Genomic DNA, 70,377 nt, shown 5'->3' on the forward strand with positions numbered 1-70,377 from the left:
TGTGGGTGACAAGAGGAGAAGCAACAAGGCCTCTCAAGATCTAGCTTGGAAGTCACACTGTTATCACTTCTGCCTGCGGCTAGTGGTCAGAGCAGCCACAAGACCCGCTCAAATCCGGGAAGCAGGATCTTTGCCACTGAGTCCTCTCAATGGCAAGTCACACTGCAAAGAGGCGTGGCCCAGGGAGGCATGCTTCATCGAGGCCATTATTTCAGCAATCTACCACAATTAATTATTACAATGCACCGTCACACCTTCCAAGTTGGGTAGGAGATTCAAGAGTATTTATTATAAACAGAACAAATAAGGCAGGTGCATACATAAAGCAGACACTAAAGAGCACAGAGGGTTGGCGGGGAGGAGATGAGATCCCAGAAGGGGGCTTATGAGTAACTGAATTCTCTACATTAAGGTCTACAAAATAAAAAACAAAATTCTCTATTTCTCTTTATACTTCATACATCTGGACCAAAGGATGATTGATTCATCATGGATGTTATAGTTGATTTTGAGCATTTCCCCCAAATTTTAAGATAGCAAACTTGATGTTCTCCTTTTCATTTCTTTTTTTTTGTTGTTTTTTATTTTTTTATTTTTATTTTTTTGCTTTTCATTTCTAATCGTTTTTCTTGAGTGAGTTGTGGCTTAAATGCAATGAAATAGCTAAATATGATTTTTTTAAGTTTTATGTATTTAATTAATCTCTACACCCAACATGAGGCTCTAACTCACAACCCTGAGATCAAGAGCCAGGTGCCCCTTAAAAGTAGTTCTTTTTTTTTTTTTAAGACTTTATTTATTTACTCATGAGACACAGAGAGAGGCAGAGACACAGGCAGAGGGAGAAGCAGGCTCCATGCAGGGACCCCGATGTGGGACTCGATCCTAGGACCCCGGGATCACACCCTGAGCCAAAGGTAGATGCTCAACCGCTGAGCCACCCAGGTGCCCCTTAAATGTAGTTATTAATGGTTATTTTATATAATGTTATGAATACCAGCGCACTCAATCACTCAAAAAGATTAGACTCGTAGTAAATCACAATAAAGTCTAATATTTTTTTAATGTTTTATTTATTTATTCATGAGAGGCACAGAGAGAGAGGCAGATACACAGGCAGAGAGAGAAGCAGGGTCCCTGTGGGGAGCCCAATGCGGGACTCGATCTCAGGACCCTGTGATCATGACCTGAGCCAAAAGCAGAGGCTCAACCACTGAGTCACTCAGGCGCTCCTAAAATCTAATCTTTATTGTTTGTTCTTTTATTATTTTAAAAATCAATTTCAGCTTTGGTTGGCATTATGTCCTTTTTAAATGTGTATCACCAAAAAGAAAAAAAAATGTGTATGGCCACCACATTCTCTAATATTTGCATCCACTTCTCTCTTTAAATATGTGTAAGCCTTTCTTTTGTCACAAAATCAGCTTTCACAATAATCATTTATTATTTTAGCAACTTACTCCTGAATTAATTAATTCTTTCATATTTTAACTGAAAACTTTTCAACACATAGAGAGCATGAGGAGATTTTTGCTCCTAGTTACAAAAACTCAATTAACAGGTACCTGGGTGGCTCAGTGGTTGAGCATCTGCCTTTGGCTCAGGTCGTGATCCCGGGGCCCCAGGATCGAGTCCTGAATCGGGCTCCCTGCATGGAGCTTGCTTCTCCCTCTGCCTGTATCTCTGCCTCTCTCTGTGTGTCTCTCATGAATAAATAAATAATCTTTAAAAAAAAACTCAACAACTGGACAATGTGCATTCAGATAATGATGGTATATGGAAATGATCTCTCTGATCCCCCCACTGATGGAATTAGGTGATGGTCACCTCGGCAATACAGCATCACAGATGCTACTGGGTTCAGGGGGACCGAGATGGCTGCTTGGCTTTCCAAAGGCTGAGGCCATACTATATACCTTGGTGAAATAGACCATGCTGATCCTGCCTTAAATCTCATTATTTCCTACCCTTTCCCATTAGGTGTTTTGTCTCTGAGCTCTGTCCCTGTTGCTGTTTTATTGATTTCCAATTCTGGAAAGTATTGCAAAAGGGAAACTAGTGACTCTTTACCTTGTCCCCTTTCTTGATGATTGGAATTCAGATGTGATGACTGGAGCTTGAGCAGCCAAATTGGGCCATGAAGTGGAAACTATCTGGCAGAGAATGGTGGAGCCACAAGTTAAAGGGAGCTTGGGTCTTTCATGATTGTGGAGCCACATAGCACTTCTGAGCTGTCAGTCTTCAGATTTCTCTTTTCTCATACATTAAGTATTCATATCCTTAACTTGAGTGATGTACTAAAGGCATTTTCTTTTATATATATATATTTTTTAATTTATTTATTTATGAAAGACACACAGAGAAAGCCAAAGACACAGGCAGAGGGAGAAGGAGGCTTCCTGTGGGGAACCCAATGCGGTAGTTGATCCCAGGACCCTGGGATCATGATCTGAGCCAAATGCAGACACCCAACCACCAAGCCACCCAGGTGCCCTCTAAAGGCATTTTCTTACCATGCTTAAGAACTGTTAACATTTCCAAAAGAAACATCATGGCCAGGATCCCTGGGTGGCTTAAGGTTTAGTGCCTGCCTTTGTCCCAGGGCGTGATCCTGGAGTCCCGGGATTGAGTCCTGCATCGGATTCCTTGCATGGAGCCTGCTTCTCCCTCTGCCTGTGTCTCTGCCTCTCTCTCTCTCTCTCTCTCTCTCTGTGTGTCTCATGAATAAATAAATAAAATCTTAAAAAAAAAAAAAAGAAACATCATGGCCATTGCTGGACTGTGGGAGAATTAGCCAATTTCTTTTTCTTCTTCATAATTTTCTACAGAAAAAGGAAACTAGTGTTTAAAAAAACCTTTTGATTATTTATCTTGGAAGTCGGTTTCCCTTCCGACTACACAAAGGACACAAGACACCAAAATTAATTGAATGCTGAGGTTTGTTTAAGATCACAACTGCCATTTGTACCCCTTGATTCCAAATGGTACTCATCAGAACTCCTTGTTAGGTTTGTTCCTTGATTATTGTGACTAAGGATTACAATTGTTAATGTTCTATAATTCACAGAAACACACTAATGCTTTCAGTGCTTTGAAAAACTGGATTTGAGGAGTGGAACAAGCTTGATACATTTGAATTCTAAAACTTGTATGTGACCAAAGAATCATAAAGAAAGTTTTAGGGGGCACCTAGGTGGCTCAGGGGTTGAACATCTGCCTTTGGCTCAAGTCGTGATCAAAGTCCTGGGATCAAATCCTGCATGGGGCTCCCTGCAGGGAGCCTGCTTCTCCCTCTGCCTGTGTCTCTGCGTCTCTCTGTGTGTCTCTCATGAATGAATAAATACAATCTTTAAAAAAAATCCTTAACATGATCACATCTGGAAGGTCCCTTTTGCCATGTGAGGCAGCAGGGTTCCGACAAGTAGAAAGCAGTGCTCTTTGGAAGCCTTTATTCAGAAAATCACAGTTTCTCAAGTCACACCCCGCAAATGCGCTGCAGTGCTGAGATTCGAACCCAGATCCCACTCACTCCCTGACCCCCAGTCCATCAGTCCATCATCTCTCTCCACGACTGCCAGAGAGGACACACCACAGGCCCTGCTTTCTCCGGTGCTCAAGCTCAACTTCCCACACTGCTTTGGAGGCCCTCCAAATGTGGGGCGCCGCCTTCCCTACAGCCCTGCGCTCCCCACCCCTGCCATGGGACTCCTGTTCCTGGAACAGACCTTGTTTGCTTTGGTTCTTGGCCTGTGAACACCCTTCTAGGCCTTTCCCTCCCTCTCAGCCTGGAGGACATGCTCTGTTCCCAGAGTTAACTCACACAGATCCGGTGGTCGGTGGGAAGGACACGGGCCAGCCAGCGCCAGATCGCAGGGCTCAGGGGTGGTGGTGAGGTGCAAATGGACTATAGACTGGGAAAGGGGGCCACACTCCCCCCTCTACCCCACTCCTCATGCAAGTCATTCCCTGTCCCCATGCAGAGGGAAAAACACACATATAAAAAACCTCAAACAGCTAGCCTCCTGATTTCACAGAAAATCTAGTACCACAGACCTCAAAGTGTGAAACCCACTCGTTTTTCTAGTAAATTCTCCTCTCCAACCAGTGGTTGGTAAATCTCCTTTGTCATTCAAACTCTCCCACTGTGCCCCCAAACCCCAGTTCCTGGTCTCCCATCTTCCTTTATTAAAAACAGAGCCTCCAGTGCCTGGGGGCCTCAGTCCGTTAAGCAGCTGCCTTTGGCTCAGGTCATGATCCTGGGGTCCTGGGATCGAGCCCCATGTGGGGCACCATTCTCTCTCTCCCTCTGCCCCTGTTCCTGTGCTCTTTCTCTCTCTCTCAAATAAATAAAATCATTAAAAAAAAAAAAAAAAAAAAAGGAACAGAGAAGCACAGAATCATGTGGTAGAGTCTAGAGTGTGGATTCTGCAGCCGGCCTTCAAGGGACCTCGCCTCTTACCAGCCGTGTGACAGCTGTGTGACCCTGGGGAAGTCGCTAGGCCTTTCTGTGCCTCAGTTTTTGCATTTGGAGGATGGGCATGAAATGATAACAATACCCACCTCGGAGGATGATTAGGCAAATAAATTGAGCTGCATTTGCCACTATGCCTTTTAATTTTTTGTTTTGAACTAATTCCAAACTTACAGTGTGTTGCCAGACTAGAACCCAAAACTCCTGTATACGTGGCACATCCTGCCTCATTTGTGAGCTCATTCCTCCTCTCTCTCTTTCCTCCCTCTGCTATGAGCTGTGTTCCCGTCCCCACCCCCTGCCCCCCAATCCCCACCAAAAAAGATAGGCTGAAGTCCTAACACACACCCCCAGGCCAAATGTGACCCTATTTGGAAATAGGGTCATTGCAGATGTAATTAGATAAGGTCATCCTGGGGTAGGATGGGTCCCTGATCCAATGTGACTGGTGTTCTTGTAAGAAGAGGTCATGTAACAACAGAGATGCAGCCAGGAGCCCAGGAGCACCAAGGATTGACAGCAGCCCCCCCAGAGCCGGAAGAGGCTGGGATTCCCTTAGAGATTTCAGAGAGAGAACGGCCCTAGTGACACCTCGATTCAGACTTCAGAACCGTGAGAGAACCCGTTTGTGTTGTTTTCACACACCTAGTTTGTGGGGCTTTTTGTCAGGGCAGCCCCAGGAGTCTAACACACCCACTCCTACTGCCCCTTGTATATATTTACATATTTTTCAGAGCTACTTGTGGGCGTCACACTCCCTTACCCCTGAATATGTCAGTGTTCACTTCCTAAAAACAAGTAAGTTTTTTTAAATAAAGATTTTATTTATTTATTCATGAGAGACACAGAGAGAGAGGCAGAGACATAGGCAGAGGGAGAGGCAGGCTCCCTGCGGGGAGCTGGATGCAGGACTCGATCCCAGGACCCCAGGATCACGACCTGAGCCAAAGGCAGATGCTCAACCCCTGTGCCCCCCAGGTGCCCAAGGCCATCTTCTTAAACATCCGCAGTAGTCCCCAAGACGAGACGCTCAGCACTCAGCCCACACACCATCTGATCGGCAGCTCCCATCAGTCCCGTGGATCGGCCCAGTCCTTCCAGGCTCCAAAGGGGTGTCTGTCCTAAGCTGCACTGAGTCCTGGTGTCTTTCCGATCTCCTTCACGCTGGAGCCCATTCTGTCTTCTCTGGACTTTTGTGGCCTGACACTTTGAAGAGTACAGGCCAGTTACTTATTTTCTTTCTTTTCTTTTCTTTTCTTTTCTTTTTTCCTTTCTTTCTTACTCTTTTTAAGGTTTATTTTATTTTTTTATTTTTTTTTTAATTTTTATTTATTTATGATAGTCACAGAGAGAGAGAGAGGCAGAGACACAGGCAGAGGGAGAAGCAGGCTCCATGCACCGGGAGCCCGACGTGGGACTCGATCCCGGGTCTCCAGGATCGCGCCCTGGGCCAAAGACAGGCGCTAAACCGCTGCGCCACCCAGGGATCCCTAAGGTTTATTTTAGAGAGAGAGAAAAGCAAGTGGGAGGAAGGGCAGAGAGAGAAGAGGGAGAGAGAGAATCTCAAGCAAACTCCCTACTGAGTGTAGAGCCTGACTGGCGGCTCGATCTCACGACCCTGAGATCATGACCTGAGCTGAAATTAAGAGTCAGAGGCCACCCAGGCACCCCCAGGCCAGTTATTTTCTAGAATGACCCTTGCTCTGTCTGATGTCCCCCTCCAGATTAGGTTTGGGGGCTGTACTTTGGGCAGGAGCCCCTCAGAAGGGATGCTGTGTCCCTGAGAGTGCATCAAAGCAGGAGCACACCATCTCAACGGGTCCCATCCCTGGGGGTGTTCACTCCGATCCCCTGATCCCGGGGCATCTGCCGGGCTTCTCCCCTGCAAGTCACTACTTCTCCCTGTATAACACCCCCTGTGGCTTTCCTTTAAAAAACAGTGTCATACACTTTGCTTTATCATGTAAGCAATACTTCTTAAGATGTCAGCATCTCAATTCATAGGAAGGGAATCTTTCTATATCAGTGTAGAGAGAACTCCCTTCCGATTTATATATCATCCTGATATATAGGTGATATAGATCTATTATATATATATACATATATATATGAGATGATGATATGATGATATATGATGATATATACATATCATCCATTCCATGGGTGCTAAACTGTCCTCTGTGAATGGATATGTGGTCTAACTGCGATCTTTTACTCTTATTTTCACACTCTTGGGGGTCTCCCACTCCTCCCTCCCATACGATCCCTTTCTATGCTTCCCTCTCCTTTGCCTGACATGATCCCCAGTGGGGCCCTGGGGGCTTGAGCCTGGGGCATCTCTCTCCTCTCCGAACACTGTCTAGATGAGCTCATCCAGCCCCATGGCTTAAAATACCTCCCATGTCCCCATGACTTCTAAATTTATGTCCCTGCCCCACGTCTACCCTGAACTCCTGGCTCAGATGTCTAACTCCATTTGGATGTCTGCTAGGCGTATCAAATTTAAGACCTCTAAAAGTGAGATTCCTGATTTCCCAGATCATTGCTCTCTAAAGCTTCCCTATCACGGTGAATGGATCCACCATGGATCCAAGCCAAAAATAGAGTCATTAAAAAACATTTTTTTAAATTGTGGTGAAATTCACATAATAAAAATGAACTTTCTCTCTTGGAAAATGAACCGTTTTAACGTGTGCACAAGTGGCATTTAGTACATTCAAAGTCTTGTGCAACCATCATCTCTAATTCCAAGAACTTTCATCTCCCCCAAAGGAAATCCTGTAACCATGAAACAGTGATGAGCCACCCGGGCTGCCCGACTGCCCATTCTCCCCTGCCCAGTCCCTGGCAGCCACTAACCAATTTCTACCTCTGGACTTATCTATGTTGGACATCTGTTTTTTATCTTTTTTAAAAAATTGGGGTGCCTGTGTGGTTCAGTGGTTGAGCATCTCCCTCTGCCTATGTCTCTGCCTGTCTCTCTCTCATGAATAAATAAAATCTAAAAATTTTTAAAAATTTATTTATTCATGAGAAAGAGAGAGAGAAAGAGCACAAGCTGGGGGAGGGGCAGAAGGAGAAGAAAAGGAGTCTCCCTGCTGAGCAGGGAGCCCGACATGTGGGGTCCCCAAGACCCCGGGATCATGACCCAAGCCAAAGGCAAACACTTAACCAACTGAGCCACCCAAGGCGCCCCTACATATGTTGGATATCTAATCCAAGTGGAATCATACAACATGTGGTCTTTTGTGCCTGGCTTCTTTGACTTAGCATGTCTTCAAGGCTCATCCATGTTGTAGTGGGGGGTCAGTACTTGACTCGTTTTTGTGGCTGAATGTTATTCCATTGTGTGGCTGTACCTCATTTTGTTTTTCCATTCATCCATCAATGGATGGATCTAGGTCTCTATGAAGGTACGGGTATCAAGGCAGAAGTCTACAACACACTTTATTTAACAGCTTACTAATTTGATTGATAACATTTAAATATTTAACCCTATACAACCTAACAACAACAACCAAAACCTAATTCAGAACAGGCAAAAGAGTTGAAGTGACATTTCGCAAAAGAACACATACAAATGGCAACCGGCATATGAGAAGATGCTCCACATTATTGGTCATTAAGGAAATGCTCATCAAAACCACAATGAGATACCACTTCACACCCACTAAGATGGTTATAATTTATTTTTTAAGTGAACGGAGGGTCACCTGGGTGGCTCAGTCAGTTAGGTGTCCCACTCTTGATTTTGGCTCAGGTCATGATCTCAAGGTCGTGAGATGGAGCCCCAGGTCCGGCTCCACGCTCAGCAGAGAGTCTGCTAGAGATTTTCTCTCCTCTTTTGCTCCTCCCCCCATGCTCTCTCTCTCTGTGTCAAATAAGTGGATAAAATCTTAAAAGAAATAAAAGCGAGGGCAGCCCCGGTGGCTCAGTGGTTTAGTGCCGCCTACAGCCCAGGGTGTGATCCTGGAGACCCTGGATCCAGTCCCACGTCAGGCTCCCTGCATGAAGCCTGCTTCTCCCTCTGCCTGTGTCTCTTCCTCTCTCTCTCTCCTCTCTGTGCATTCTCATGAATAAATAAATAAAATCTTAAAAAAAAAAGAAATAAAAATGAACAGAGCCTAACAAGTGTTGGCAAGGAACTGGAGCAATTGGAATCTTTGTGCATTGTTGATGGGAGCATATAATGGTGTGGCGTTTGTGGAAAATAGTACGTGGTTCCTGAAAAGATTAAATGCAGAATCGCCATATGATCCAGCAATTCCACTCCTAAGTATACACCAAGATAATTGAAAGCAGACACTCAGACCAACACTTGTACACCAGGGTTCATAGCAGCATTATTCACAATAGCCAAACAGTGGAAGCAACCCAAATCTCTAAGAGCAGATGAATAGAGAAACAAAATGTGTATTCCATACAATGGAATATTAGTCATACAAAGGAATAAAAGGGTGACACATGCTACAACATGGATGAACCTTGACCACATTAGACTAAGATAAGCCAGATACAAAAGGGCAAATATTAAATGCTTCCACTTATCTGAGGTTCCTAAAACAGGCAAAGCCATAGAGACAGACTAGAAGTTACCAGGAGCTGAAGGGAGGGCTGGTTTTTGTTTGATGGGTACAGAGTTTCTGTCGGGGATGCTGAGAAAGTTCCAGAAATAATGGTAATGGTTACACCCATCATGAATGTAGTTAATGCCACTGAACTGTACTTTTATAAATGGTTAAAGTGAGGGGTGCCTGGGTGATTTGGTTGGTTAAGAGTCTGCCTTGGACTGGGGTCATGATCTCAGGGTTCCTGGGATTGAGAGCCCTGCGTCAGGCTTCCTGCTCAGTGGGGAGCATGCTTCTCCCTCTCCTTCTGCTGTTCCCCCTGCTTGCGCTTTCTCTCCTGTCAAATAAAAAATAGATAAAAGATATGAACAGAAAGTTCACAGAAAAAATCAAATTGTGTTATTAAAAATTCACTAGCTGTGTGGCCCTAGATAAATACCTTAACCTCTCCGATCTTCATTTTTCTCACTCTAAAAGAGGAGATGCACAGTAAACATTTGTTCAGTTAATGGACAACTTATCTAACTCATGGATTTTTGTAAAACCAAATGACTTAGTAAAGATAGTGGGCTTGGAATATTATCTGACACATAGCATGCCCTATGTAAATGATAGCAATGACTACTTTTTAAAAATAGTGTTATTGTTCTGGTTATGCATACTTCAAGGTCCCTTCCAGTTTTACCTCCTCCAGGAAGCCTTAATGGATGAGGCTAGACAAGACTAGTTGCTCAATGCCACCAAAAAACTTTTTGCAGTCCTCTCTTTAAACTTTGGCCAAATGTGCCCCAATTAGTATATTCTGTATTTTATGCCCCACGCCAGAGATCAGTACACATATCCATGATAATTACAGGGCTTCTCTATCTAACTGTAAACAGGCTGACCTAGCCTGTCCCAACCACCAGACCGAGCTCCTAAAAGCAGAGCTTGTCTCACTCACTCCAGTATGCCCAGCACGTTGCCCAGAGCCTGGAACAAGGAAACTTCTCAGGCAATATTGGGGGATCGAATAAATGAACCATTCTGTCTCCTGCTTCTCAATTTAGAATGTACATAAGCCCAGGGATATGCAACGGAACCCCAAGGATTCATTAATCTCTGGCAATACTTTTTTAAAAAACATCCATCACTATACATAGTTATAACACATTTTTTTTCCTTATGGTGAGAATTTTTAAGATCTACTCTGTTAGCAACTTTCAAATATTCAACATGGTATTACTAACTATAGGTACCATGCTGCACCTTACATCCCCAAGACTTATTTATCTTGTAAAAGGGAGTGTGTACCTTTTGACTACCTTCACCTATTCCCCACCTCTGGCAATCATGTGTATATACCACATTTTCTTTATCCTTTCATTCATTGAGATGGATACTTCAGTTGTTTCCAACCTGGCAGTCGTAAAAAATACTGCAATGAACATGGGATACAGGCATCTTTTTGAGTTACTGTTTGCATTTCCTTTGGATAAATACCCAGAAGCGGAACTGTTGGATTCCATGGTAGTTTTAATTTTTTGAGGAACATCCCTACTGTTTTCCATAGTAGCTGAGCTAACCTACATTCCCCTGACAAATATTTTTGATTGCCAATTTTATTTCATATTTTGAGGAAAAAGCCACTTTTGCATTAAAATGAACAACGGAGGGCACCTGGGTGGCTCAGTGGTTGAGCATCTGCCTTCAGCTCAGGGCGTGATCCCTGGATCCTGGGATCAAATCCCACATCTGGCTCCCTGAGAGGAGTCTGCCTCACCCTCTGCCTATGTCTCTGCGTCTCTCTGTGTAGCTCTCATGAATAAATAAATACAATTTTAAAAATTAAAAATAAAATGAACAAGGGGCGCCTGGGTGGCTCAGTCAGTTAAACATTGGACTCTTGGTTTGGGCTCATGTCATGATCTCAGGGCCTTGAGATTGAGTCCTGCATCAGGCTCCATGCTCAGCTCGGAGTGTGCTTGAGACTCTCCCTCCCCTTCTCCCCCTCTCCCTTGAATGCTTTCTCTCTCTCTCTCAAATAAATAAATAAATCTTTTTTAAAAGAATTTTTTTAAAAAGGAACAATGTCATGTTATGGAGTCAAATGTGAATTTTTAGCAATAATCATACCTCCAGTAAACCTCATTGGCTATGATACTGTCACTGTCACAAATTTCAAATGTGAATTTTTAATGCCAAAATAAGACTTCAAAGAAATCTCTGTCAAAGAGCTGATTCCTAAAGCCCCTAGATGAGAGGGCACATTTTCCCTCTCTCTTCAGGAGGACTTGAAAAGCAATGCATTAATCCAAACCTGTCATATTATAAAGGAAGAGTCCTGGTTGTTTATGATCAGTCAGTGCTCAGTAGGGAGGCAGGTGCACTGCGAGTGACCGGGAGATGAGGATCTCCTTACAGCAATGGTAGGACTTCTCGATCATCCACGTGGACCAACCGGGGAGAAGCACAGACCCAGAAACAGCGGGTGGAAACCTCAAAAAGTTACTAATTAGGGACCTTGAGGGTTTCGGGAGGACAAGTATATGCCAGGTCTGCGCCTCTGTAGCTAGTATTGGATATGAAGTGTCTGTCAGTCAGTCGGATGCATAAATAGTCACTCCTTAATTGCAGTTCTAATTTCTGGGGTTTTAGTTACCTGAAGTCAATTGTGACAGGGAACCAGATGGTCCTCCTTCATTGTGTGCAATCCTCCCAACACCTGCACCATTGACCTCATTTCACCAGGAGAAGTAGAGTGAGTCCAATCCAATAAGATATTTTGAGAAAGAGGGGGCACCTGGGTGGCTCAGCGGTTGAGCATCTGCCTTTGGCTCAGGTCGTGATCCCAGGGTCCTGGGATCAAGTCCCACATGGGGCTTACGCAGGGAGCCTGCTTCTCCCTCTGCCTATGTCCCTGCCTTTCTCTCTGTGTCTCTCATGAATAAATAAATAAAATATTTTTTAAAAAGATATTTTGAGAAAGAGACCAAACTCACATAACTTCCATTACAGTAAATTGTTATAATTGTTCTATTATTAGCCATTGTTGTTTGTTTCTTCCTCTGCCTAATTTATAAATTAAGTTTTATTGTATAAAGGGGAAAACATTGGTATATATAGGGTTCAGTACTATCCACAGTTTCAGACATCCACCAAGTATAAGGGGGGGACTACTGTAGCTGGGATGCTGGAACCCTTTAAGAACAACATGGAACCCATAAGAATGAACCGGAAGCCCTATGTGTCTCTTATCTCCAACAACCTCAATTCTATGCATGATGTGCAGGAGAAGCTGGTCCCCTACCCCCAAGGAGCCACATAGGCGCCTGGCCCAAAATTCACAGAAGCTGGAGAGGAACAACCAGCAGGGGCAGGTGGAGCTGAGGTCTGATCCCATCCCAAGCCAAGAGATGAGACAGCAGATCAGTGACAAGATGTATGAGCCACGGTGGTGCCTGGGTTCTGTGCAGACCTTCCTTCTATAGTGGCTATCTGCCATCTAAATCCCATGCAAAAAAAAAAATAAAATAAAATAAATCCCATGCAAAATTTTATTTATTTATTTATTTATTTGTTTGTTTGTTTAAGAGAGGAAGAGAGAGAGAGAGAGAGAGCAGGAGCAGGGGAAGGGCAGAGGGAGAGGGAGAAGCAGGCTCCCTGCTCAGATCGGGGCTTGGTCCTGAGCTGAAGGCAGATGCTTAACCTACTGAGCCACCCAGATGCCCCCTAATTTTTTTTTTTTTTAGATAGCTCTAACCCAGAGCCACTCAGGGAATGGTACATAAGCCCTGCTTAGCTAAGTAAGACAGAACAAAATCACACAGCCCAGAAAAGGAAAGAATGAGCTGCATAACTTAACTTATCCTGACCAATAGAGAAGTTAACCAATCAATGTTTAAAACTACTGGTAATGGGGCAGCCTGGATGGCTCAGCGGTTTAGCGCTGCCTTCAGCCCAGGGTGTAATCCTGGAGACCCAGGATCAAGTCCCATGTCAGGCTCCCTGCACGGAGCCTGCTTCTCCCTCTGCCTGTTTCTGTTCCTCTCTCTGTGTCTCTCATGAATAAATAAATAAAATCTTAAAAAAAAACTACTGGTAATAGTTTTAGTATTTGTGGTGGTGTTATTATTGTTACAGAGCCCCAATCTGGCATCAAACAGACCTCAACTATTCTCTACTTCCTTCTACACCTGAAAGTAATTTATCTCTGCTAATGGAGGAACCGTTGTACACATGGGCTGGAAAAAGGAAGAAATGATATAAGGGCAAGAAGTGACATAACAGAGTCTAGAATGGTGGAAGGGGAGAGGAGAAAAGATGGGATCTGAGGGGTGTTCCCACTAAAGGCATCAATGAGGTGCAGGGGAGCTTGACATAGAAGTGAAGGTTTCTGCACCCAGGACGACTTGCTATCTACACCATTAATGGTTAAATGCCTTTGTGGAGAATAACTCAAAGATGTTGAAGGGTGAATTAATTAAAAAACAAAAACAACAAAACGAACAGTGATGCATTTAATGGTGTGAATTAGGAGTGTCAAGGGCGCCTGGGTGGCTGAGTGGTTGAGCATCTAGTCCCAGGGTCCTGGGATCAAGTTCTGCATTGGCTCCCCACAGGAAGCCTGCTTCTCCCCTGCCTCTGTCTCTACCTCTCTCTTTCTGTCTCTCATGAATCAATAAATGAAATCTTTTTTTAAAAATTAGACCTGTCCAAAAATAAAAAAAAAAAATTAGACCTGTCAAATTCTAGCACCTACAGAGACAATGTAGATAATGTAGATGCATAACTAGAGTGGGGTGGGGTACAATTGGGGCTGATGGGGTCTGTGAAAAACTAGAGAGCAGGGATTCCATTAAAGAGAGACAAGCTTCTCAGCCTCAACAGATTTTAACAGAATGAGAATAAGGGTCTATGTTGACAGATTCTCTCATTTTTAAGGGAAGCCAGAAATCTGTATTTTCTTCCAAATTTGGAATTTAAAAGTTGGCTATTGATTCAAATTTTTGGAAAGTAGGGTGGGCCAAATAAAGCTGATATGGGGGTGCCTAGGTGGCCCAGTCAGTGGATCATCTGCCTTTGGCTCAGGTGATGATCTTAGGGTCCTGGGATGGAGCCCCATGTCGGGCTCCTTGCTCCATGGGGAGTCTGCTTCTCCTCCTCCCCTCCCCTCCCCGACTTCGGATCATGCTCTCTCTCACTTTCTCTCAAAGAAAAAAACAAATAATCTGAAGTCTAATTTCCCATGTGTAGGCTTGCAGCTGGTGGCCTCTGACCTAAGCAATTCCCTCCAACTAACGATGAATAGTCCCCAAGATATTGTCCAAGGTCCTTCTATCACCGCGCGCTGCCCTATGTTCTCACTGACTTAAGACACCATTCAGTGTGGGCACTCACAGATGAAGGGAGGTGCCATTGTGAGGCGCTGGGGTCTCCTGGAGAGGCTAAATTTGGAGTTCAGGTTGACTCCCAGTTAAAGGGTTTTTCACATCCTGGGTCACCTTCAGGTCCCTGCCAGTCCTGCCCTCAAGTTCACATGTTCTTTTTTACTTTTTGAAATTTTAAAAATTTATTTACTCATGAGAGACACCAAGAGAGAGGCAGAGACATAGGCAGAAGGAGAAGCAGACTCCCTGTGGGGAGCCCAATACAGGACTCAATCCCAGGACCCCAGGATCACGACCTGAGCTAAAGGCAGACAGTCAAATACTGAGCCAACCAGGTGCCCCATGTTCACACATTCTACTTGTATATTCTGCTCCCAAGATAACTCAGAGGAGGAAATTCTTTGAGAGCTGGAGAGGTGTCTTTGAAATTTAAGAGAGAGGGCAGCCTGGGTGCTCAATGGTTTAGTGCTGCCTTTAGCCCAGGGTGTGATCTTGTAGTCCTGGGATCGAGTCCCATGTCGGGCTCCCTGCATGAAGCCTGCTTTTTCCTTTGCCTGTGTCTCTGCCTCTCTCTCTGTGTGTCTCTCATGAATATGTAAATAAAATCCTTTTTTTTTTTAAAGAGAGAGAGCGAGAGAGAGAAATTTCATAATAAATACTAGCCCAACATTGTGCCTACATAATATAGTATAATCATGGCCACAACAATTACAAGGTGTGAAAAAGACAAAGCAAATGTTGCCTGCAGTAAATACTTGGAAGTCTCTCTGTATTAATGAAGCTGCATTTTGGATACAACTTGCAGAAAATCCAAGTCAGATCAGCTTAAAGCAATCGAGACAATATTCAGATTATATAAATTACAAATCAATAAGGAAAAGTGACAATCTCATTATTAAAAAAAAAAAAGTGAAAGACTTTAACAGACTCTTCACAAAGTATCCAAACGGCCAATATGCCTCTGAAAAAAGCATCCTCTCACTCACTCACTCCAGTCTCACTCACTCCAGTATGCCCAGCACGTTGCCCAGAGCCTGGAACAAGGAAACTTGTCACTGGCCAAGTGACAATGTCACTGACAATTGTCACAAACAATGTCACTGGCCATCAGGAACATTCAAATTAAAAACACAATGAGGGGATCCCTGGGTGGCGTAGCGGTTTAGCGCCTGCCTTTGGTCCAAGGCACGATCCTGGAGACCCGGGATCGAATCCCACGTCAGGCTCCTGGTGCATGGAGCCTGCTTCTCCCTCTGCCTGTGTCTCTGCCTCTCTCTCTCTCTCTCTCTCCTGTGACTATCATGAATAAATAAATAAAAATAAATAAATAAATAAAAACACAATGAGATTCCACTCAGGAGACACCACAGGGAGAGACACACACCCAAGTTGCCAAAGTGGAAAATTCTGACAATAGCTAGTGATAGGGAGGATGTGAAGGACCTTGAACTCTCAAGTACTGCTAGGGGAGTGTAAAATTATACAACTACTTTGAGAAACTGGGAGTATCTACTAGCTTAACATCTGATGAGGCTTATAACCAACAGATACGTACAAATATGTTGACCACGAACCAGACAGTGGGGGTGTCTGGGTGGCTCAGTGGTTGAGCGTCTGCCTTCAGCTCAGGTCGTGATCCCAGGGTCCTGGGATTGAGTTCTGAGTCAGGCTCCCTGCAGGGAGCCTGCTTCTCCCTCTGCCTATGTCTCTGCATTTCTCTGTGTCTCTCATGAATAAATAAATAAAATCTAAAAAAAAAAAAAAAAAAAAAAAAGAACCACAGAGCGATTCCATTTATGTAGAATACAAAACCAGAAAAGATGAATTTATGCTAGTGAAACTCAGGGATGTGACTACCCTTGACAGGATATAGTGACTTGAAGAAAGCAGAGGACATCCTTCCGGGGATGCTGATGACGTTCATTTATTGGATTTGGGTGCTGGTTATACAATGTGTTCAGTTTCTAGATTTTCCTTTATAACTTGTACACTTCTCATTATAAATGCATTTCACTTAAAAAGTTAAAAATAAGTTTCAGAGGGATCGGCTTCAGGCATGGTTTGATCCAGAAGTCTGTGAAGACATCGGGACAATGGTTTGGTTTCTCTGTGATTCCCGCCGCTCTGCTTTCCTCTGGATGTGGAATTCATCCTCAGAACGGCTTCTCTCACGATTTCAAGATGACCTCTTGCACCTCCCATACTGGTTCTTTCACACCTATTGGGAGGAGCATAATCCTCCTCATAACTAGTCTCAAAACTCCAGAGCTTCATTTTAATTGCACTGAGTTCGGGTATCCAGCCCTTAGCCAATCCCCGTGAGCAGGGAGACACAGCACACTGACTGGCTTAGGCCTGGGTTACCTGGGTGACCATTTCTGAACCAATCACTGTGGCAAGGGGGTGGGGTTATGCTAATTAGTTCAAGCCATTCATCGCCCAACTCTTGAGTTTGGGAATTTGGAGGATGTTGATCTAATTCAAACTTTCTGGCTTTTGCTACTGGGACAGAAAGGGGGAGAAATGGACACTGTGAAGGTGACCAGACGTGCGGGGCACTTTTTTCTTTTTGAAAATAGCTCTGAGGGGATCCCTGGGTGGCTCAGAGGTTTAGCGCCAGCCTTTGGCCCAGGGCGCGATCCTGGAGTCCCAGGATCGAGTCCCACATCGGGCTCCCGGCATGGAGCCTGCTTCTCCCTCCTCCTGTGTCTCTGCCTCTCTCTGTGTGTGTGTCTATCTCTATCATAAATAAATAAATAAATCTTAAAAAAAAAAAATTAAAATAGCTCTGAAACAATCACAAACTTACAGGAAAGTTGCAAGTACAGAACAAGGAACTTTTTTCCCTCCTGAACCATTTTGGGAGAAAATTGCCAGTATGGTGCCCTGCATGCTGTAGTGGGTGTGACCTACAAACAAGGACATTCCAAGGGAAAGAGACTCTTGTTCCTTTTGGTTTGTAAGTTTTCTGTGAGACAACATATAGCCCACACTTCTCCACCGAACTTTCCATTTATTAACTTTTTTATAACCACACAGACTCATGGATTCTTATTTTATCAAGGGGTTTATTATCTCATTTTTTAAAGATTTTATTTATTTATTTATTTATTTATTTATTTATTTATTTATTCATAAGAGACACACAGAGAGAGGCTTAGACATAGGCAGAGGGAGAGGCAGGCTCCCTGCAGGGAGCCCCATCTGGGGCTGGATCCCAGGACCCTGGGATCATGACCTGAGCCAAAGGCAGATGCTCAGCTGCTGAGCCACCCAGGTGTCCCTACGATCTCATTTTTAATACTGATGCTCAAATTGTCCCCGATTTGGCCAGTGGGAGTCCTTCAAGCTAGCTCTCTGTACTTCCCCCTGTTCTCATCATTCTTGGAGCATTTCCTTACCTTCTGACCCAGAAAAAGATGTTCCAGGCTCTTCTTGCATCTTCTCTGTCCCCTCTCCCCTGGAATCAGCCCTTTTCTCAAAGGAGAAGGGAGGGTGCTTTCGAAGGCAGATGGCTGACCCCTCACCCCTGAGTGACCCCCCTGGACTCTGATTTCAATGCGGCTGGCCCCAGCCAATGGCAGAGGGGATGCTCCAGCGGTTGCCATGGAGACTTCAGGGCCGATGAGCGGGAGGAGGCGTGACGTCACTGCGGGAGCAAGTGCAGCAGCCACATCCTTGTCTTAGCAGGGCCACAGGGCACCGAAGGCAACCTCCGGCCCAACCGCCAGAGACCAGCCACCCTGCTTTCTGGGCCCTCACCCACGAGACCCGGTGGCAACAGCCCCAGGGAGGTCCCCTGTCCCAGATCTGCTGAGATTGCCAGGACGGGTGAGCCCTTTGGAGACCATCGCCAAGAGAGGCGAAGTGCATCTTCAGACCCTCCTTGGTGCGGCCTTGCCCCGACTCCGGACCCACGCCAGCCAGCTGGCAGAGAACACCTCTGCCTCCTGCAGTGTAAGTCCCTGGGAATTCCCAAGAGCCCTCTCGGGAGAAGGTGACAGAAATCTGGAGGCTGCAGCCCTGAGGGCAGGGCCAGGAGCATCCCTGACTGGAGTCTGGACAGACCGGCCCCTGAGGCCTCTCTCCTCCTTAGCCTTCGGGAAGGATCGTGGCATCCTGGATCATTCCCTGGATTCCCGAGGCAGCTCGGGTGTGCACCAGCGGGCATACTGCTGCCTCCGGGAGCTGGGCAAGATGCTCTTTGGGGTGAAGGACATTGCTCTTTTGGAGCACGGCTGCAAGGCCCTGGAAGTGGACAGTTACAAGTCCCTGATGATCCTGGGCATCCCGGAGGACTGCGACCATGAGGAATTCGAGGAGATCATCCGCGTGCCCCTGAAGCCCCTGGGCAAGTTCGAAGTGGCCGGGAAGGCCTTCCTGGAAGAAGAGCGGACCAAGGCAGCCATCATTCGGCTGGAGGAGGACATCAATTATGCCGCGATCCCCAGGGAGGTCAAGGGCAAGGGCGGCATGTGGAGGGTGGTCTACATGCCCCGGAAGCAGGACATTGAGTTCCTGACCAAGCTGAACCTCTTCCTGCAGAGCGAGGGCAGGACGGTGGAGGACGTGGCCCGGGTCCTGCGGCAGGAGCTGTGCCCCACGGTGACGGGCCCCAGAGAGCCACCTGCCAGAAAGTGCCGGGCGCCCGGGCCCGGGGAGAAGCCAGGGGCCGGGGCCACCGCGGGCGCGGGCGCGGGCGCGGGCGCGGGCGCGGGCACGGTCGGGGCGCCACCTCCAGACCCCGCGGAGAAGCAGAGCAAGGCTGGAGACGACAAGAGAGGCAAGCGGAAGCACAAGAAAAACCGTCGGCGACACCATGCCTCCGACAAGAAGCTGTGAGGTGAGGTGGGGAGGGCGCGAGGGGCAGCGGGGCGAGGGGCGGTGGCGGCCGAGTGAGCAGGGGGGCATTTCCACCCGAGTGAATAACTTGTGGGTAACATCTGAGTGAGGTGGGGAACGTCTGGGTGAGCGTGGGCCACTCAGTCATTCCACAGACATCTACTGTGCACCTGCTATGTCCCAGGCACTGTTCCAGGAGCGGGAGCCGGGTGCAAACCCAATACAGAAACACAGACCCTGCCTTCACGGCGCTGGTGGAGTCTGGGGAACCCGGGAGTTACTGGGGTACATCTGGGCATGGATTCCATTTGAGGAGACAGAGGCAACATCTGGTTGAGTATGGATCACTCCGCCATTCAACAAACGTTTTCTGATCGCCCGCAGTGTATACCAGACGCTGTCCCAGGCGCTGGGCAGGGAGCAGAGAGACCCAGACCTTGGCCTCCTGGCACTCGTATTATCTGAGTAGGTGCGGGTACATCTGAGTTACTTGAAAACTTGAATGAGCATCGTGCTGTTTGAGTGCGTGGGTAGCATCTGAGTTTGAACCCAACGTATGAGTCAGAACGGGTAATATTTGAGTAGTTGTGGGTAACCTGTAACTGTGGGAGTGACACCTGGGTATGTGTGTGAGTGTCGTCTGAGTGGGCGAGAGTGAAGACCCGGCAAACGACGTCTAACAACTGGGAGACCCCAAGGGAGGAGCCGGGAGGTCGCTCGCAGTCTTAGCGAGAAGCACATCAGCAGCATCATCACCATCATCGCACTGTGACCATGGAGATCGCAGGCTTCCCCACCCCCACCTCCCTGCATGAGCAGGTGTTGGCAGGAAATCACAAGAGGAGAAACGGGGTCCCGGATTTCAAGGGTTTGCAGAAGGTCTCTTGCCAGAGTTGAGGAAAAGCCAAGCAGGAGGAACATGGGGAAATCCGCTGCTGGAGAAAAGCCACTTATCTCCTTAACCATCACCTGCCCTCCTGTCCCCTCAGGCCTGATGACGGGGACAGCCCCTTTTGCTGAGTACCTGATGTCAGGAAGACATACAGACTTTTAGCTTTGGGCCTTGCTGGAAATCCTGCTATTGCAAAGTCTAAACACCACCACCACCCCTTTTTTTTTATCTTTTAAAAGGATGGACTTTGAATGCACCTCTGGTGCAAACTCATCCAGAGTGGGCCACCCTGTTTCGCACGTGGCAAGCAGAAGCCATGCCTGACAAAGTGAGTTGCCTGCTTGCCACACCTGAGAAGCTCAGTGCTCTGTGTCCTACTCTGTCAAGAGCTGTCACTGTTCTGTACATACTCAGTCTCCTTTACAAGGACAAGGGATGGTCAGACATGAGACTCTTCTGCTCTGATTGGCACATGGGGTTAGGATATGGGTCTCCCCAAATTCAACTCCAGAAGCTCTGGCTTGTGCAGAGGGGGCTCCCCACTCTAAAGAACAGAAGGCAAGACCTTCAGGAAATAGTCCAAAAGGAGGTAAATAATTAAGAGGTCACCTACAAGAGTTACCCATTAACAACATTAACTTTGGAGTCTCCCGTGATGGTAGAGGAAAAAAAAAAAGGCAAAAATGAATCAGGTAAAATCGAAGTGTCCGTGGGTAGACAGAGCTCTATTTCAGGGAGATCCGATTTGTGATTTTGCAAAATTCCATTAGTTCAGGGATTTGCAAAGGTTTGAGTTGAAGTTCTTGTGTTTTGTTTTGTTTTTAATACAATTTACACACACACACACCCCCAGAGGCTCAGATTCCTACCTACCAAATCGTAAGAGTGGAGACCCCCAATGTATTACTGTAGTGGGCATCGGTCACTTTTGTGACTTCCAGCATCCAAGCCCTGTTCTTATTTCTGTGAAGCTGCCCCTTGGGGCCCCCCTAACAGAGCCAAAAAGTGGAGATTCTCTCTCTACCCACCCCTTCACCTTGGCAATCAGGGTACAGGCAAGGGATCCACCCTCAGGAGGTCAGAACTTCCTCCTAGGCCCCTGCATTCCCAGCAATGGTCAAGACAGAAGGGATTTTTAAGAGTTCCCTTGCGTTGACAACCTAAAATCTGGAAGACTGATTTCTGTGAACTCCCCCAGCTGGCTCTGAATCATCACCTCAACCATCTTTTCTCCTGTGCAATGGTTGGGATCCAGCTTTTCCTGCCCTCCCCACACATATATTTACTCTTCTTCAAGTGCATCTGTGGTCTAGAAGTTTGTAGTCCTCTCTTGATCCTTTTCGCCCTTGTAACTTTCCAGCCTGGGCAAATGCACTCACGGTGTGTATTGTGCTACTGTGTTCACTGTTTCCTCAGAGTCCGGGCTTGAATAAGACCTCACGCACATTTGCTTGTTGCATGCTGTTGTCCCACCAAGGCACAGTCATTGTATCGTGACAAGGGACAGTGTGACGTTCCTTATAGTCTTATTGCAGTATCAAGACTGTATTTGTGCTTATTGTGAGTTTCGGGTGTTTCCCCATATAACGTTCATATCTGTGATACACAACGTGAGTGTGTGTCAATGTTCATTGTTGCCCCCAGAACCAAATCTACCAGTTCTCAAGGTTTTTTGGAAGAGTTTCCTAACACAGCAGAGCAAGCAGTTGTGCAAACCTGTTACCATTTGAAATCAGTTATCTGTGTGAGTCGAGACCTGGCTGGCACACAGCAAATCCTACGTGAAAATCCCCCCAAAATTGGACGTGCTGGCTGATATAGAAGCCCGCAGCTGGCCTTGGTGAACCCCCATTTCCAAGAGTGGGTTCCGTTATAATTCTTCACTGTTCTTTGCGGTTGATGCTCTATTGTATAAATATGAACTTATAAAATAAATGTATGTTAATGCGATCACAGTATGCTCTTTGATATATTGGGGGAATCTATGCTAGATCTAATTTAGAAAAATAATCTAGAAGCACCTGGGTGGCTCAGTTGGTTAAGCATTTGGTTCTCGATTTCGGCTCAGGTCATGATCTCAGGGTCATGGGATTGAGCCCCACATTGGGCTGCGCGCTCAGTGGGGAGTCTGCTCGAGATTCTCTCTCTCTCTCTCTCTCTCTCTCTCTCTCTCTCTCTGCCACTCCCCTCACTCACACATGCTCTCTCTAAAATAAATCTTTTTTTAAAAGGGAAAAATAGGGGCCCTTGGGTAGCTCATTCAGTTAAGCATCTGCCTTCGGCTCAGGTCATGATCCCAGGGTCCTGGGGTCAAAACCCGTGTCAAGCTCCCTGCTCCCCAGCGGGTCTGCTTCTCCCTCTCCCTCTGCCTGCTTGTGCTCTCTCTCCATATCAAATAAATAAAATCTTTCAAAAAATAAATTTAATTAAAAGGGAAAAATAATCTAGCTGCTAAAAAAATTTTTTTTTTTGAAAACTGTTTCCATGGGTTGCCTGAAGTTTTCCAGGGCTATATTATCTTTTTTAAAGCAGTGTCATCAGATCTCATGGCCAATAGAACACAAAACACACAACTTTCGGCTCCTAGTGACTGATGGAAATGGTGAAATGGTTCATCTGGAATAAGATAATAGCCATTCTGTATTCCAAGCATTGTGCACAGTCTTTCATACTCATTAATTTGTTATATCTTCCCAACCCCCAAGGTATGACACTATAGGTCCACAACCCCTTATCCAAAATCTTAGAGTCAGACATGCTTCAGAATTCAGAAAGTTTGGGGATTGCCTGGCTGGCTCAGTTGGAAGAGCATGTGACTCTTGATCTTGGGGTTGTGAGTTTGAGCCTCACATTGAGTGTAGAGATTACTTAAATAAACTTTAAAAAAAAAGTAATTGGGAAGCCTGGGTGGCTCAGTGATTAAGCATCTGCCTTCAGCTCAGGTCATGATCCCGGGGTTCTGGGATTGAGACCCGCATTGGGCTCCCCTCAGGTAGCCTGCTTCTCACTCTGCCTATGTCTCTGCCTCTCTCTGTGTGTCTCTCATGAATAAATAAATAAAATCTTAAAAAAAAAAAAAAAGAATTCAGAGAGTTTGGGATGTCAGAAAACTGATACAGTGACTATATCTTGTATTGTGTAATTCACCCCATGGGCAGATTTGGGCAGTTCCCATAATCAAACCCATTAGTATTCTGTAGGGAAATGTAGGATATTGACATTAAGGGAAATAAATGAAGAATATAAATAACCTTATGTAAATCTAGATCGTGCCTCTAAATGCTGTTCCTTGCTTTTATGGAGGGAGGGCGTGATGCAAAGCTTTCTGAGTTTTTTTGGATTTCAAAAGAGATTAGTGACTATGAGCTGTATATTATTACTTCATCTCATTCTATGACTAAAGAAAGGTTAAGTGACCTGCCTAAAACAACATAGGAAGGTTCAAAAGGACAGAAGCCTACGTCTTTCTGAGGACAATCTGTGCTCCTGGCTCAGGACTGGGTCTCTCTGAGGCTCCTTCAACAGTGCTCACTGAGGGCCAAAAATTCTGAAGGAGGGCTCAGAACCTCCGAGAAGCCAACCTATATGTGATTCCCATGGGCTGGCGCTGGTGATTCTCCATGGGTTCCCCAGATTGCTTCTTTGTGCTTCTCCACCCTGCTCTGCACCCCGGGAGGCCACCTCCATGGACTGGGTTCCCCAGATTGCCTCTCTGTGCTTCTCCACCCTGCTCTGCTCCCCAGGAGGCCAACTTGGAGCACTGTATACCAAAGCTCCTGTGCCCTAAGACTTCCTTGTTGGGATCAGCCAATGGGAGGCAGCGGCAGGAGTCAGAGGGCAGGAGGAAAGAGAGGCTGGGGTATTTCTTCCCTGTGCTCTGGCTACTGGGCTCCCTCTGCTTTCTGGGGACTGCGGTATCCCTCTACAATGATAAATCAAAATCAATCGGTGTGGTCACTCCTCTGCTTACTCCATCCCCGTTCAGAAGAAAGTTCAACATCTTTATAGCCCAAAGATCCCCACTTGCCTTGGCTCCCCATTTCACGATACTCTAGCCACCCCAGACATACTTCTGGGATCCCTGGAGTCCCGGGATCAAGTCCACATCGGACTCCCTGCACGGAGCCTGCTTCTTCCTCTGCCTGTGTCTCTGCCTCTCTCTCTCTTTCTCTCTCTCTCTCTGTGTCTCTCATGAATAAATAAATAAAATCTTTTTAAAAAGTAATAAAATAAAATAAAAAGGTCAGCTCTATTGGAGGTATACTTATACAATGTAATCTTTTTAATGTTCCATGTGGTAAGATTGATTGATTGATTGATTTGAGAAGAGAGAGAGAGAAAGAGAGAGAGATTGAGAGAGAGAGAGAATGTGTGCACAGTATGGAGGAGCAGAGGGAGAAGGAGAGAGACAATCTTAAGCAGGCTCCATGCCCAGCACAGAGCTGGATGCGGGCTTGATCTCACGACTCTGAGATCATGGCCTGAGCTGAAATCAAGAGTCAGATGCTTAACCCACTGAACCACCCAGGCCCCCCTCCAGAGCGTACGTTTTAGATGCATGGTGTACGCTCTCTTTGCTGCAAAGAAACTGTGGCATGGGTAGTATCAGCTCCACTTTACAGATAAGGGAACAGGGCCCAGAGAAGTAAAATCACCTCCCTGAAGGCACACAACTAGTTGGTGGCAGAGTCAAGATTTGAACCCAGGTCTGTGTGTGCAGCTCTGAATCCTTGGACGCTCTCTCCATTGTGTGCCCTGGTGATGCTAGGGCACAGGTTGGGTACTGTCTCCCGAGGGGTATTACCCTGCCTCTGCCTAGGATGCTCTTACAGGACTCCTCTGACTCTTAACCCTCAGGTCTCTTCTTCCAGGAAGCCTTCCAGGCCACCCCAGGATGGATTATTCCCCCTATTTTATCTCCTCATTGCTCCCCTATATTTTTCTGGCTTGATATATCTCTCGATGGTGATTAATTTGTGTAGATTTTATTAAATGCCACTGTGGTTTCTGCAGGAAGGAGTGGATGAGACAGGATAAGCAGACGCGACTGGCTAGTTTGAATAATTTCAGCAGATTTTGGGGTCTAGGGGCTGTCCCTAGTTGTCTGAGACCTGGCCCTGGGGTGAATAGCACAGGTGGATGGTGCCAGAATGGGAAGGTTGCTAAAGGAGGTAGTTGGAGGTGTGGGCTCTGGAGTGGTTGGTTTGCATTTCAAGAACATGCTCAAGGGCAAGTACTGTTTACTTTCTCTAGGAATTGCCTGACCCCAGGAGGGGCAGTCCCTCAAGAGCCAGCCAGGCCCCAGATAGCAAGGCATCAGAATATGGAAAATAAAAAAACACAGTTATTATGGCAATAAATATAGAATGCAGATAAATATCTATGACGTAAATAAGGAAATCGAATCAGAAATTCCTCTAAATTGGCTTTCTCACTAGGCAACCTGCCAGTTAAGGCAGCAGATGCCTCTGCCTGGTGTATGGAGGTTTGGAGATGAAGGCTAGTGTTGGACATATGGCCTGGGTTCAAGTCCTGACTCCTCTCCCTCCCAAAGCATGAGCCTGGGCAAACCACTGAACCTCCTGTGTCTCGGGGTTGCTAATTTGAAAATGGGGATAATAGTAACCTGTTTAACCAGGTGTGGGGAGGACTATATCCATTCAGACATATAAATGACTTAGCACAATGGCTAAGATGGAGGAAGCTGTTAAGCTTTGGCCACTGGGATCCTGGGTCCAGTGACCGTTGTGTTTTTCATCCACAGAGAACACATTCGCCTGGTTTCATAGCTCAGATTCCTGAACTAACCGTGTGCCCCGCTTCCTAAGACAATATGCTGTGTTCTGACAAAAGGCTGCTTTGGAATCTGGGCAAAGTAGTGAGTACACCAGGGTAATACCCCTCGGGAGACAGTACCCAACCTGTGCCCTAGCATCACCAGGGCACACAATGGAGAGAGCGTCCAAGGATTCAGAGCTGCACACACAGACCTGGGTTCAAATCTTGACTCTGCCACCAACTAGTTGTGTGCCTTCAGGGAGGTGATTTTACTTCTCTGGGCCCTGTTCCCTTATCTGTAAAGTGGAGCTGATACTACCCATGCCACAGTTTCTTTGCAGCAAAGAGAGCGTACACCATGCATCTAAAACGTACGCTCTGGAGGGGGGCCTGGGTGGTTCAGTGGGTTAAGCATCTGACTCTTGATTTCAGCTCAGGCCATGATCTCAGAGTCGTGAGATCAAGCCCGCATCCAGCTCTGTGCTGGGCATGGAGCCTGCTTAAGATTGTCTCTCTCCTTCTCCCTCTGCTCCTCCATACTGTGCACACATTCTCTCTCTCTCTCAATCTCTCTCTCTTTCTCTCTCTCTCTTCTCAAATCAATCAATCAATCAATCTTACCACATGGAACATTAAAAAGATTACATTGTATAAGTATACCTCCAATAGAGCTGACCTTTTTATTTTATTTTATTACTTTTTAAAAAGATTTTATTTATTTATTCATGAGAGACACAGAGAGAGAGAGAGAAAGAGAGAGAGAGGCAGAGACACAGGCAGAGGAAGAAGCAGGCTCCGTGCAGGGAGTCCGATGTGGACTTGATCCCGGGACTCCAGGATCATGCCCTGGGCTAAAGGCAGGCGCTAAACCTCTGAGCCACCCAGGGACCCCAGAGCTGACCATTTAAAAAAAAAAATGAAACTGGGATGCCTGGGTGGCTCAGCAGTTTAAATAAATAAATAAATAAATAAATAAATAAATAAATAAAATTAAAAAAAAAAATGAAACCAAGAGTGGGGCAGTTGGGAGGTGGGCTGCCTGGGGGAAGTACTTCATTCCCATGCCTCAATCTCCTCATCTGTGAAATGGGTTGATAATAGTACCCATTGCTGAGGGCAGTCATAAAGATGCAAAAAGAGGCATCTTTGTGGGAAAATTAGGTATGTAAAGCCAAAGGTTTCACAGACTCCTGAGAAAAGGGACATCTAGCCTTTGGATCACCCTGGGGTGAGGCTAGCAATGAAGGGCAGGCAGCAGAGGGAAGTCCACAGAGAGGGGGACAGCGAGCATGTGAAAACACTTCCACAGGTCTCATCACCCATATCTGATTCTGGGGGTCAGAAGACGGCACGATAATTCTTTCACCTCTGGGATAATGGTTCTTGAGAGACAAGGTCACACAATAAAACTTGGATGTTTTCATTTGGAGCTTTCCTCATTGGAGTCTGGGGAATCAGCGGCCACACTGCAGGATCGGGGGCGGGTCTAGACTTGATCCTGTGCCTGCTGTAGCAAATCGCCACAAACTCAGAGTAACACAATCTATTCACTCAGGCTTCTGGAGGCTAGAAGTCCAAAATCAAGATGTGAGCAAGGCTGAGCTCTGTCCGAGGGCTCTAGGCAGGGGAGGCTCCTTCCTCGTCTCTTCCAGCTTCTGGTGGCTCCTGGTGCTCTTTGGCTCGTGGCCACATCACCCCCGTCTCTGCCTGTGTGGTCACCCTGCCTCCACTGAGTCTTCATGGCTTCTCATCTGTGTCTGTTATCTCTCTCTGCTTCTTTCTTATGAGGACACTCTTGAAGCCCTGCCCAGATAACCTAGGCTAATCTCATCTCAAAATCCTTTACAACATCTGCAAAGATACTTAGGTCCTTTTCCAAATAAAGTCACATTTTCAAATTCCAGGGATTTGAAGCTGCAATCCATGGGCAGCCATCATCCAAACTATTACAAGATCTCAGAGATTCCCATCCCTCACCCCCTGTAAGGGTCCCTCTATGTTGCTAAAATTGGAGAAACCCTAATTTCCAATCTGGCTCTTTTGCAGGTTCCGGGTGGTATTTCCAGCTGGCCAAGGACCTCCCTTGCGTCTGCCCAGCCCCACCAACCATCACCTCTGTCAGAGTCATTTGGGGAGATTATTTTTTTAATGAAATACCCCACCCTAACATTCTCTGATCCAGTAGTTTGGACTTGAGAAATTGTGATTTCTAAAATTCTCGCTAATGATTCCTTTTTTTTTTTTTTTTTTTAAGATTTTATTTCTTCATGAGAGTTACACAGTGAGATGCAGAGACACAGGCAGAGGGAGAAGCAGGCTCCGTGCGGGGAGCCTGATGTGGGACTAGATCCCAGAACACTGGGATCACACCCTGAGCCGAAGGCTGACTCTCAACCACTGAGCCATACAGGCGTCGCTCACTAGTGATTCTAATGTGCAGCCAGGTTTGGGAATCTGTGCTTTAGAGAAATGTGCCAAATGAATGGATTATGAATGAATGATTTTTCAAATATACAGCTATTCTGTCAGCTTTGCTTCCACACTCACCAAACAGCCTCCAAATTTTGTGCTGAAGAGGTAGAAGGCAGAGGTGGCCCAACTATGTGGCTGGTTCTGGAGGCCAGAGTGTGAACCATAAGGCTCCTTCCTGCTGTACTTCTTGAGGACCTACTATGTGCCATCAATGAGCCCACTGGCTAAAAAGTGTGGATAATCTATATCCCATTCATTCTAGGCAGGGATCTGATTTCTGGGCATTTGAGACTGAAGACAAATCTAGTGACTGTGCCAAAGTTTACAAATGTCACCTGGGAGAGAAGTCTTCAGGGACTGTTCATCAACCTTGCTCCCCATCCTCTACCCTCCATAGGAAACTGGGAAAATAAAGGAGGCATAAGAGTAGCAGGGGCTGGGATCTAAGGAACCTGAGTGATTCAAAGCTCTGTCACTTACAAGCTGTGTGGCTTTTTTTTTTGGCCTCATTTTTTCTCATCTGGAAAATGGGAATAAGTATTTGTTTAAAAGGGATCATAAGGAGTGGGGCAGCTGGGTGGCTCAGTCGGTTAAGCCTCAGACTCTTGGTTTTGGCTCAGGTCATGATCTCAGGGTCATGAGATTGGGATTGTGAAATTGAGCCCCCCCCCCCCACTTCTGAGCTCAGCAAGGAATCTTCTGGAGATTCTCTCTCCCTCTGCCTCTCCCTGCAAGTGCATGCACACGCACTCTCTCTCTCTTTCTCTCAAATAAATAAATAAATAAATAAATCTTTTTTAAAAAGAGGGGTTGTGGGGATCCCTGGGTGGCTCAGTGGTTGAGCACCTGCCTTTGGCCCAGGGTGTGATCCTGGAGTCCTGGGATCGAGTCCCACATTGGGTTCCCTGCATGGAGCCTGCTTCTCCAACTCTGCCTGTGTCTCTCCCTCTCTCTGTGTCTCTCATTAATAAATAAATAAAATCTTTAAAAAATAATTTTAAAAAGAGGGGTTGTAAGGAGTAAAAGAAAAAAATGCAGAGGGACCGGGACAAAATAGGTGCTCAGTCAAAGTAAATTATCAGTAAAAAACAAAATTTTAGGAATATATCTAGTGCAATTCTCTCCTTCATTCATTCAGCAAACATTCTGAGCACCTACCAGCACCGCTCTAGGTTCTGAGAAGTCAGCAGTGACCAAACCAAATATCCCTCCCCTCTTGGGACAAGTATTCCCATAGTGTGAGACAATAAATAAATAAGGAAATACTAGGAAGTGATAAGCGCCATGATAAAAATAATTCAGGATGATGTGAAGAATCCCCTGGGGTAGATTCTAAAATTACACATGTAAGCATTTTTTTTTCTGGAAAAATACAGAGGTATTTCACTGTAATTACTTTGCCGGGAGACACTGGAGGCTCGAGGCTGGGAGAGGGGACTTGGTTTTCATTTTATATCTTTTTGGCACTTCGTTTTCTTACATGGGTCACTTTCAGTATGATTTTTTTAAAGTGGCAACCAAGTGTCGCTGGGTGGAGAGATCTAGGCCATGTTTTGCTTTCTTCCCCCATTCTTTTTGGATTTTTCATGTCTTTTAACCAAGTATAAAAGTGGGAGCTGTGATAATCGTTTGTTCTGGCGAAGGCTCTCCCCTGCCAGAGATCTGAGTAATCTAAAATACCCACAGTGGAACTGCTCAGGGGTTGGCAATTTTTGTAAGAATGTTGGATATTTGAGGTTTTCATTTCATTTCGAGGATAATCTTCCCCTCCCTGCCCCGGCCCCACTCCCACACATAGACACACACATTCACACACACACACACACACACATACACACACACACGCACCTTTTACCAATTGCAGAACACAAATGTCTCAACAGGCGAGATCATTCCACTTGGAATTCTGGACTTTGGGGACTTGGATTCATAAATCGGCATTCCTCAAATGGGTAAGCCTAGGGATTTTGAGTTTCCGGTAGCTTTTCAGGAAGCTGAGTGGGGGGATCAGGCCTAAGGAAGGGGTGAGAAGCTCAGAAGAGGTGCTGGCCGCCCCCACCTCCGGACCCTCGCCTCCCATTAGGGACTCGCTCTACAGACGCGGCTGCTCGTTGCCGTGGAGACCGCAGGGCGGCTCTAAACGCCGCACAGGGGAGGGGCCGGGCGGTGGGAGGCCAGGCCCGGGCCGCTCGAGCCGGCTGGGCTGGAGCTTGGGAGAGGGGGGAGAAAATCCAGCAAAGCCTATCGACCCGGCTCCGCAAAGCAAAAACAACCCGAGCGAGCCAGGAATTGTGCAGAGGCCTCGCTGAGATCTCCACCAACCCCACCCGCCAAGCATCTTCCTTTTTTCCCTCTCTCCCTTCCCTCTTTCTCTTCACATCTGCCGGGTTCCTTCAAGAAGTAAAATCCCACATCGCCAGTTAAATAGAATCACAGGCGTTCCTTTTTTTTTTTTAATTTTTATTTATTTACGATAGTCACACACAGAGAGAGGCAGAGACAGGCAGAGGGAGAAGCAGGCTCCCTGCACCGGGAGCCGGAGTGGGATTCAATCCCGGGTCTCCAGGATCGCGCCCTGGGCCAAAGGCAGGCGCTAAACCGCTGCACCACCCAGGGATCCTCAGGCGTTCCTTTCTTATACCTTTGTATTAAAGTCACTCTCTCACAGGGGTTTTTGCCGTTGTTGAATTTTTTTCTTTTTTAACCGTTGTGTATTTCATTACAATTGGTTTCCATTGTCATCCAGTGGATGCAATTCTATGCATTGAAAAACTTTATCATGAAAAGAGCCTCATAGGATTTAGAAAGGAATAAGGATTCCTGAGATAGGGTAGAGGCCACTTCTGTAGTTGAGGGGGGTGCAGAATGACCTCTCTAAAAAAGGTGACATTCGAGCAGAGGGAAATCTCCAAAGAGAAGGTGGGGCCGTAACATTCTGGAGGTTGGGAAGGGCAAGTGCAAAGGCCCTGAGGCAGACATGAACCTGGTGTCCTTGATGGACAGTGAAGAGGCAGGTGTGGCTGGAGTGGAGTCAGTGAGGAGAGAAAGCGAGAGGGAAGTAGAGGAGGTGAGGACTTTAATTTTACTCCAAGTAACATGGAGGATTTTTGAAAGAGTAGAGATAGATCTGACTTAGGTGTTTTTTGTTTTGTTTTGTTTTTAATTTTATTTATTTATTTGAGAGAGAGAGTGAGCGAAAGACAGAGCCCACCAGCAGGGGCAGAGCAGGGGCAGAGGTAGATGAAGGAGAAGACTCCCCTGCTGAGCAGAAGGCAGCCAGTGGTGGGGCTCGAATCCAGGAGCCTGAGCCAAAGGCAGTCGCTTAACCGAATGAGCCGCCCAGGCATCCCCTGACCTAAGTTTTTACAAAATTCCTCCAGCTGCTAGGTTGGGGTCACTGCAGACCGTGAGGGGGAAGCAGGAAGCTGTTTGTATGGATCCACCCTACCAGATAGTTCTTTTGTTTGTTTGTTTTTCCTACCAGATAGTTCTGAGAATTCCTAACAACAGTCCCATTTCGCACACAGCAGGGTGCCTGATGTCAAGGAAACTCTTCCTGCAAGTTAACTGCTATTATTACTAATGCCTTGTGGTGCTCATTGTTGCCGAGCTAGCTGCCTCAGAGTTACCTGGGAAGCTTCGCACATCCTGGGCCCCACATCCCAGGGATCCTGACCTGCTGTGTCCATAGCCAAGTCTGAGGAACTTTGATTTAATTGACGAGAGACACAATGAGAGAGGCAGAGACATAGGCAGAGGGAGGAGAAGCAGGCTTCATGCAGAGAGCCCCATGTGAGACTCAATCCCAGGACCCGAGGATCACACCCTGAGCCAAAGGCAGATGCTCAACCAATGAGCCACCCAGGTGTCCCTGAGGACCTTTGATTTAATTGAACTTGCTTGGGTGTCAGGTGGCTCATTGGTTGAGCCTCCATCTTCTGCTCAGGTGGTGATCCCAGGGTCCTGGGATTGAGTCCTGCATTGGACTCCCCACAGGGAGCCTGCTTCTCCCTCTGCCTGTGTCTCTGTGTCTCTCTCTGTGTGTCTCTCATGAATGAATAAAATCTTTAAGAAAAAATTTAACTTGCTTAATTAACAGTTCTGACTCCTAAAAATCCAAGCAATCCAAAAAAGATATAGAAGGACCCCCCAGAAACAGCCACTGTTGGCAGCGCTTCTACCTGAGAGGTGTCCCCTGACCTAAGTTGCATATCTAGGCCCTTTGCCTAGACAGGATGCATACATGCATATCTAGGCCCTTTGCTCCCCCACCCCATACACACAAGTCAGACTGTTTCAGATTCAAATCCAGGTTCCATTACTTCTGGCAGTGGGACCTTGAGTAAGTGATTTTTTTAAAAAAATATTTTATTTATTTGAGAGAGGGAGCATGAGCAGAGATGGAAAAGCAGACTCCCTGCTGGGCAGGGAACCCAATATGGACCTCGATCCCAGGACCCCGGGATCATGACCTGGGCCAAAGGCAGATACTTCACTGCCTGAGCCACCCAGGGACCCCAGTAGGTGATATTTACATCCTTAGCTATAAATGGGAATGATCGGACCCCTGGGTGGCTCAGTCCACTAAAGCGGCTGCTTTTGGCTCAGGTCATGATGGGGGGGGGGGGGTCCTGGGATGGAGCCCCACCTCTCCCTCCCTGCTCAGCAGGGGGTCTGCTTTTCTTCTCTCTGTGCTCTTTCTTAAGTAGATAAATAAAATCTTTAATAAAATAAAATAAAATAAAATGCGAATGATCATATTACCTGTATCATAATGTTATAGGGAGGATTTCATGAGTTAGTCTGCAGAAAGCACTTAGAATGGTGCCTAAGGACGCAGGAGACGCTCCATAAAACCTGACTCTCCTTTTCACCGGATGCTTCTTTTTACAGAGCTGCATAGTCTTTCAATGCGAGAACCGTACAACCAAGCCAGCGCCTCCTGATGAACACTTCGGTTCCTTCCTTCACCCCCACAATCTTTATTGAGCACCTACCGTGTGCCAAGCCTGGTGCTAGAGGCAAGCGCAGTTAAGACCCTGGTACCAATCTCTCCACCGACCTGTATGGAGGTCGGAACCTGTATGGCTAAAGAGGAAGGGACCTCTGGTACCCGAAGTCACACGATGTGAAGTGGTCACCTCCAGTGCCAGTGGCTGGTACCCAAGGTCACATGGTGTGAAGTGGTCACCTCCAGTGCCGGTGGCTTTCCAAAGGACCGCCCGGTGAGCACCGCCACCTCCAGGGCTCGGCTGGAAGCCCCGGGGTTAGCAGGGCAGGTTAGGGAACTGCCGCCTTTCCCCCAGGGAAGGTGCTGACGTGGGCCTCGGCGGGGGCGTTCGGCTCGGGAGCGGTGGCCCCAAGGAGGCCCGGAGCGCGGCCACACCCCTGTGGGGGAGGGGAATAAGGGCGCCCCGAAGGGAGTGGACAGCCCCCCTGTCAGTCTTCCCGAGTCCGGGAGTGTAAGAGGAGAAGGGGAAGGTGGGCCTCACCCGAGGGGAGAGCGAGGAGGAACTTCCTGCCCGCGCGCGCTCCTCGGCGCTGAGCGCACGGGCTGGGGAGGCTGTGGGCGCGTCAAGGTCGGCCTGGGACTGGGGTGGCCGCCTGCCCGGGGGCGGGAGACCCTGGGGGGGCTGGGCTGCGGCCTCCAAGCGCCTCGGCCATATTGAAGAGCCGTCTTTGTGTGCGAAGGCCTCTCCCAAGCTGCAGGCGCGTCCCCGAGGCAGGAAGAGCCACGGGGCAGCCCGTGCGCCCCCACGAGCTTGGAGCCGGGACTCCACGTCTGCAGCTGGCGGTGGGCTTCGAGCCCCAGGACTCGCCTCTCCCGGGCTCACGTAAGCATCCTGGGGATTGATTCCCGCCAGTCCTCGGTGGTGGGCGGGGAGCCGGACTTGGTCAAGACTGGACTTTGTGGGGGCAGAGGAGTCGGGAGGGGTTGGCTCATCCTTGGCTGCAGAGGTGAGACCCTCCCCGGGGGCAGTTCTGCTGGGACCCCCACCCCCAAGACTCAGGCCTATTTGTAGTTTGGGGTCGTTGCCCCCAGCCCAGATTTCACCCTGGAGATCTTAAAGACCCTCGAGAAAAGCCACGTGGGGGGCTGGTTCCCCTGGGGCTTCCTCCCATCCCCCGACTCCCTGATCCTCTGGAGCGTCCCTGATGTGTGCAAAGATGTGGATCTGGACGTCCTCGTGGAAGCCTTGAAGCCCGTGGGGACCTTTAAGAAGATTGGCAAGGTGTTCCGCAGGGAGGAGGACTCCACGGTGGGGATGCTGCAGATCGGGGAGGACGTCGACTATTTGCTCATCCCCCGGGAGGTCAGGCTGGCCGGAGGCGTGTGGAGGGTCATCTCCAAGCCCGCCACCAAGGAGGCGGAATTTCGGGAGCGGCTGATCCAGTTTCTGGAGGAAGAAGGCCGCACATTGGAGGATGTGGCCCGCATCATTGAGAAGAGCACCCCACACCCGCCCCAGCCCCCCAGAAAGCCCAAGGAGCCCCGAGGGAGGAGGAGAGTCCAGCAAATGGTGACCCCTCCCCCACGCCTGGTCGTGGGCACCTATGACAGCAGCAACGCCAGCGACAGCGAGTTCAGTGACTTCGACACCTCCAGAGACAAGCGTGACAAGGGTGATAAAGGTCACAAAGGTGCAGGGCGCAGCAGGAAGGTGCGCAAAATGCCAGTCAGTTACCTGGGCAGCAAATTTCTAGGGAGCGACCTGGAGAGCGAGGACGACGAGGAACTGGTGGAGGCCTTCCTGCAGCGAGGGGAGAAGAAGCCCAGCGCGCCACCTGCCCGCCGCCGGGTGAACCTGCCAGTGCCCATGTTCGAGGACAACCCCAGGCCGCAGCTGTCCAAGGCTGACAGGTGGCGAGAGTATGTCAGCCAGGTGTCCTGGGGGAAGCTGAAGCGGAGGGTGAAGGGTTGGGCGCCCAGGTCCAGCCCTGAGGTGGGCGAGGCCCGGCAGGCCTCTACCAGGCTGGAGAGGGTTGGGGCGTCCGTACGGGGCAGAGCCAGCCGGGGGGTTAATGTGGGCAACATAGGAGCTGAGCAGGTGCCTGAGAGTCCCCCAAGACGATGGAGGCCCAAAATCAACTGGGCCTCTTTTCGCCGTCGCAGGAGGGAAGAAGCAGCATCCACAGACGAGGGGGCAGAGGCTGTAGATGATCAGAGGGCAGAGGCTGCAGATGATCAGAGGGCAGAGGCTGCAGATGATCAGAGGGCAGAGGCTGCAGATGATCAGGGGGCTGAGGCTGCAGATGATCAGGGGGCTGAGGCTGCAGATAATCAGAGGGCAGAGGCTGCAGATAATCAGAGGGCAGAGGCTGCAGATGATCAGAGAGTAGAAGCCATACCTGTCCAGGGGGCAGAGGCTGAGGATAATCCAGGGGCAGAGGCCGTAGCTGTCCAGAGGGCAGAAGTTGCAAGTAGTCAGGGGGAAGGGGCTCCAGATAATCAAAGGGCAGAGGTCCCAGTTGTCCAGGGGGCAGAGGCTGCATCTGATGGGGCAGAAGCCATAGCCAACCAGAGGGCAGAAGCCGTACATAACCAAAGGGCAGAAGCCCCAGCTGCCCAGGTGGCCACAGGGACAGCCCAAGGAGCTAAGGCCCGGAAACAGGTCAAGACAGTGAGGTTCCAGACCCCTGGACGTTTTTCATGGTTTCGCAAACGCCGGAGAGCCTTCTGGCACACTCCCCGATTGCCAACCCTGCCCAAGAGAGTCCCCAGGGCAGGCGAGGCCAGGAGCCTTAGGGTGTTAAGGGCAGAGGCCAGAGCAGAAGCAGAGCAGGGAGAGCGAGAAGACCAGCTGTGAGGTGAGGGCAGGGGTGCCCTGGGGCTTGCAGCCACCTGCCATGCCATCACCACTCTGGCCTTGGCCCTCCCTCCCCTGCGCTTGGGTGGAGATGCCCTTCCTGCCACCATACTTGAAAATGCAAGTGGACAAGGGTCGGGCAGTGGTCCTCCCATCTCCACCCAGCACCCCTCTTTCCTGTTAAAAGTTTATCTTTCATGCATTGATTTTTTTTTTTTTAAAGACTCTTTCTAGTCACCCAAGGAATGTAAAGAAACAGAGCCATACAAAGGGGTTGCATCACTCATGATTTTAACTTCTCAAATGCGACTCTAGGTGCTCAGCTTGGCGGGGGCAGGATGTGAGGGAGAAATTTCCTCCCCTCCCCCTTTCTCTTCTTTTCTCCTGCACACTTAACATTGACCGCCTCCTTGAACTTAAGAAAAAAGGGGCAGGAGCCGACATGCAAATAAAAATGCTTACCACGTGATTTCCTGGCTCTGGACTGGGCAGCTTAAGAATGCTCCAGGGTTATGATGTCACTCCCTTGTGTCCCCTCCACTCCCACCCTCCTGGACGGTCACCTGCCTGTCTATGTCACTTTGCTCGCCATCCCCATGCCCCTGGGTTCCGGCCCAGGGCCTGCACTTTTATATTCTCTCCCCAACCACCACCCCTGCCAACCTTGGTTGCAGGGTCCAGAAGTATCTGGGAAATGTGTCCGAAATTCAGATTCCGGGGCCCTTCATGCCAGAGCTGTGGACTTGCTGGAGTGGGCTGTGTGCCCCCAGAATCTGTTTCGATCAAGCCCCCAAAACATCTCCTGGGGCAGACTGATCACTGGACACATCGAAAACTGCAATAGGAACAGGCCAAAATGCTGGTTGGTGGTATAGTGTGTAGTGTGCTGTGACTGGCGCTTATAATCAAGGAAAGACTGGGTTGTTAGGGCCCCGTAGGCACTGGGGGACCTCTCTCTGTATTGTCTTGTGTCCCCCAACCCCAGCCCCGCTGAGGGCGAGAGCCAAGAGAAGTCAGGGAGGAGAGAGGCCTGAAGGCCAGCTCTGTCTTGGCTAAGGCTGCAGTCCTGGCCTAAGCCTCTTAGTCTTTTTCCTCTGGAACTAAAAGAATTACATGCCCTCGCCCACTTCCACCCTGGAAGGAGGAGCTGCTGGTGCTCCTTCCAAGTGATGCTAAGAGCTGCTTTGCACTGGTACAGTAAATGGCTCAAGCCTGGCAGGAAAAAGCCCCAATGGGATTTAGAAGACAGGGTGTGGAACCCACCTGGAGGGATGGACTTTGCCAGGGGCTGGGGAGTTACCAGGCTGGATGCAGCTGGCCCCGGAGTGCCCAGTGGGTGCTCTGGATGCCAGGCTAGTGGTAGCAGTGGGGCGGGGGGGCTTCTCCCTCTGGGAGAAGAGCAGCCACATGATCACGAGGGCCTAGTCTGTTTGGGGTCCTGGAGGATGAAAGAAAGTGGGAGTGGAGATGGTGAGATATACCAGGAGAGATATGGGGGCAAATCCACCCCACTCCCCACCCACTGCTGATTCTCAGTTTGTCCCTCCCATCCCCAGTGTTCCAGGCATGAACATCCAGTGATGCCCAGGAGTCAGAGGTCCCTTGGGTTCCCTGAAATTGTACCAGGGCTTTCATATTTTTAATCCAAGGGGATTTCATTTAACACCTGAATGGCCCAGGCCATGATGCAGCCCACTGATGCCTCCAGGATTGTACTTTCAAACATGCAAGGATTTTCATGGGAGGGGGGAAGCACCAGAAAACTAGAGTTTTGTCTCCAGACTGGCCTTTATCTGGACACCCATAAGTGTCCCCAAAGAGAAAAACAACATAACATGGCCATAGAGGTGCCACCCTGCAATAGCAAGGACTTTCTGAGTGCCCCATGGTGGTGTGCCTTGACAGGAGGAACCATTAGGGAGACAGGGTAAGGAGGTATTTGGAGCTTATATCACCCCTAGCACCACCCCTCACAAGCTGTGTGACCTTGGGCTGGCTAATTTATGCCTCTCTGTGCCCCTACCTGAGATGACTGAAGAAGATATAATGTATTAAAGCTCAAATCAGCCCCAACAGACATCATCTCTCCTTGTCCTATTCCTGTTCCACATCAGAAGCAGCCAGAACTTCACCAGATGTCTCAGCCCCAGTTGGGGCCCCCAGGACCCTGGTTCCCATCCTGGCTGATAGGTGGACCGACCAGGGAGGTTCCCAACACCCTTGGCCAGCCTGCATATGCAGAGATTGTCATGCAAGTGGTGCAGGGTGAGGCTGGGGCTCCCAGAGCCCTGGGGCTTGCAGGGTGATTCCAGTGTGCACCCGGGACTGACCACTGCTACCCCAGGGCTCCGGGAGATGACCAGACCCCACAGCAGACCCTCTCCAGCTGGTCGTGCAGCAGAATCCTTGGGAGGCTTTCAAAACCACAGACTGCTGGGTCCCAACCCCAAGTGATTCACTAGGTGTGGGGTGGGCTCAGGAATATGCATCTGGTCCAGCTCAAGCTCGGGGTGAGAGCAGCTGGTGCTGCTGATCCCAGGACCTTACACGAAGGGCCCCTGCGCTACAGAAACGTGCACTCTGGGCAGCCTGACGCTCCCAGGTGGAGCTTTGACCTGGAAGGCCCTGGGCTTGGGTCTGCAGCGTCCGCGCCTGGGAGGAGCCTCCGCCCGCGCGCCCTCCCCGAGCGGTCCTGGAGCGCCCCCTGGTGGGAGCCGCAGTGGGTGCGGGCGCTCTCCCCTCTCCCGGGGCGGATCCGGCGGCGTCTGCTGGCCCCGGGTCGCTGGATCTTCCCTCTGGAAGCTCTGGGACCCGAACCCATTCGCAGGAGTCCTGGGACTCGAGCGGGCCGAGGGGCCGGCACGGGGGGGGGGGGCGGCCTGGGGGTGGAAGGCGAGGTTGCTGGGGATCAGCGGGGCGGCGGACACGGAGGCCACAGGTTCAGGAACGTTAAGCGGTTATGCGAGAGAGCCCGGGAATAGGACAAATCCGGGTTCGAGCTCCCCTCCCCGCCTCCTGAGCCTCACTTTCGTCACCTGGGAAACGGGAGTGAAAACCTGCCTTCGCCCATCCTATTCCCCCAACCCTATTCTACGCACAGGATCAAAAACAGGACACACACGAGCCAGCCCCAATCTCGTCACCCCACAGACCCCACAAGGACACACACAGCATGGGGGGTGGCACTGGAGGGGCCCGGGATCACCCGGGAATGAGCCCTAGGCTCACGGACCTGCCTCAGGGCTTGTGCCCCGCCGCTGGGCGGCCTGAATGCTCCTCCCTCCGGGATCCCCTCCCCCAGGCCTCACCTGGCCAGGAGGGGGTTTCCTCCCCCAGGCCCAGGCCCAGGCCTACCTTGGCTTACTCCATGGTGATCTCAGTAACTGTCCCATGGAGGTCCCTGTGGTCCTGAGGCAGGCACTTTCTAGAATGGCTGAAGCACCTCCTGAGTCTGCTTCTGCACCTAGGTGGGGCTCAGGCAGTCCAGTCAGGCTGTGAGGGCACCCCCAGGCCCCTGTGCCTCCCTTGAGACATGGAGGGAGGGCCCTCCTGGACATGGGACTGTCACCTCCCGGGGACAGGAACTGGCTGAAACACAAACACACACACACACACACACACACACACAGCCCCAGGACAAGAGGACATGGAGCAGCATCCAGTGGAGAGAGCTACTGAGGGGACAGGCTAAGAGGGACAGGAAGGGCTGATGTCCTGTCCACCAACCACACACTGACACCCACACCCACAGACGCAGCCACACTTGGGACAGCAGGAGTGACCCCCCCAGCTCTGAGCCAAGAGTGGGGGGAGGCAGAACTCGGGCCTGGGCTGCAGCCCCCACCCCACCCCATCCCACCCCACCCCCGGGGCCACCTCCTTCCTCTCCACACCAGTCCCTGGGCAACTCCTACACTGGCCAGACCAGCCCAGTCCCAGGTGCCCCCTCAGGGTCCCCTCCCATGTTTAACTCACTCAGAGGGAAAATGGGGAACCTTTTGTTGTCTTAAGCCAAGGGCTCCCAGGCCAGTGCTGAGGGGCTGGTGAGGCCACAGGACAGGGGGGACAGCTGTGGGGGTGAGGGGGGTGGTGGGGTGGTGGCAAGGAGACCACAGGCCTGTTGGACATTTGCTGCCCTGCACCACCAAGGAGGGAAGCCAGAATCTGGATCTCATGTGCCTGAAAACGGTGCCAAATACTTCAGAGTTTTGGAAATGGCTGGGCAGCCTGAGTGACAGATCCTGGCCTTGGCCTTAGGAGCTGGGTCACTTGTCTCAGCTGCTCCTGGGGAGGCAGGGCTGGTGCTCCCTCCCTCTCTTCCTCCTCCTCCCCTGCTCCCCTTCCCCACCCCTCCTCTCCCCTCTCCCAGAGGACCTGCCCTCCCCTAGGAGCTGCGCCTCTGCCTCTCAGATTCCTCTTCGGGAATCATCTCCTCCCCCAGGCAGGGAGGATGGGCCTTTGCGCCTCAGCGCCACGCTGACACCCACGGCCCAGCCGGGCCCGGCTCCATCCCAGACTCCAGGCCCCGTGAGACTGGGCCGGGGACAGTGGCCCACAGACGCTGGCCAGGAGCAGGTGTCTGGAACGACGGGGGCCTCACCGCCTGAAAGGACCGTGTGGCAGGGAGGCCTCCCCCTGCTCCAGGGCGGCGGCCGCGCTCACCCCCGCGATCAGCCCCCGGGGTGGGCCCCGAGACCCCGTCCCGTCACCTGGGGCCGCGGCGGGCGGGAGGCACCCGCATCTCTGTCCTTCCCCCGGGTCGCTCCGCCACCTGCGAGGCGGGGACTGACAGGCGCTGGGAGGTCGGTGAAGCGTGGAGGCCGCCCCGGCGCAGGGGACGGGGGTGGGGGCGGGCAGCGCCCCGGGTGCGTCCGCGCGGCCCCGGGCTCCCCTAGCGGCACCTGGGGGGCTGCCCCCGCCGCGCCCAGCCTTCCTGCCCCGGGCGGACTCCGAGCCGTGGGCCCGGCGCCCGCGCGCCCCTTCTTTTGCCGGGGCGCGGCCGCCTGGTCGTGGGCGCGCGTGTCCGGAGTGACGGCCCTTCCGCCGCGGCCTCCCCCCGCCTCCCGCTCCGCGTGCGCCCGAGCCCGACGGGAAGGGGCCCGCGCCCGCCTCGCGCTGGGACCTGGAGGCCGCGAGGGCCCGCTCCGCCCGCGGCTCCCTGCACGCCCGCGGCCCGCGCCCCGGCTCCCCGCACTGCGCCGCCCGCACGGCCCCCCCCTCCCCGGGCAGCCAGCAGCGCCAGGACCTCGCCCGGCCGGCTCGGGCGCCCTCGCCCCTCCCGCCTTCGCGGCCGCCTTCCCGGGCCTCCCGCGCGGCCAGCAGCGCCACGAGCTCCAGGACGTCCCCGTCGCCGTCCGCCCAGCCCGCCGGGAGGCCACGCGGCGCCCTCTCGCCCCGGGAGCGGGAGCGCGGCCCGGGCGCGGCCAGGGAGCAGAGGCACAGCCGCAGGCTCCCGTCGCGCGTGGCCTCCGCAGCGCCACGGCGTCCACCCCGCGGCCTGCGTCCTCCACCTGCACGCGGGCTCCCCCGGCGTCCCGGGCCAGGACGCGGAGGACCTGGGGAGCGCATCCGGCCGCTCTGTCTCGCTGCTCCAGCCCAGGACCTCCATCACCGCCGCGATCTTCTGCAGCTCCTCCCGGGCCGATGGGTCCGACGGGTCCGTGGAGGCCACGATGGCCACGAACTCGGGGTGCTCCAGCCCCTCGTCGCCGGGCTCCCCGTGTGGCCGCGGCGGGCCGTCCGCAGCGTCGCCGTCGGCGGGCTCCTCGTCCCCCGCGGCTCTCACGGCAAGCAGGGCCACCAGGTCCGGGACGCGGCGTCTCGGGGCTTCTGGGCCGCCGTCCGGGCCCACGGCCTCCCGCCCCGGGGGCTCCTGCTCGGCTCCGTGGGTCGCCGTCACCAGGGCCAGGAACTCGCGGGGCCCCTCTCCTGCGCGCGTGCCGCTCGGCAGGGCCCACTCCTGCCTGCTCAGCTCCTGGGCGGCCTCGTGCAGCGCGGTGGACAGCGCGCTCGGAGCCTCGGTGGCGCTCTCGCTCGGGTCGCCCTGCTCCGGCCCCTGCAGCACGACCCCCAGGCTGCCCTGGGCAGAGGCGTCCGAGGCCTCCGACTCACGCCTGGCGTCCGTGGGCCGCCCTCCCCGCTCGGCCTGCCTGCCCCCCTGAGACCCCCTGCTGCCTCTGCCTCTGTTTCTGCGCCCCCGGTGGCCCCTCCTCGCAGGGGACCAGCCTTCCTGGCGGCGGGCTCTGCGCCCTGGGCCCGGGTCTCCGAGGAGGCCGAGGCCGCAGACGGGACACTGTCCCCGGGGCCCCCCGGGCCCTGCGGCCTGCCTCGGCTCCTCATCCAGCAGGAGGCGTCTCATCTGCCTCAGGACCCCTGTGTCCTCTGCGGGTCCTGACACACAACCCTCCGGAAGCGGTCGGTGCCCGGGATCTCCCTGGGGACGCCCAGGGTTGATGTCCTCCACAAACTCCACCAGGGCCGCCTTGGCCTTGTGGTCCCAGGTGTTCCACAGCCTGAAGGTGCCCAGGGGCAGTAAGGCTGGCTGCAAGGCGGCTTCGATGGCCGCAGGGCCCGGTGCGTGTCCACATGCAGGCCCTGGCACCAGTCCCGCAACAGGCTGGTGACCATGGTGAGGCTGCCCTCTGGCGCCCATCGCAGGGCAGGGGGAATCTGGGGCGGACTTGGGCCGCGGTGCGGGGTGCAAGTCCTGCCCTGGAAGAGCCGCAGTCTTGGGTTCAGGTTCAGGTGAATGTGGCAAGTGGTGCTACGGAGTCAGGGCCTCTGCTGCCTCTAGCCCGCTGACGCTGACGCAGCAGCCTGTCCTGATGCCCCCGCTCCTCCCCTGGGCTGTTGGAGAATCCGCAGGGGGCTTACATATCTGCTTGCTCGTTTGGCCTGGGTTGGCTGGTTTGGCCTGGGTTGGCTGGTTTGGCTGTCAGCCAGGTTGAAGGCCCAGGGAGCAACAGTTCTCCTTTCCACCCCCACTGCCTCCAACTGCTGGGCAATCCCGGTGTGGATCACTAGTCTCCCACTCTAGCCAAGTGTGAACATGCACCCCCTTCTTCATCCTGGCGGTTTCTCTCTGCCAACCCTAGTGTAGGCAGCAGGCTTAGGCTGGATGCTGGCATCCTTCTTCCCCCCATTGGCTATCCGATTTCCATGGCAACCCTTTTGAGACTGTTGCCAGGGCCTGAACATTTGAAGGAGCTCACTGGGACCTTTGCAGATTCACGGAGGCAGATCTCACCCAGAGAACTAGGTCTCAGTAACCTAGGACCAATCTCAGAGAAGCAGGCTTTAGTGGGGGGTTACTCTGTGATCTGAGATGAGTTTATGTTTAGGGCCAAGGGATCTGGATTGAAGCTGAAGCTGGGTGTGGGGGGTACAAGTGGCAGGTCCATGTCCAGCCAGGGCTATGTGACCAGAGGTGGTTGGATGAAACCCAGGCTGAGCAGACCTCACCCTGTGGGCCTGGTCTGCTGGGGGTTGGGGCACCATCCCTGTCCAGGTCCCACAGACTTCTGAGCAGCCACTGCTACCAGGACCATGGTTGGGATTTCTCTGTAGTACAGAGTGGGCATGGGGCTCAGGGGTGGTGATTGCCCATGGGAGGGCCTTTGGGCTTCCAGAGAATTCTCTAGGACACCACAAATGATCATATCCTAGTGACCCCCAGGAGGTCACTTTAATGATATCTCCAGTGCTGCGTTGACACTCGAAGTGCTGCCTGACTACATCTCAGGGCTCTACCCCGTGATGCCTCCAGAGTGGTCCCCTCCTGCCCCAGGCCTGTCCTCCCCTCCTTTCGCAATCTGGGCGCATGGGTAGTGAGCCAGTCCCAGGCCACAGGATGAGCCTTGGGTAACAATGTTCATCCTCTCCTTCCCTCTGGGCAAAATATCAGAGGGGAAATCAGTGATTTAACTATCTTTCTTTCTTTTTTTTTTTAAGATTTTATTTATTTGGAGAGAGAGAGAGAGAGAAAGCATGAGCAGGTGGGGGGAGGTGGAGAGGGAGCAGCAGGCTCCCCACTGAGCAGGGAGCCTGATGTGAGGCTCGATCCCAGGACACTGAGATCATGACCTGAGCTGAAGGCAGATGCTCAACCAACTGAGCCACCCAGGTGCCCCTTAACTATCTTTCTTTCTTAAGATTTTATTATTTATTTGAAAGAGAGAGAGAGAAAGAGAAACAAGCAGAGGGAGTGGCAGGCAGAGTGAGAGGGAGAACTGAACAGGGAACCTGACTCAGGGCTTGATCCCAGGACCCTGGGATCATGACCTGAGCCAATGCAGATGCTTACCTGACTGAGACACGCGGGTGCCCCAGAATCATGATTTCTTTCTCCTCAGGCTACCTAGTGGCTGAGCTACCAGGCTGCCCAAGCATGGGTCTGTCCTGCAAACACTACAACTGACAACTTGCCTGCCCATGGGTCTGGGGGACGGGCAAAGGCAAGGCATGGGTTGGGAGGGTTAGTGGTGCCCCCCCAGGAACCACCTGGTCATAGGCAGGGGAGGAGGGCTTCCCAAAGAAAATGGAGGTGAACCAGGTAGGAGATGGAGGTGGACACTGGGCCAGAAAAGCTGGAAATTCTGTCCCAAGGGGATGAAGGACAATAGTGAGCTTCACTGTACCTGGACTGGGGAGAGCCCAAAAGGGAGGATGGGACCTCTCCTTGCCTGTGAGTGTTTTGGGGGAGAATCTCTGATTCCTGGTTAAGGGAAGAGTATTCACCCATTTAGGTGCTCGCTGAAGTCACCCCCACCCCAGGGAGTTCATTCATTCAGTGTTTCTCTAATATGTATTCTCGACCCCATCTGTGCAGGTCGCTGGGGACCTGTTGAGTGAGGTAGGCCCTGGATCCTGAAGCTCAGAGCTATGGTCACACAGGGTCGTGAGCATTAGCAGGGAAAGGCCTGGATTTTCAGGGAATGTGGATCAAAAGAGCTGGAGCTGATTCTGGATCAGGGAACAGCAGCTCCCTCCCCAGAACTGCTGGGGGTCTCCTGGGTGAGGGTCACTGCTCTCTCTCTCCTGCAGCAGATGAGCCAGAAGGGGGGAGGTGACCCTCTGTGGGGTAGAAGAAGTGCTTTCCAGGTGGTTGATATGCAAAGGCTCCAGTGGCTGGCTGGAGAACGGGATATCTGAAATGCTCAGGGTAGTGGAGTGTGGCTGAGTGGGGGAAATGTCAGGGCCAGGCCCACGAGGATTTGTGGAGGTGGCCAGAAGGCTTTGTTGGGTTACCAGAGCTGCAAGCTTCTCTACAGTTTAGGTTGCTGTGTGACACTGGGAAAGTTAAACAACATCTCTGAGCCTCACGTTCCTCCTTTTTAAGCTACTCGGAGCTGTTGTGTGGAGTTAGACGCGTGGAGGCTGTGTAGACCAGTGCTAGGGTGCAGGCGGGCTTTAGGCAGTGGTCACTGTCCTATAACCGCGCTGCAAGAGGGATTTGCTGGATCAGCGCGCCCTCTGGTGGGCACATGGCGTCAGTTCAGGGAAGAAAGCTGAAACCAGGGAGTCTAGAGGTCCTTCCTCCCTCCTTTCTTTCTTAAAGATTTTATTTATTTATTCATGAGAGACACCGAGAGAGGCAGAGACACAGGCAGAGGGAGAAGCAGGCTCCGTGCAGGGAGCCCGACGCGGGACTCGATCCCAGGTGTTGGGAGCCGCGTGCCAGGAAGGGGTTAATGGATAGAGCAATGGCTCTCTGTTGACTCTTCCAACCGTGGCCCACCTGTCTCACCCCTGTTGTTAAAGGCTTGTGGCTCAAGGACGCCTACTATTGCTATCTAAGGGCGCATACCATTGCTATCTATTCAAGGGCGCATACCATTGCTATCCATTGTGAAAAGACATGTTTGGAGAACTAAGCTTAAGACATCCTGCTTGATATACAACCCTGCTCTATAAAAGAGTGAATAACACAAATAAAGTTGGCATTGTGGTTGAATCCAGCCATATGTCCCTCCTGCTCCCAATCTGTCTATGTCTTCTTTCTTTTCCTCATTCCCTTGCCCTCATCCCTGGACGGTTGTTGCCCCAACGTGCGCAACAAGTGGCGCCCGAACAGGGACCTGAGCAAGAAGCACATAAGGAGGTTCCGGAATTGAATTATTCAGGTAAGGGAACCAGGCGGGGTCCTGGAACGGCGGGAGTAAAATCATGGGACAAGAGCAATCAGCAAATCAGGTTTTGTTTATAGCTGGATTACAAACCCTTCTCCAAGAAGGAGGGTTCAAGGTACCTAATAAGGCCTTGAGAAGCTTTTTTGAAACTGTCAGGGATTTATGCCCGTGGTTTCCGACTGAAGGGTCCTTAGATTTAGAACATTGGAGAAGAATTGGACAGGAACTGAAAAATCAAATTTCCCTTAGAGGCCAGACAGCAGTCCCAGCCGGGATTATGGGATTGTTTGAGCAGTTTCGACAAGTCATTGACCCTTTGCATAAGATTGAGATCATTTCCTTGAAATCTGAAACCGAGAACAAAAATGATCAATTTGAAAGTGAGTTTGAGGGTGATTCTGAGGAAATTCAGCCTCCCTCGGCAGCTATGATGCAAATGGCCTTATCATCCTCTTTTTCTCCTGGCTCTCCCCCAGCTCCAGTTGGGGATCACTCCTGTGAAGTTATTCCTGAGCCTCCTGGGGTCATCCCCCCTGCCCCGCTGCCTATATCCGATCCAACAAAAACGTATGGGTCTCATAAGGCAGACCTTAGGGGACCCCCTTTGTTGAGATCGGGAGGAGATGAATTCGGGGACGACGATGTATATTTGGACAGTGATAATGAAAGTCCTCCAAAAGGATACATGCAAATGACAAAATTTTCTGGTAAAGGACAGAAAAAGGGGCCAGTCCCCAGGTATAGGGATCAAGCTACTAGTCCCTTGCCTTTATATCTTACAAACTCCAACTGCAGAGATGAGATCTGGGAAGGAGCACCTGCTGTCCCCAGGCAGACTTTCCCCATAATAACTAACCAATAATCAGCCGGAGGGTTTGATATTAAAGGTGTGACCCCCTTACAAAGGGCACTGTATGAGGCCGGAAGGCGCGGAGAGGACACCACTGGATTTACTGCTTTCCCTGTCTCTTTAGATAATGCCGGTCGGCGCATGTATTCAGCCCTAAACTTCAAAGTGTTGAAAAAATTAAAAACTGCATGTGCCCAGTATGGGCCCACTGCCCCATTCACTTTGTACATGCTGGACAATTTGAGTCCAGAGGCCCTGTGCCCTGGGGATTGGCATGTTGTAGCCAAAGCATGCCTTTGGGGGGGGATTATTTGATTTGGAAATTTTTTTTTTTGATTTGGAAATTTGATTATCATGACAGATGTAATGATCTTGCTAATTACAATAGGAGAACTGGAATTCCTGTCTCATATGAAATGCTTGCAGGGACAGGCGCTTACCATGATGTAGGTCAGCAATTAGATTACCCTGATGTGGCTTATACTCAAATCAATGAGGCTGCTATTAGATCTTGGAGGAAGCTGCCTACTTCTGGGGCCAGAACAGAGGAATTGTCCAAAATACGACAAGGGCCCGATGAGAAGTACTCAGACTTTGTAGCCCGTCTTCTGCAGGCAGTGGGGCGGATAGTTACTGATATGGAAGCCAGCACTATTATAGTAAAACAATTAGCTTATGAAAATGCTAACAGTGCATGCCAGGCTGCAATTCGACCATGGAGAAAAACTGGAACTCTTGAAGATTATGTCCGTCTTTGTGCAGAGATAGGCTCTTCGTATGTGCAAGGCTTGACACTGGCTGCTGCTTTAAGGGGAATTTCCCCACAACAGATGCAACAGCAGATGCTAAAACAGGGAACTAGAGGTGGCGGATGTGGGCAAAAAATTTCCACGGGAGCACAGACCTGTTTTAATTGTGGAAAACCAGGTCATTTTAAGAGTCAATGCCCCCAACTGAAGGCCGGTTTTGAAAATTCTGTGAGCCTGCAGCAAGTTAACAAACCTTTATCTCTCTGTCCCAGATGTCAGAGAGGGTTTCATTGGGCTAATGAATGCCGTTCCAAGACAGATCGGTTCGGAAACCCCCTTTCGGGAAACCGAGGTCGGGGCTTGTAGCAGCCCCGGCAAACAATAGCGACGCTGACCCCAGTACAGGATCCCTTAAACCAATTAGAGCCAACACAGCTGATCTCCCAGGGATTGACAAATTATACCGAGGCACCCCCTCCAGTGCAGGGCTAGATTTAGCTCCTGCTTCATATATATATTTAGAAGGCGGGTGGCCCCCTAAATCCATACCTACCGGAGTATGGGAACCTCTTCCTAAAGGAACTTGGGGATTAATTTTAAGTAGATCCAGTTGGACTTTAAAAGGGCTTACTGTATATCCTGGGGTGATCGATGAAGACTACACGGGAGAGCTAAAAATTCTTGCTAGTCTCTCCCAAGGGACTCTCACATTGGAACCCAAGGCTCCTATTGCCCAGCTAATATTAATACCTAGGTTTAAAACTGAAAATAAAGTAATAAAACCTCAAAGAGGCAGCCAGGGCTTTGGATCTACTGATGTACATTGGATACAGTTAATATCTGCGGATAAGCCTTATCTCTGCCTTAAGGTGAATGGAAAAATTTTTAAAGGATTGGTAGACACTGGAGCAGATATGTCCATCATATCTCAAAATCAATGGCCTAATGCCTGGCCCACGCAAGAGACCTCCACTCCAGTTAAGGGAGTGGGTATTATAAATACCCCTAGGATTAGCTCCAATCAGCTTTACTGGGAGACTGAGGATGGACACTCTGGAAGATTTTGTCCCTTCGTTCTTCCTATTGATCTTAATCTATGGGGAAGAGATGTACTTACAGAAATGGGCTTAGTCCTTGAAACAAAAAAACTTCCTGTTTCTAAACAACAGGAAGCTGTTTCCTTTATGATGGCTCAAATGGGTTATGTTCCAGCAAAAGGACTCGGGAGAGACTTACAAGGGATTGTACAACCCATCGAACTTGAGGGAAATCCTGATAAATTAGGTTTGGGTTTTCTCCAGGGCGACTGACAACCCCCCACGCTATGCCTCTTGAATGGTTAACCAATGTCCCTGTGTGGGTGGACCAGTGGCCCTTACCTGATCATAAACAAGAGGCTGCTAGAAAGCTGGTTCAGGAACAGGTTCAGTTGGGGCATCTTGTTCCTTCCAACAGTCCTTGGAATACTCCTATCTTTGTCATTAAAAAGAAATCAGGAAAATGGAGATTACTGCAAGATCTCCGAGCGGTTAATGCCGTTATGAAGCCCATGGGAGCTCTTCAACCCGGGCTGCCTGCTCCTTCAGCCATTCCTTTGAATTATCAATTACTTATCTTAGATTTAAAAGACTGTTTTTTCACCATCCCTCTATCTCCTGATGATTGTGAAAAATTCGCCTTTTCAATTCCTACTACTAATCTACAAGCCCCTTATGCCAGGTATCATTGGAAGGTTTTACCTCAGGGCATGGCCAATAGTCCTACCCTATGCCAGGAATTTGTAGGCAGAGCTTTGACCCCCTTTAGACTTGCTTTCCCATCTGTATATTGTATTCATTATATGGATGACATTTTACTAGCCGCTGATGAGGAAGGGACTCTCTTAAGAGCATTCGAGGGATTGCAGTGTTGCCTTCAAAAATTTAATTTGATAGTGGCCCCTGAAAAGGTTCAGAGAGCTGAACCTTATGAATATCTTGGATATATTATTGAACAAAAAACTATTAAGCCACAAAAAATTCAAATACGCACTGCCCCTCTTAAAACATTAAATGATTATCAAAAGTTGTTAGGAGATATCAACTGGATACGTTCAACGTTAACTTTAACTGCGGAACAGTTACGCCCCCTCTTTGATATACTAAAAGGAGACTCTAATCCGGCCTCTCCTAGAATGTTGACGGAGGGCGCCAAACATTAGAATTGGTCAATAAGGGGATCCCTGGGTGGCGCAGCGGTTGGGCGCCTGCCTTTGGCCCAGGGCGCGATCCTGGAGACCCGGGATCGAGTCCCACATCGGGCTCCCGGCGCATGGAGCCTGCTTCTCCCTCTGCCTGTGTCTCTGCCTCTCTCTCTCTCTGTGACTATCATAAATAAATGATAATAATAAAAAAAAAATTAATAAAAAAAAAAAGAATTGGTCAATAATAAACTCGGAAGCTCAGGTTACTAGAGTTTCTTTGGTGGATTCACTATACTTAATTTTATTAAACCCTGCCATCATGCCCTTGGCTGTCCTTTGGCAACCTCATGGCCCTTTAGAATGGATACATCTCCCCTTACATTCTCTGCATGTTATTAATTCTCTTCCTAGCATGCTGGCTCAACTTATCACTCGGGGGAGGACACATTCCCTACAACTCCTAGGCAAGGAGCCTGACTTTTTAATCTGTGCTATGTTAACTAAAGAGAAGTTTGAAAATTTGCAACAGGGGGATCCCTGGGTGGCGCAGCGGTTTGGCGCCTCCCTTTGGCCCAGGGCGCGATCCTGGAGACCCGGGATCGAATCCCACATCAGGCTTCCGTTGCATGGAGCCTGCTTCTCCCTCCGCCTGTGTCTCTGCCTCTCTCTCTCTCTCTGTGACTATCATAAATAAATAAAAAAAAAAATTAAAAAAAATTAAAAAAAAAAAAAAAAGAAAAGAAAATTTGCAACAGGGATCCCTGGGTGGCGCAGCGGTTTAGCACCTGCCTTTGGCCCAGGGCGCGATCGTGGAGACCCGGGATCGAATCCCACGTCGGGCTCCCGGTGCATGGAGCCTGCTTCTCCCTCTGCCTATGTCTCTGCCTCTCTCTCTCACTGTGTGCCTATCATAAATAAATAAAAAAATTAAAAAAAAAAAAAGAAAATTTACAACAGTTTGACCTTGATTGGCAAATTGCCCTCGTCTCATACCCGGCCAAGTCAAATTCCATTTGCCGGCAGATAAACTTCTGCAGTTTCTAAATAAGGTTTCAACAATCCCACAAGGTTCCCTATCTCACTCCCCAATTAAGGAAGCTGCAAACATTTTTGTGGACGCCAACAAATCTGGCAATATTGCAATTTATTACGTCTCAAAAAGGGAGGAACGTATAGAGAAATATCATTACTCAACTAAATCAGTGCAAAGAGCAGAATTAAAAGCTGTTGCTATTGCTTCACAAAATATCCTGAGCCATTAAATCTTTTCACAAACAGTCTATATGTTGCTCAAGCTGTGCCCTTACTTCCCTCCGCCTTTTTATGTTGTAATGATGAAGAGTTATATATCCTCTTCTCATCTATTCAACACAGTCTTCTTAAAAAACACAATCTGATTTATATTTCTCATATTCGGGCTCATTCGGGTCTGCCTGGCCCATTATCCTATGGAAATGCAATTGCTAATGAAATCACGCATATCAATTTTCTCTCTTCCCTTGATGCTGCTAAGGAAAGCCATAGCAAATTTCACCAAAATTCAGCAGCTCTTCGAAGACAATTTAAGATTTCACGCAAATCAGCCCGACAAATAGTAAAAGAATGTCGGACTTGCCCCGAAACCCTCAACCTCCCTTCATTTACTGTTAATCCCCGAGGCCTCTTACCTAATCATCTATGGCAAATGGACGTTACATTATATCCTCCGTTTGGTAAATTGAAATATATCCATGTTTCTGTTGATACCTTTTCAGGATATATTTTTGCCTCTGCCCACAGTGGAGAAGCCTTTACTCATGTACAAAATCATCTATTTGCTGCATTCTCCCAACTAGGCTTCCCCAGGGCTATTAAAACAAACAATGAATCTGCTTATACCTCGTCTTCTTTTCAGCAATTTTGCCTAACTTTCGGCATTTCACATTCCACTGGTATTCCATATAATTCACAGGGTCAGGCCATTGTTAAAAGAAATCATTCCACCCTAAAAACTTATTTACATAAATTAAAAGAGGGGGAGATACTTAAGGGAAAGACTAAGTATTCACCACATATGCATTTGGCATTAACTTTATATGTTTTAAATTTTTTGAATGTTGATGCAGTAGGTAAGACTGCAGCTGAGAGGTTTTGGGCTCCAGATCCGGAGCCCTTCCTTTATGCACGATGGAAGGATCCGCTGACGGGACAGTGGTCTGGCCCAGATCCAGTCCTCCGGCGAGGACGAGAATTTGCTTGTATTTTCCCACAGAATGAGGAAACGCCTTGGTGGCTGCCGTTCCGGTGCATCCGATTTACCAAAGAAAATGGCCCGCCTCTCCCTTCAACCACAGGTTCCTCAACAGGACCAGACGGTGAAACCCCGGAGGAGAAGGGGGAGGAGAGCCCCATTGCCTACTTGGGGACAAATAAAGAAGGTGGTTGGCGAGGCCAAACAAACCGTCCGTAAAGCCCAGGCCCCCCTTACTCCTACTAACCTGTTTTTGACTCTTTTAGCCGTCATCTCCGCCTCTACTGAAACAGCCGAGGCGTCCTCTTATTGGGCTTTTATGGTGGACCCTCCTTTTGTACGGCCCGTTACTTGGGATAATCCTACGCCTCATGTACGTACTAATCTATCAGATGCGCTGGGCGGGATGGAGGCATATTCCATGGAGGCTGTCGCAAGACCCATCAACTGGACTGGGTTGGTAGATCAGGTTCCAATTTGTTTCCAGGCCGCTGAAAATGGTCAGTCCCCCTCCTATGGGTGTCTTTTCACTAAGCAGGTGACTTGCACCGTCAAGCGTTGGTATTGGGATGACGAAAGACATAATGGAGATCGAAGGGAGGAGGAAATGGTTGATTATTGGGCGCTTAATGAACCATTCTTCGCACCAAGGGCTACTTCTAACCTTCGAGATTCTCCTCCTGGAATGAGCCCTTGGGACTATCCTGACTGCCCTACAGTGCCCAATTGGAAATCATCTCTCCCGGTTTGGAGAGAATGCAGAGTGCGAGACCCTGAGACTTTGCACCCAGTAATGATACCTACCCTCTTTGCGTATAATGGACTGGTCAAAATCAAAATCTGCAGCCTCACAAGAAATGCGAGTCAGAGTGAGGTCTCCAGGACTCCGTGCTGTCTATGAACATTATGGATACGTGCCTCCCGGCACGCTTTCAACACCACGCATGATACATTCGGACGTTTGGAAGTTGGCTTCGGCTCTCCGTCCCCTTAAAACAAACTCTACTACTGGACCTATCTACCCCCCTCATATTGATCTGTATATTCAGGCTTGCGTACCACGTCCCTTCCTGTTGGTGGTGGGGAGAGGCAAAATTGATAAGCTTCAAGCCTCTCAGGACAAATACCAGGCTAGTTGCCAAAATTGTGTATTGACTAATTGTTTGCCTGTTCATCTGCCCCCTGGAAATGCTCGCCCTGTTACAGTTATGTTAGTACAGCAACCCCCGTATGTCATGCCCCCTGTTAATATTACAGGGCCGTGGTATACTAGTTACGGGTATTCCTTTGCTAAACAACTCACTGATATGGTGGTAAGAACAAAAAGGTTTTTGGGTCTATTGGTGGCAGGAATAGTTGCTTTTGTGTCTTTGGTAGCCTCTGCCACTGTTTCTTCTGTGGCACTCAGCCAAACCATCCACACCGCTCAACATGTTAATTCCTTGGCACATAATGTATCTATGGCCCTTGCCACACAAGGGACTATTGATCAAAAAATTGTTGCTCGTCTGCAGGGGTTGGAAGAAGCCGTGGAGTACCTGGAAGGGCAATATGCTCGGCTCTGAGCTCAGTTATCATTGCAATGTCATGCGGGCTTTCAGCATATCTGCGTCACCGCACTACCTTATAATGAGACAAAACATACATGGGAGCAAGTGCAGCAACATTTAAAGGGGATTTGGAACAATACAGATTTAAGCTTAGATTTGTTAAGCCTGGAACAGCAAGTGGCTGCACTTAACAATGCTCATCTCTCTATTGAGAACCCTGCTGAATTGGCAGAAAAATTTTTTAAAAGGTATCCGAGGTATTAACCCCTTGCAATGGTTTGAATTTAATTCCCCTGGCATTTGGATTATAATTGCTGTCGCTACAACCTTAGTAATTGCTTTAACTATTGGAATATGCTTATATGCGTCCTTTAAAAGTTTCCAGCACAAAGCCCTTAAAAATCTCTATTTTCAGGATCTCAAATTAAAAACAATAGGGGGAGATGTTGGGAGCCGCGTGCCAGGAAGGGGTTAATGGATCGAGCAATGGCTCTCTGTTGACTCTTCCAACCGTGGCCCACCTGTCTCACCCTTGTTGTTAAAGGCTTGTGGCTCAAGGGCGCATACTATTGCTATCCATTCAAGGGCGCATACCATTGCTATCCATTGTGAAAAGACATGTTTGGAGAACTAAGCTTAAGACATCCTGCTTGATATACAACCCTGCTCTATAAAAGAGTGAATAACACAAATAAAGTTGGCATTGTGGTTGAATCCAGCCATATGTCCCTCCTGCTCCCAATCTGTCTATGTCTTCTTTCTTTTCCTCATTCCCTTGCCCTCATCCCTGGACGGTTGTGGCCCCAACGCGCGCGACGCCCAGGTCTTCCAGGATCACGCCCTGGGCTGAAGGCGGCGCTAAACCGCTGGGCCTCTCTCTGCTTTCTTTCCGATCTTCCTTCCACACGCACTCTCACAGGACCTGCTCCTGCCTAACTGGAGGCCCAGCGACGACCGAGGCCGCCCATGCCCTGCCCTCCTGGGGTTCACAGTCCAGTGGGCGGTGGGGAGCGGGGGACCCAGGAATCCCCGCCCTCCCAGTCGGGCGCCCCAGGCTGGAAAGATGCCCGGGAGGACGCTGGGGGGGGTGGGGGGGGGCGCGGTGAAGCGCTTGTGCTTTCTCCCCGAGGGTAGGGGAGCCACAGAGAGGTTTAGAGTAGGGGAGAGGGAGGGTCAGGTTTGTGATGTCCTGTGGAGGATGAATGGCAGATGGATGAATCTCTGAAGGCGGGAGTGGGGCTGGACCCAGAGGGGGGACTTGGGGGGGGGGGAGGCCCCGGGCCCCTCCCCATCCTAGTAGGAGGGAGGAGCCCCTTGCATTCAGAGATCATCCCCAGTATGCTAATCAGTGCCATGGGGCTCCCCAGCACAGGCCTCCAGACCTGGCCCAGGTCTCCAGTCCCCAAGCAGAGCTCCTGCTGGTGGTGGAGCTGCTACAGCTCAAGGGTCCCTGTGCCCTGCTTCCCCAGGGTGAGTCAGGCAGGCCACTTGGGGCAGGCTCTGTCCCCACTTGGGCAGAAAGACCCTACAGCTCCCACAGGGGTGAGACGTAGGGGACACTGGGTCTCTGGATGCATGTCTAGGGGTCTCCCTATAGGGACAGTGCTTTTGTTCACATGCCTGTAGATGTGGGTGTGGGTGCTTCTTCACCGGGCTGAGGGGGATGGAGCCAGTACTGTGTGTGACGATGACTGCATCCCTCTGTGGGTATGAGTGGGACGGGTCTCTCGGTGTTGGTGAATGGGTTTCTGTGTGTCTCCTGGTGTGTGTGAGTGTGTGCATGTGTGCGGAGGGGGGAATAGAGTGGCTCAATCCAAGCGTGTGTGTCAGTTAGCCTCTATGGGTACCAGTGTGAGTGTGTGTGAGCGAGTGTGTGTGATGTCTGTTAGAGGCGAGTGTGTGTGTGTGAGGTGTTTTAGTGAGTGTATTGGTCTGTGTGTGTGAGTTAGTGGTGTTGGTGTGATTGTGACGTGAGCTGGCAGGAGCCCAATGGTGCACCTTCAACTGAACAAACCTCCAGCACCAGTCCCTTCAGTTCCCAGGCAGTGAGTTAGATCCAATCCTGGAACCTGAGACCGCAGTGCCCAGCCTGGGCCTCCGTCCCTCAACTCTCTCCCTGCTCTTGGGGAAGTTCCAGGTCCTACAATGCCAGGAAGCAAAGAGTGGGGGCTCCCAGCACAGTAGACAAAGCTCTCCTGGTCCCCAAGAGCAGGGAGGGGGTGTCAGCTTCCTTGAGCTGTGGCACTTGTGTTCCCCACCTCTTCCATCTTCCTGAGGCCTCTAAGAGAACACGATCCTCATTTTTAGGCACCTAAATGGCACTTAGAGGTAAGTAGCCGGGAGCAGTGCAGGGTTAGGGAGTAAGGGGTGGGAGTGTAGGCAGCCCCACTCCAAATACCCCCTCTATCTACTTCAACTGTCCCCATATCTGTCAACACCTTCTCCCATAGTCACCCCAACCAGGGGACCAGGAATGTCTCCGGAGGTCCCCCTCGTGGGACAGCCAGGCAGAGGTCTCCCCTTCACATCTGCATTCTGTTGTTCTCTTTGAGCATGTCCTGGGGATTAAAAAAAAGAGATGTGTAAATTTATTTGTAGTCTGAGAACAATGAGCCACCATTTGCACTCACTAAACAGACAAATCTTTGAAGACAGGGTAATGTCCAGTTTTGGGGAGAGGGGTTGGGGGGCACAGGAATCTTAAAATGCTAACGATGGGAGTGTGGACGGGGACGGTCATTGCACAAGGTGACTTGCAGGGCGTGGAAGAGTTTGCAATACACGGACCCTACCTCCTGGCAGCCGGGCTTCTGGGATGCATGCCAGGGACAGTCTCATTTGGCACAAAAGGATGGTGTGAGGGTGTGGATCGTGGCCTCTTTTGCAGCATGTGGGGAGAGGAAGAGATGGAGACAGATGTGTACCAGTTACTTCTTTTTCTTTTTAAGATTTATTTATTTATTTATTTGAGAGAAAAAGAGAGAGAGAATGAGAGAGAGAGAGAGAGAGAGAGAGAGAGCGAGCACCCACGAGCAGGGGGAGGAACAGAGAGAGAGGGAAACAAGCTGAGTGGAGAGCTTGGTGGGGGTCGGGGGACTGTATCCCAGGACCCTGAGATCATGACCTGAGCCCAAATCAAGAGTCAGATGCTTAACCGACTGGGCCACCCAGGTGCCCATGTGCCAGTTACTTCTGCTATGCACTGAACGACCCCCAATTTAGTGGAATAAAACAACATCTGTTTATGCTTATGGATTCCGTGGTCAACAATTATAAAAGGGCACAGTGGCAACAGCTTCTCTCAGCTCTACGATCGATGTCTGGGACCTTAGCTGAGGTGACTCCAATGTCAAAGGTCTGGAATCACCTGGGAGCTTCATCTCTCATGTGTCCGGTGGCTGGTTTGGGGTGACTTGAAGACTCCTAGCAGGTGCTGTTAACTTTTGTGCCCATATATGGTCTGTCCATGTGACTTGGGCTTTCTCGCAGCACGGCAGCTGAGTTTGAAGCAAAAGCCTTTTATTGTTGGCTTTGGAAACCCAGGACATCGCTCCTGCCACACTTTATCGGAGGGGGCAGTCCCAAGCTTGCCCAAGTTCAGACTCAAGGAAAGAGGATGTGGACCCCACCTAGAGAGGGGACACAGAACTTGCAGCCATGCTTTATTTTGTTTTAAATATTTTATTTATTTATTTGAGATTGAGAGGGAGAGCATGCAGGGAGAGGGAGAAGCAGACTTCCTGCTGGGCAGGGTGCTGGATGCAGGGTGATCCCCGGACCCTGAGATCACGACCTGAGCCGAAGGCAGTTGCTTAACCAACTGAACCACCCAGGCACCCCCTGCAGCCTTGTTTTAAAACTGTAATGTGCAGTTTGCAAGAACGCATGAGAATGAAAGGACATGGGAAAAATAGAAAGTGGAAAGAGTTGCCCAGGGACAGGAAAGAATAGGGGCCGAGGATCCAAGGGCATTTTAGGGACCCGGAGGCAGGAGGAGTCCACAGCTCCTTGGGTATAAACATCCTGAGAGGCAAGCAGGCTACCATGATCCAGACACCAACGAGTTAAATGTGTGTTGGGTTTTTTTTTTTTTCTTTTTTTTGGTGGAGGATGCTCTGATATGGTTTCCCTGGCAACGAGGCTGGAGAGAGGGGAGCAGAAAGATAGTGGGGTGGGACAAACCCAGAAATGCACTTTACTTCTGTGATTCCATTATAACTCGCTGCAGAAAAACAGCCCCCCCAAATCTTTTCCTTATTTGGAGAGCCCCCAGGAACATTGTGTGGTATCTAACATAGCGGTTCTCGAACCATTTGGTCTCAGGACCTCTTAAATGATTGAAAATGATCAAGGGCCTCCCGAGGAGCATTTGTTGATGTGGGTTCTGTCTGTTGATATATCCCGTATTAGGAATTTCCACTGAGAAATTAAAAGAATGTTTATTTACGAACTCTTTTTTAGAATAGCAATAGTATCTTTGTTATGTGTCCCTTAAGAACATATTTTATTAAAATAGCAATATTTTTCCCAAACAAAATAATTGTTACGTTCTTGCAAATCTCCTTCATATGGGACTCAACAGGAGAGGCTGGATCCTTGCACCTGCTTTTGCGCTCAATATCGCACCCCATGTAGCCTCTGAACAATTCCACTGAGCACTTGTGAGAGCATTAGAGTGAAAAAAGGCAAATAATGTGTTAGTACTCTTATGAAAACAAGTTTGATCTCATGAACCCCCTGAAATGCCTCTGGGAACCCCTAGGGGTTCCAGGACCACACTTTGAGAACCCCTGCCCTAATGGTGCTATTACTACTTAAGCAGGCTCAGGTTTTTGTTTTGTTTTTCCCAAACATGGGGAGGTGGGAGAAGAATTATGTTAAATGTTTAATATGCTGTTCTCCTCCAGCTGTTTCTACGGAAACTGTAGAGGCAGTAGCCAGGGCTAGGCAGGACATTTGGGTTTCCCAGTGACCTGCCTGGCTGCTACCTATTTGATCTTCTGTCCACTTGGCTCAGAGTTCAAGGCTTACTTTGATTCTGTGTCCTGGAGCTTCAGCAATGCTGTAGGGACCTGCAGCATCTTGGATGCCACAGTCTTCTTTACTTGGTTTTTGGGACCATGCCCCCACCCACTTGGCCCCATTTCCACCCCATCAGAAGAGAAATAAATGGGGACCACCCCCGAGGGACAGAGCAACCAGAAAGTAGAATGAAGAGGACAGATTGTCACACCTGTGGTTCATAACTAAATGTGGATTTAGAGGAGGGGAAGCCAGATGGAATTATTTAGGAAGGATGGGGTGGGAGGGCCTAAAATGAAAGCAGGCTTAGTCATTGGTGATAAAAACAATGTTTAGGGGTACCTGGGTGGCTCACTTGGTTAAGTGTCTGCCTTCATGATCTCAGGATCCTGGGATTGAATCCTGCATCTGGTTCTCTGTTCAGCGGGAAGTCTGCTTGTCCCTCTCCCTCTGCTCTCTCCCTCTTCTCTCTCTCTCTCTCATACTCTCTCAAATAAATAAATAAAACCTTAAAAAAAAAACCCACCATGTTTAAAAAGATGCATTGTGTTTGTATGTAAAGCAAGGTTAGGTTCTGAGCTCAGATCATTGCAAATCGATCCATCACAGATGTGAATGCCTGGTGAGAGACCTGAAGGCCATGGAAGATGTGTAAGGATTCACAGTTCAGGGCTGTTCATGGGCATCCCTCACATCTAGCATTCCTGGGTGGCCACTGAACACTGGTGGTGCCCTGATCGTGTTTGCCAACTGCCCCTCCCAAGGCGGCTAGGTAACATTTACAGCTTCTTCGTGGGAAGTAGAAAGAGGTTCCTGCTCTGAACCAACTATTGTAAAAACTACGCCTTCAGTTCCTCAAATGGTTAAGCAGAGAGTTACCCCCATGACCCAGAGATACTGCTTGGTATCTCTCAAGAGAAATGAAAACACAGATTCACACAGAAATTTGTGCATGAATGTTCACAGCAGCATTATTATACAGAAAGAACCCAAATGTCTATCCACTCATGAATGGATACACAAAATGAGGTATATTCACACTATGGAATAGTATTCAGCCATAAAAAGGAACAAAGCATGGGCACACGCCACAATGTAGATGAACCTTGAAAACATCATGCTAAGTGAAAGAAGTCAGTCCAAGAGACCATCTATTGTATGATCTCATTTATAGGAAATGTTCAGGCAAGTCCATGGGAACAGGAAGTAGTTTAGTGATTGCCAGGGACTGGTGGGGACCAGGTGGCAATGGCTAAAGGGGTACAGGGTTTCTTTTTTGGGGTGATAAAAATATTCTGAAGCTGGTTGTGATGACCACACAATTCTGAATAGATTAGAGCCATTAGATTGTATACTTGAGTAGGTGAATTAGAAGGTATATGCACCTTCATTTTCATAAGTACTCACCCATGGCCATCCACACGAGACATAGAAAAAATGCCAGCTTTCTGTTTCTCTTTTTTGTGATTGAGTTTTCCAATCTTGCAGAGTTATAAATAACACAAGTATAAATATCCTTGTACTGAACATGTCCATACACACACACAACACAAATTCCTCAGAATAAATTCTTAGTGGCCATGTGTGGCCGCTGAGCCCTTAAAGGGCTGCTCTGAAGGGACTTGTGAAAAATAGAATGTTTAATATCTCATTAATAGTTTCATATTGATGACATATGCAAATGACCATATTTTGTATATTTGGAGATACATGAAATCTATTTTAAAAAATATTTTTATTTATTTATTTGAGAGAGAGAGAGCATGAAAGAGCAAGAGCAGAGGTGAGGGGCAGAGGGAGAGAGGGAAGCAGACTCCCTGCTGAGCAGCTTAGCAGCAAGGAATAAGACTTGGGCTCTATCCCAGGACCCTGGGATCATGACCTTAGCAGACAGCAGATGCTTAATTGACTGAGCCACCCAGGCCCCCAAAGAAATCTATTCTTAAAATTCATTTCACCTTTTTTTTTTTTTTTTAAATTTACTGAAGGTGGCCAGTAGCAAAATCTACACTACCATATTGCTTGCCTTTGGGGCTCCAATTAGATTTCTGTTGGACAACTTTGCTCTAGAGAAGGGTAACCTCCATCTGGGGATCATGAAGGTGAGAGAAGAGAAAAACAGAGAAAAGAAGAGCTACAGGGGGGTTGGTAGGGGAGTGAGTAAGCAATTTGGTTTGCCTAAGGCCCAGTTGCCATGGTAACACTGCTGTAAACTCTCTTCCTACATAAAAAAGAAGCAAAAAACCAAGGTATTCTGAGTCCTTATTTATTTAACAAATACTTATATAATGATTAAGTTCTCAATAAATCCTTTCCATAGCCATCTTATATGGAGCACCAACTCTGGGCTAATGTCTCTTCCAAGTGCTTTCCTGGATCAGCTGCTTTAACCCCCCATCAGGGTCCTATGATATAGGGTTAATGGTTATTGCTATTTCACCGAGCAAACTCAGCCTGGAACAGCTCAGGAATCTTCTCAGAGTGGAGGGGTCTGGTCCGGGCACCAGGAAGGGTAGAAACAACATAGAAACCCCACAGCTGGACCACAGAGCTGGATATACATAGAGTGAGGGGTCCAAGGATGTGAAGCAAATGTGTGTTTAGTAGCTACAATATTCACATGTCCCAGCCAGGGGGAAGTGATTTCTTGGGGAACTGGAATTTCATGTCTGATCTCACTGATGCTCATACACATACACAAACCACATACAAAACCAAGACTGAGGGATCCCTGGGTGGCGCAGCGGTTTAGCGCCTGCCTTTGGCCCAGGGCGCGATCCTGGAGACCTAGGATTGAATCCCACGTGGGGCTCCCGGTGCATGGAGCCTGCTTCTCCCTCTGGCTGTGTCTCTGCCTCTCTCTCTCTCTCTCTCTCTCTCTCTGTGACTATCATAAATAAATAAAGAAAAAAATATTAAAAAAAAAAAAAGAATAGGCTCAAAACCAAGACTGATTGAAGTGTTATTCCTTTTGCAGGAATATGGGCAGGAATGAAACCTGGTCTCCGGGAGCTAGGCCTACGCACCCCCAATGATACATAGACCTAACAGGTGAGGCCTGAGTGACCCCCGGGACTCAGAACAAGGCTTGGACCCAAAAGCGAGTCTGGTACTCACACACTGTGTGAGGCCAGCCCCCCTTGACTTAGGCCTCCTTTCCTGACCTCTACCTGTACACAAGGGAGGCTGATTAAGACCGATGGAAGCCTGTACTCTCTCCAGGGGGCCCTTGATCCGCTGAACGATGCGGGTCTCCCTGATTGACGTCTCGCCGTCCCCTGTGAATTTTGACTTGTGTGGGCTCATCAGTGAAGGCGACCACGCTGCCCATCTCCACGTCCTCCTTTCCTGCGGCCCTTTAAGGGCGGGTCCTTGGACCCCAGCTCCAGCCCGCAGCGTTACCACGGAGACCCGGCCCAGCTGGGGGAGGGGCGAGCCCAGGCGCGCAGGCGTAGGACCCAGCAACCCCGTCTCAGCGCAATCCTCAGATCCGAGCTGTGGGTGAGCGCCCAGACCTGGCGCGTGCCCAGCTCCCCTCCCCCATGCTTCTCCAGGTGAACACAGTGGAGTCCTCCCCTGCCTATGAAAGGGGGCCGAGTCACTGAAGCCATTCTCAGGGACAAAGGTGGGAGCGGCCGGGCTGGAGCATCCCTGAGAGTGACACGTAAGCCCCCTGCGGATTCTCCAACAGCCCAGGAGAGGAGCGGGGGCATCAGGACAGGCTGCTGCGTCGGCGTCAGCGGGCTAGAGGCAGCAGAGGCCCTGACTCCGTAGCCCCACTTGCCACATTCACCTGAACCTGAACCCAAGACTGCGGCTCTTCCAGGGCAGGACTTGCACCCCGCACCGCGGCCCATGTCCTCCCCAGATTCCCCCTGCCCTGCGATGGGCGCCAGAGGGCAGCCTCACCATGGTCACCAGCCTGTTGCGGGACTGGTGCCAGGGCCTGCATGTGGACACGCACCGGGCCCTGCGGCCATCGAAGCCGTCTTGCAGCCAGCCTTCCTGCCCCTGGGCACCTTCAGGCTGTGGAACACCTGGGACCACAAGGCCAAGGCGGCCCTGGTGGAGTTTGTGGAGGACATCAACCCCGGGCGTCCCCAGGGAGATCCCCGGGCATCGACGGCTTCTGGAGGGTTGTGTGTCAGGACCCACCGAGGACACAGGGGTCCTGAGGCAGATGAGAGGCCTCCTGCTGGATGAGGGGCCCCAGCAGGCCGCAGGGCCCAGGGGCCCCGGGGACAGTGTCCCATCTGCAGCCTCGGCCTCCTCGGAGACCCGGGCCCAGGGCGCAGGGCCCGCTGCCAGGAAGGCTGGTCCCCTGCGAGGAGGGGCCGCCGGGACGCAGAAACAGAGGCAGAGGCAGAGGCAGCAGGGGGTCCCAGGGGGGCAGGCAGGCCGAGCGGGGAGGGCGGCCCACTGACGCCAGCCAGGCGGGAGTCGGAAGCCTCGGACGCCTCTGCCCAGGGCAGCCTGGGGGTCGTGCTGCAGGGGCCGGAGCAGGGCGACCCGAGCGAGAGCGCCACCGAGGCTCCGAGCGCGCTGTCCACCGCGCTGCACGAGGCCGCCCAGGAGCTGAGCAGGCAGGAGTGGGCCCTGCCGAGCGGCTCGCGCGCAGGAGAGGGGCCCCGCGAGTTCCTGGCCCTGGTGACGGCGACCCACGGAGCCGAGCAGGAGCCCCCGGGGCGGGAGGCCGTGGGCCCGGACGGCGGCCCAGAAGCCCCGAGACGCCGCGTCCCGGACCTGGTGGCCCTGCTTGCCGTGAGAGCCGCGGGGGACGAGGAGCCCGCCGACGGCGACGCTGCGGACGGCCCGCCGCGGCCACACGGGGAGCCCGGCGACGAGGGGCTGGAGCACCCCGAGTTCGTGGCCATCGTGGCCTCCACGGACCCGTCGGACCCATCGGCCCGGGAGGAGCTGCAGAAGATCGCGGCGGTGATGGAGGTCCTGGGCTGGAGCAGCGAGACAGAGCGGCCGGATGCGCTCCCCAGGTCCTCCGCGTCCTGGCCCGGGACGCCGGGGGAGCCCGCGTGCAGGTGGAGGACGCAGGCCGCCGGGTGGACGCCGTGGCGCTGCGGAGGCCACGCGCGACGGGAGCCTGCGGCTGTGCCTCTGCTCCCTGGCCGCGCCCGGGCCGCGCTCCCGCTCCCGGGGCGAGAGGGCGCCGCGTGGCCTCCCGGCGGGCTGGGCGGACGGCGACGGGGACGTCCTGGAGCTCGTGGCGCTGCTGGCCGCGCGGGAGGCCCGGGAAGGCGGCCGCGAAGGCGGGAGGGGCGAGGGCGCCCGAGCCGGCCGGGCGAGGTCCTGGCGCTGCTGGCTGCCCGGGGAGGGGGGGGCCGTGCGGGCGGCGCAGCGCGGGGAGCCGGGGCGCGGGCCGCGGGCGTGCAGGGAGCCGCGGGCGGAGCGGGCCCTCGCGGCCTCCAGGTCCCAGCGCGAGGCGGGCGCGGGCCCCTTCCCGTCGGGCTCGGGCGCACGCGGAGCGGGAGGCGGGGGGAGGCCGCGGCGGAAGGGCCGTCACTCCGGACACGCGCGCCCACGACCAGGCGGCCGCGCCCCGGCAAAAGAAGGGGCGCGCGGGCGCCGGGCCCACGGCTCGGAGTCCGCCCGGGGCAGGAAGGCTGGGCGCGGCGGGGGCAGCCCCCCAGGTGCCGCTAGGGGAGCCCGGGGCCGCGCGGACGCACCCCGGGCGCTGCCCCCACCCCCCCGCCCGTCCCCTGCGCCGGGGCGGCCTCCACGCTTCACCGGCCTCCCAGCGCCTGTCAGTCCCCGCCTCGCAGGTGGCGGAGCGACCCGGGGGAAGGACAGAGATGCGGGTGCCTCCCGCCCGCCGCGGCCGCAGGTGACGGGACGGGGTCTCGGGGCCCACCCCGGGGGCTGATCGCGGGGGTGAGCGCGGCCGCCGCCCTGGAGCAGGGGGAGGCCTCCCTGCCACACGGTCCTTTCAGGCGGTGAGGCCCCCGTCGTTCCAGACACCTGCTCCTGGCCAGCGTCTGTGGGCCACTGTCCCCGGCCCAGTCTCACGGGGCCTGGAGTCTGGGATGGAGCCGGGCCCGGCTGGGCCGTGGGTGTCAGCGTGGCGCTGAGGCGCAAAGGCCCATCCTCCCTGCCTGGGGGAGGAGATGATTCCCGAAGAGGAATCTGAGAGGCAGAGGCGCAGCTCCTAGGGGAGGGCAGGTCCTCTGGGAGAGGGGAGAGGAGGGGTGGGGAAGGGGAGCAGGGGAGGAGGAGGAAGAGAGGGAGGGAGCACCAGCCCTGCCTCCCCAGGAGCAGCTGAGACAAGTGACCCAGCTCCTAAGGCCAAGGCCAGGATCTGTCACTCAGGCTGCCCAGCCATTTCCAAAACTCTGAAGTATTTGGCACCGTTTTCAGGCACATGAGATCCAGATTCTGGCTTCCCTCCTTGGTGGTGCAGGGCAGCAAATGTCCAACAGGCCTGTGGTCTCCTTGCCACCACCCCACCACCCCCCTCACCCCCACAGCTGTCCCCCCTGTCCTGTAGCCTCACCAGCCCCTCAGCACTGGCCTGGGAGCCCTTGGCTTAAGACAACAAAAGGTTCCCCGTTTTCCCTCTGAGTGAGTTAAACATGGGAGGGGACCCTGAGGGGGCACCTGGGACTGGGCTGGTCCGGCCAGTGTAGGAGCTGCCCAGGAACTGGTGTGGAGAGGAAGGAGGTGGCCCCGGGGGTGGGGTGGGGTGGGGTGGGGTGGGGTGGGGGCTGCAGCCCAGGCCCGAGTTCTGCCTCCCCCCCGCTCTTGGCTCAGTGCTGGGGGGTCACTCCTGCTGTCCCAAGTGTGGCTGCGTCTATGGGTGTGGGTGTCAGTGTGTGGTTGGTGGACAGGACATCAGCCCTTCCTGTCCCTCTTAGCCTGTCCCCTCAGTAGCTCTCTCCACTGGATGCTGCTCCATGTCCTCTTGTCCTGGGGCTGTGTGTGTGTGTGTGTGTGTGTGTGTGTGTGTGTGTTTCAGCCAGTTCCTGTCCCCGGGAGGTGACAGGCCCATGTCCAGGAGGGCCCTCCCTCCATGTCTCAAGGGAGGCACAGGGGCCTGGGGGTGCCCTCACAGCCTGACTGGACTGCCTGAGCCCCACCTAGGTGCAGAAGCAGACTCAGGAGGTGCTTCAGCCATTCTAGAAAGTGCCTGCCTCAGGACCACAGGGACCTCCATGGGACAGTTACTGAGATCACCATGGAGTAAGCCAGGGTAGGCCTGGGCCTGGGGCTGGGGGAGGAAACCCCATCGTTCCTGGGGGGGCTAGCCCTGGGCTGAGTGGCCTCTGTGGATGCCTGGGGTGGGGAGAGCCCCTGCCATTGTAGGCTCCACTCCTTGTGCACCTGTCCGGGACCCTTCAGGAGAGTTGAACGTTCTGAGCTGGTGTCTCTGTCCTCTGGATGATGGGACAGGGGAGTGTCTGAGGTCGGGCAACATGCCCCACCTATGCTAATGGAAGTTCAGCCAGCACACCTGGGACCACCCTGTCACAGATTTGCACCCCATCTTCCTCCTGCATCAGTGACTGTACCCCCACCTGCTCACAGCCCCAGCATCACCTCACCCAGCACAAGCCTTATCCCCATTCTGTCTTCTCAGGCCCAGGACAGGGGTGTGTTTGTATTTGGAGCCTCCAATCAAGGCTGAGAATCCACCTGGATCCCTGATCCTTGGTGTGTTCTAGCAGGGATTTCAGCCAGCAGTCCTCTGATGGTGGGATCCTGGCCATCTGGGTTCCAAATATGTTTAGTTCACTTCTGCCTCCAGCCCACTTCTCCAGAAGAAGTAGAGTTAGTGAAAGAACTAGTCCCCTTTCCAACAATCACTAGCCAAGGGATCCAGATGGAAAGGGCCTTCCCCAGCTCCTGGTTGTGCACACTGACATAATTAATTAATTGAGAGTTCTGAGACTGGGTGGATACAGAGTGGAAGGTCTCTATGCCTGTATGGACCACCTAGAATCTTCCTTTCCCATTCCTCAATGACATCCTGGGCCCTGACAAATCACATTTGGTGAGAGAAAAGTCCAACCAATCCTGTATAAAATTCCCTTTCTGGGGCACCTGGGTGGCTCAGTGGTTGAGCACTTGCCTTTGGCTCATGTCATGTTCGGGGACCTGGGATGGAGTCCCACGTCGGGCTCCCCGCAGAGAGCCTACTTCTCCCTCTGCCCATGTCTCTGCCTCTCTATGTATGTGTCTCTCATTAATAAATAAAATCTTTAAAAATGTATTTTTAAAAAATGAAGCACAGGTATGGACTCTTTGGGCATGATTTGAGATAAAGTGAAAAATAATAAAACAAGCTAACAGAATGAGGATGACAGGTCATCTATCCCCCAGGGACAACCAACTCTGCTCCCAATGTACAAAAGTAACAGAGAATATTCCCCGAAACTAGGATGGGGCACCATATAGGGTTGGTATTGATCACCTATTGCTGGGTTGGAAATTGTCCCCAAGTCCAGCAGCTTAAAACAGGAAATAGTTACTATCTCCCAGTTTCTAAGGGTCAGGAATTTGGAGGCAGCTTGGCTGGACGCTTCTAGCTCGAGGTCTCTCTTGAGGTTGCAGTCAGGATGTGCCTGGGGCTGCTGTCATCCGAAGGCTTGTATGGGGCTGGAGGACAAGCTTCTGCAATAGAACATTCCCAGGGGCTGTTGGCTGGAGGCCTCGGGGCCTCTCTGCAGGATCCTTGAGCATCCTCATGACATGGCTTACCCCAGAGCAAGCGGTTGCAGAGGGACAGCAAGGAGGCCGCAAGGCCTTATATGACCTGATCTCCGAAGCCACACACTGTAGCTTCTGCCACCTGTTAGAAGTAAGCATCCATGTCCAAACCTACTCGAAGGGAGTAGAATTAAGCTCCACCTCCAGAAGGGAAGAGCATCAAAGAGTGGGTGAACACATTATAAAACCACCATACAAGGACACCTGGGTGGCTCAGTCTGTTAAGCATCCGACTCTTGATCTCAGCTCAGGTCTTGATCTCAGGGTCGTGAGTTCAAGCCCCACATTGGGCTCAGGCTGGGCATGGAGCCTAGTTGAAAAACAAAACAAATTGCCACAGAGACCTCTTTCATTACTGGCTCATTTTCTGCCTAACTCATAAAAATTAAAGCCACCTATGCATTGAGGGAGGAATTGCTCCCTCAGAAGTTCCTGGGAGAGAAATGGGCTAGCTGATTTTTCTCCATTCTTCATCCCAGCCCGTGCTCACACATAAGGATTTGGCTTAGAGCTAAGAGGAAAAAGGTGTGCAATGGGCTCAACGGAAAATTCCCCCTTTTCTGAATAGCACCTTCTGCCTATGTAGAAATCTAGTTTCTGCCCTATCTAGAGCTAGGGAACAGTGAGACAGGTAGTGAAATTACAAGCAGAGAATCATTACCAGGCAAAAAGGAAGCCCAGCGCACCATTAAGAAGATTTTCTGGGAAAAATCAGGGAATTTCCAACTAATAGTGGCTCAAACATAGCAAGAAAGCCAAGCAATGGAAGTTGTTGGAGTTGATCTAGCAGGTCAACAATGTCAGTTTCAGAGTCTGCAATATTCCTGGTCTCTCCTCATTGTCACAAAATGGTTGCAGCCACTCCAGCCATCATGTCCACACACCATGTCCAAAGACAGGAAGCAGGGGAAAGAAAGGAGAAAGCTGGGAATTTCTCCTCATTATGGGTGGCAACACCTTCTCCCAGAATTAGTCATCAGACCTCTTTTTATATCTCTTTGGCCAATACTGAGTTACATGGGTACCCTCTGACCAGAGTGGGGCTGATTAAGGTCAAGGAAGCTCTGGCTTATACTTGAACAAAATCTAGGTTCTGTTAGGAAGGGAGAGGGGTGGGGAATAGCTTTGTAAGGGGTAAGCACTAAACAGTATTGCATACATGCCTGGTTTATCTATTGCTGCACACCAAACTGCTCCAAAACTTAGTGTTAGAATCAACATTTGGGGATCCCTATGGCTCAGTGGTTGAGCGTCTGCCTTTAGCTCAAGTCGTGATCTCAAGGTCCTGGGATTGAGTCCCACAGGGAGCCTGCTTCTCCCTCAGCCTATGTCTCTGCCTCTCTCTGTGTCTCTCATGAATAAATAAAATCTCAGGCAGAGGGCAGAGGCTGGCACTTAGTCCTGCAGAAGCTTTAGCTGCTGTTGTTCATGAGATTATTCTCTGCATGGTGACCAGAGGGATCTCTCCAGGGCACAAGGACACCCGCAATTGCTGGAGATGGGAAAAAGACTCCCCAGTATGGGTGTTTCCTCCCCAAACTGAGTCAGGTCCGGGGAGCCTTGCAGAGTCCTGAGGTTTTCTGGTTACCTGGGATGCATCAGAAACCCCGATGATGAGCCACACACTGCAGGTACGTGGGCCACACACAGCTGGGCTCACAGACAAGCTTTCTTTGCCATACCGTGTTCTTAAATTTTTAATTCACAATATTTGCAAATCAAGTTCCCCACACCAACCTGCATTTCTGCTGGAACTGAGTCCTGGCTCCCCCTTCCGTGGGGCACACATCCTCCACTTGTCAGAGTCTCTGTCCTGCCCACGTCTCCTCCTCACACCAGCTGCCTGGTCTCTGTGGATACTTGAGTCTGGGAGCCCTGCTCTAGTGCAATTTGGAAGGCAGTATGGGATCAAACATCAGCCAGGGATGTTTCAGCTACAAGTTACAGAAAACCAAACTGACAGCAGGCATAAACGATAAGGATATTTCTTAGTTTCTTGATTAAAATTTTGGAGGAGAAAGGCTTCTGGGTTTAATTAGCAGGTCAAAGAACCTGGGTTCTTGGGTTTACAAGAATCCAGATTCTTCTCATTCCTCCACTTGTTGCCCTTTGCCTTCCTGGGGTTGTTTTGTTTTGTTTTGTTTTGTTTTGTTTTGTTTTGTTTTGTTTGCCTCATGGTCACATTATGGCTGCCAAGCCCCAAGCACCACCTTCTCATGTAACAGGCAAAAAGTGGGCACGTGGGGATGGTGACAATCCTCTCCTGTCTTGCTTCTCCGCTTTTATCCAGTAGCAAACGTATTTCCCAAAAGTGGCCAGCACGCTCAGTGGCCAGAACTGGGTCACTGCCTACCTGTGGCTGAGGGAGTCTGGGAAAGAAAGGATCGGGCTTCCTTCACCTCTTTAGTATGAGGTAGTAAATGGGAGAGGAGATGGAAGTGATTGTCCCATCAACATTATCAAGGACTGAGATGCACTCATGTCCACTGCAAAAATAATTTTTAAACACAGAGGTGGGGGTAGGGGGGCGGGGAGTGGGAGAGAGATGGAGCTATTCCTTCTCTCCTGCAGCTGCTGTGGGAGGGATAGATACTATTTTGCATCATAAAATCCATCTAGGGAGGGAGAAGAGGGTGGGGGGAAAGAACCAGCTTCAATGGGGACCTGAGTGGTTCAGTTGGATCCGGGGAGCCTTTGGATCTCATCGTGGTTCCAGCCTCCTGGGATTGAGCCCCATGTAGGGCTCTCT

At 50.8% G+C, this 70,377-nt stretch overlaps 4 protein-coding genes across 5 annotated transcripts; 3 read left to right on the forward strand and 1 right to left on the reverse strand.

Annotated features, from left to right (window-relative positions):
* Window positions 1-18,112: 18,112 nt before the first annotated feature.
* PNMA8C (PNMA family member 8C) lies at window positions 18,113-33,418 on the forward strand. Of its 2 annotated transcripts, none has more exons than XM_072755359.1 (2): window positions 18,113-19,251; window positions 33,286-33,418. In XM_072755359.1, the coding sequence occupies exon 1, from the start codon at window positions 18,606-18,608 to the stop codon at window positions 19,248-19,250; it is 645 nt and encodes a 214-aa protein (XP_072611460.1). In that variant the 5' UTR covers window positions 18,113-18,605; the 3' UTR covers window position 19,251; window positions 33,286-33,418. The 2 variants fall into 2 exon arrangements, with proteins under 2 accessions (XP_072611460.1, XP_025869966.2); XM_026014181.2 differs by lacking the exon at window positions 33,286-33,418 and adding an exon at window positions 20,382-20,569.
* Window positions 33,419-33,729: 311 nt separating this feature from the next.
* Window positions 33,730-38,277, forward strand: CCDC8 (coiled-coil domain containing 8). Its single transcript, XM_026014180.2, has one exon. The coding sequence runs from the start codon at window positions 34,659-34,661 to the stop codon at window positions 36,198-36,200; it is 1,542 nt and encodes a 513-aa protein (XP_025869965.2). The 5' UTR covers window positions 33,730-34,658; the 3' UTR covers window positions 36,201-38,277.
* Window positions 38,278-40,796: 2,519 nt separating this feature from the next.
* PNMA8B (PNMA family member 8B) lies at window positions 40,797-46,174 on the reverse strand. The gene is given in 3 exon segments (XM_026014243.2): window positions 40,797-41,668; window positions 41,671-41,760; window positions 41,763-46,174. Coding segments are annotated over 3 exon segments (2,052 nt in total). The 5' UTR covers window positions 42,853-46,174.
* A 16,621-nt stretch (window positions 46,175-62,795) lies between these two features.
* Window positions 62,796-64,788, forward strand: LOC140597744 (paraneoplastic antigen-like protein 8B). The gene is given in 4 exon segments (XM_072747197.1): window positions 62,796-63,006; window positions 63,115-63,894; window positions 63,897-63,986; window positions 63,989-64,788. Coding segments are annotated over 4 exon segments (1,881 nt in total).
* Window positions 64,789-70,377: the final 5,589 nt, after the last annotated feature.

Source organism: Vulpes vulpes, chromosome 1, assembly GCF_048418805.1.
Source record: "Vulpes vulpes isolate BD-2025 chromosome 1, VulVul3, whole genome shotgun sequence".
In the NCBI taxonomy this organism is placed as follows: domain Eukaryota; kingdom Metazoa; phylum Chordata; class Mammalia; order Carnivora; family Canidae; genus Vulpes; species Vulpes vulpes.

Bases quoted from the DNA above. Each gene is read 5' to 3' on its own strand.
- CCDC8 (XM_026014180.2), top strand. From the start codon at position 34,659: ATGCTGCAGATCGGGGAGGACGTCGACTATTTGCTCATCCCCCGGGAG.
- PNMA8C (XM_072755359.1), top strand. From the start codon at position 18,606: ATGCTCTTTGGGGTGAAGGACATTGCTCTTTTGGAGCACGGCTGCAAG.